Below are 60,948 nucleotides of genomic sequence, written 5' to 3'. Positions count from 1 at the left end.
GTGCCCATACGCGAGCCTCCAAGGTAAGTGCGGAAGCCAAGATTCCCTTAGGGCGGGTACGGTGGTATCCGTAGATCCAACGGCTGCCAGGTACTGCAATGACTCCGAGAACGGAGTCCCAGTCAAATTGGTATCTCTGGCGCTGAAGAGTGGCTTCTTGAAAAGCGTCCATTCCTGCAGGAATAGGGGGGAGACTCAAAACTTGCTGAATGGCCTCTTCTGTGATGGGGACTTGTTTCTGTCGGACATAAACAGACTGCAGGGTCGGTATGTAGAAGTTGGAGTAGAACTCAACTACCCAAGAAAGATTGATCTGCCATGGCTGTTTCCGTAGGAAACCCCATTGTCTTCACTAAATTTGCGGCTCAACAAAAGTGGCAATATTGGACGGGAGGATAAAGAGGTATTCATTGTTATAGTACCTTTCTGCTAGGATAGGGAACATCTGCTCACAGTAGCGATTAGGAAATCGCGCAGAGTCCTTTGCTGGAAAGGCTTTCTCTTTGTCATCAACCTTTATTATCCTCTTAACTCTTTTTGTCGAGGGCTTGACTGCTGTTGAAGAAGGCTCTGCCACTAATGCTCTTTTAGTTCCTCTTCTTGCTGGTGGTTTGGAAGTAGCTTTCTCTTTTCCTTTCTTGGTGGCCATCCTGAAAGAAGGGAAGAGAAAGGGAATTAAATTCAAAGAGATAGAGCAAGGGAGAGGGTATTGTAAGTGATAGTCAATGCACGATAAAGATAAATGGCATTAACACATGCTCCGGATTACATGTGAAAAGCTCATCAATGGAAATATAGCAAGTGCATGTAGGACAAAGGAATGCAAGAGGTTTATTGGCATGCAGGCAAAGGCATGAGTAGCATAGACGAAGCATTACTTTGTAACAAACCATCACGTTTGTATTGACAATTGAATTCAATTAATAAAATAATAAGGGAATGTTGTGAAAAGCAAGCATTGAATAGTATAGTAACATAGAGAAGTGCATAATGCTATATGGGCATTTTCACAAACATATGGCGTGCATGTTAAACAAGATATAAAAAGTATGAAATTGAACATGCAAGCAATCCCTTAAAGATAATAATTGTCAATTGAATTGTAACAAGTCACAAGTATATAATGAGGGATAATTGAACATCCAAGGTTTTAAACAAGAGGATGATGAATCCCTTTATAACGCCTGGGAGAGGTACAGAGGGATGCTAAGGAAATGCCCATCTGAAATATTTTTAGAGTGGGTGCAGTTAAACATCTTCTACTACGGGCTTACAAAAAAAGCTCAGATATCTCTAGATCACTCAGCTGGTGGATCTATACACATGAGAAAGACTATTGAAGAGGCTCAAGAGCTTATCGATACAGTTGCTAGGAATCAGCATCTGTATATAAGAAGTGAGTCCTCCATGAAAGAAGAAGCTAAGGCAGTATCAACTGACTTTAGTCCTCAGGAACAAGTTGCTGAACTCAATCAGCAACTATATTCTATAACAAGGCAGTTAGCAGAATTTAAGGAGATGCTACAAGAAACCAAAAATGCTAACAAGGATATGGAATCATAATTGAATCAGACAAAACAGCAGTTATCAAAATAAATAACAGAAGAGTGCCAAGCAGTTCAATTGAGAAGTGGAAAAACATTGAATACCTCGACTCAAAGCAGCAGAAAGCCAAGAAAAGAACAGCTAACAGAAGACGAGCAACCTGCTACCCAAAATCCCTCTAAGGACAGTAAGAGCCCAGAGAGGAATAACTCTGGCGTTCAAACGCCAGAAAAGGGTGAAAAACTGGCGTTAAATGCCCAGTCCATGTCCAGTTCTGGCGTTCAAACGCCAGAAAGGGGAGGGAATCTGGCGTTAAATGCCCATCCAGCCCCCAAGCCTGGCGTTCAAACGCCAATGAGGGATCAGACACCTGCAAGTACTGATGGTAACCCCTCTAAGAAGGCTTCTCCAACCACCTTTGTAGGGAATAAACCTGCAGCAACTAAGGTTGAAGAGTACAAAGCCAAGATGCCTTATCCTTAGAAACTCTGCCAAGAGGAATAGGATAAACAATTTGCCCATTTTGCAGACTATCTCAGGACTCTTGAAATCAAGATTCCGTTTGCAGAGGCACTTGAGCAAATACCCTCTTATGCTAAGTTCATGAAAGAGATATTAAGTCATAAGAAGGATTGGAGGGAAACTGAAAAAGTCTTCCTCACTGAAGAGTTCAGTGCAGTCATTTTAAAGAGCTTACCAGAAAAGCTTAAGGATCCTGGGAGCTTTATGATACCATGCACATTAGAGGGTACTTGTACCAAGACAGCTCTATGTGATCTTGGGGCAAGTATCAACCTAATCCCTGCATCCACTATCAGAAAGCTTGGCTTGACTGAAGAGGTCAAACCAACCCGGATCTGTCTTCAACTTGCTGATGGCTCTATTAAATACCCATCAGGCATAATTGAGGATATGATTGTCACAGTTGGGCCATTCGCCTTTCCCACTGACTTTGTAGTGCTGGAAATGGAGGAGCACAAGAGTGCAACTCTCATTCTAGGAAGACCTTTCTTAGCAATTGGACGAACCTTCATTGATGTCCAAAAAGGGGAAGTGACCTTGAGAGTCAATGAGGATGAGTTCAAGTTAAATGCTATCAAAGCTATGCAGCATCCAGACACATCAAATGACTGCATGAATATTGATATTATTGACTCCCTGGTAGAGGAGATCAACATGGCTGAGAGTCTCGAATCAGAGCTAGAAGACATCTTTAAAAATGTTCAGCCTGATCTGGAGGAATCAGAGGAAATAAAAGAACTTCTGAAAATTCCTCAGGAAGAGGAGAACCCTCCTAAACCCGAGCTCAAACCACTACCACCATCCCTGAAATATGCATTTCTGGGAGAAGGTGACACTTTCCCGGTGATCATAAGCTCTGCTTTAAATCCACAGGAAGAAAAAGTACTACTTCAAGTGCTAAGGACACACAAGACAGCTCTTAGGTGGTCCATAAGTGATCTTAAGGGCATCAACCCAGCAAGATGCATGCACAAGATCCTATTGGAGGATGATGCTAAGCCAGTGGTTCAACCACAGAGGTGGCTAAATCCAGCCATGAAGGAGGTAGTGCAGAAAGAGGTCACCAAGTTACTAGAGGCTGGGATTATTTATCCTATTTCTGATAGCCCCTGGGTGAGCCCTGTCCAAGTTGTCCCAAAGAAGGGAGGCATGACAGTGGTTCATAATGAAAAAAATGAACTGGTTCCTACAAGAACAGTTACAGGGTGGCGTATGTGTATTGACTACAGAAGGCTCAATACAGCCACCAGGAATGATCACTTTCCTTTACCATTCATAGACCAGATGCTAGAAAGACTAGCAGGTCGTGAATATTACTGATTTTTGGATGGCTATTCAGGTTACAACCAAATTGTAGTAGATCCTCAGGACCAAGAGAAAACAGCATTCACATGTCCTTCTGGAGTATTCACCTACAGAAGGATGCCTTTTGGTCTGTGCAATGCACCTGCAACCTTTCAAAGGTGCATGCTCTCTATCTTCTCTGATATGGTAAAAAAATTTCTGGAAGTCTTCATGGATGACTTCTCAGTATTTGGAGACTCATTCAGCTCCTGCCTTAACCATTTAACACTTGTTCTGAAAAGGTGCCAAAAGACCAACCTAGTTTTAAACTGGGAAAAATGTCACTTTATGGTGAATGAAGGAATTATCCTTGGGCATAAAATTTCAAACAAGGGAATAGAGGTGGATCAAGCTAAAGTAGAGGTGATTGAAAAATTACCACCACCTGTCAATGTTAAGGCAATCAGAAGCTTTCTGGGGCATGCAGGATTCTATAGGAGGTTTATAAAGGATTTTTCAAAAATTACAAAACCTCTGAGCAATCTGCTAGCTGCTAACATGCCATTTATGTTTGACACGGAGTGTCTGCAGGCGTTTGAAACTCTGAAAGCTAAGCTAGTCACAGCACCAGTTATTTCTGCACCAGACTAGACATTACCATTCGAACTAATGTGTGATGCTCGTGACCATGCCATTGGTGCAGTATTGGGACAGAGGCATAACAAGCTTCTGCACGTCATTTACTATGCCAGCCGTGTTTTAAATGACGCACAGAAGAATTACACAACCACGGAAAAGGAGCTGCTTGCAGTGGTTTATGAAATTGACAAGTTTAGATCCTATTTAGTAGGATCAAAAGTGATTGTGTATACTGACCATGCTGCTCTTAAATATCTACTCACAAAGCAGGATTCAAAACCCAGGCTCATAAGATGGGTGTTGCTTCTGTAAGAGTTTGATATAGAAATAAGAGACAGAAAAGGGACAGAGAACCAGGTAGCTGATCACCTGTCCCGGATAGAACCAGTAGCAGGGGCATCCCTCCCTCCTACTGAGATCTCTGAGACCTTTCTGGATGAGCAACTTTTTGCCATTCAGGAAGTACCATGGTTTGCAGACATTGCAAACTATAAGGCTGTGAGATTCATACCCAAAGAGTACAGCAGGCAGCAAATAAAGAAATTAATTTCTGATGTAAAGTACTACTTATGGATGAACCATATCTCTTTAAGAGATGTGTAGACGGAATAATCCGTAGATGTGTGCCCAAGGAAGAGACACAAAAGATCTTATGACATTGCTATGGATCACAATATGGAGGCCATTTCGGAGGTGAGCGAACAGCCACCAAGGTTCTCCAATGTGGCTTCTACTGGCCTACTCTCTATAGAGACTCTCAAAAGTTTGTACGTAACTGTGACAGCTACCAGAGAGATGGTAATCTGCCTTATGGTTACGCCATACCTCAACAAGGGATCTTGGAGATTGAGTTGTTGATGTATGGGGTATTGACTTCATGGGGCCTTTCTCACCATCATAGTCAAATACGTATATTCTGGTGGCAGTAGACTATGTATCTAAATGGGTAGAGGCAATTGCAACACCCACTAATGATACTAAGATAGTGCTGTAGTTCCTCCAGAAACATATCTTCAGCAGGTTTGGTGTCCCTAGAGTACTAATTAGTGATGAGGGCACTCATTTCTGTAATAAACAACTTTACTCAGCTATGGTCCGGTATGGAATTAGCCACAAAGTAGCAACTCCATATCATCCACAGACAAATGGACAGGCTGAAGTCTCTAATAGAGAACTAAAAAGAATCCTGGAACGGACTGTAATTGCCCGTAGAAGGGATTGGGCAAAAAGCTTGGATGATGCTCTGTGGACATACAGAACAGTGTTCAAGACTCCTATAGGAACCTCTCCATACCAGCTTGTGTATGGCAAGGCCTGTCATCTGCCCGTGGAACTGGAGCATAAGGCCTACTGGGCAACCAGGTTCCTAAACCTAGATGCTAAGTTAGCTGGAGAAAAGAGATTACTCCAATTAAATGAGCTAGAGGAATTCAGACTCAATGCTTTCAAAAATGCAAAAATTTACAAGGAGAAAGCAAAAATGTTGCATGATAAGAAACTGTCATCCAGAGTCTTTGAACCAGGACAGAAGGTTCTGCTGTTTAACTCTAGGCTCAGATTATTCCCTGGGAAATTAAAATCTTCGTGGAGGGACCATATGTGATTACAAGTGTGTCACCATATGGATATGTAGAGCTTCAGGATATTGACTCTAATAAAAACTTCATTGTTAATGGACAGAGAGTCAAGCATTATCTTGAAGGCAATGTTGAGCAAGAATGCCCAAAGCTAAGACTGGATTAAAGCTCAGTAAGGTCCAGCTAAAGACAATAAAGAAGCGCTTGCTGGGAGGCAACTGATGAGCGGATAATTTATACGCTTTTTGGTATTGTTTTTAGGTAGTTTTTAGTATGAATTGGTTAGTTTTTACCATGTTTTTATTAGTTTTTAAATTAAAATCACATTTCTGGACTTTACTATGAGTTTGTATGTTTTCTGTGATTTCAGGTATTTTCTGGCTGAAATTGAGGGACCTGAGCAAAAATCTGATTTAGAGGCTGAAAAGGACTACAGATGCTGTTGGATTCTGACCTCCCTGCACTCAAAATAGATTTTCTGGAGCTACAGAAACTCCATTGGCGCACTCTTAATTACGTTGGAAAGTAGACATCCAGGGTTTTTTAGCAATATATAATAGTCCATAATTTTCCCGAGTTTTGATGATGCAAACTGGCGTTCAAACGCCAACTTCTTGCCCTATTCTGAAGTTAAACGCCAGAAACAGGTTACAAACCAGAGTTAAACGCCATAAACAGGCTGCAACCTGGCGTTTAACTCCAAGAGAAGTTTCTACACGTGTAAAGCTCAATGCTCAGCCCAAGCACACACCAAGTGGGCCCCAGAAGTGGATTTCTGCATCATTTACTCATTTCTGTAAACCCTAGTTACTACTTTAGTATGAAAACTACTTTTAGTGATTTATTTCACATCTTTTGATCATTTTTAAGACTATCTTTGGATCATTTTTGATCTTTGGACGTTTAGTCTTTAGACCTTTGACGCTGGACATTCGGCCATGCTTAGTATATTTTCACTTATGTATTTTCAACGGTGGAGTTTCTACACCCCATAGATTAAGGTGTGGAGCTTTGCTATTCTTCATGAATTAATGCAAAGTACTATTGTTTTTCTATTCAATTCAAGCTTATTCTTATTCCAAGATATTCACTCGCACTTCAACCTAATGAATGTGATGATCCGTGACACTCATCATCATTCTCACCTATGAACGCGTGCCTGACAACCACTTCTGTTCTATCTGCAATAGCTTGAGTTTGTATCTCTTAGCCTCCATTCCGAAAGATCAGAGTCTTTGTGGTATAAGCTAGAATCAATTGGCAGCATTCTTGAGATCCGAAAAGTCTAAACCTTGTCTGTGGTATTCCGAGTAGGATCTGGGATGGGATGACTGTGACGAGCTTCAAACTCGTGAGTGTTGGTCGTAGTGACAGACGCAAAAGGATCAATGGATCCTATTCCAACATGAGTGAGAACTGACAGATGATTAACTGTGCGGTGACAGCGCATTTGGACCATTTTCACTGAGAGAACGGACGGTAGCCATTGACAACAGTGATCCCCCAACATACAGCTTTCCATGGAAAGGAGTACGAATGATTGAATGAAGACAGTAAGAAAGCAGAGATTCAGAAGCAACAAGCATCTCCATACGCTTATCTGAAATTCTCACCAATGAATTACATAAGTATTTCTATCTTATTTTATATTTTATTTATATTTTAATTATCAAAACGTCATAACCATTTGAATCTGCCTGACTGAGATTTACAAGATGACCATAGCTTGCTTCAAACCGACAATCTCCGTGGGATTGGCCCTTACTCACATAAGGTTTATTACTTGGACGACCCAGTGCACTTGCTGGTTAGTTGTGCGGAGTTGTGAAAAGGAGTTGAGATTACAATCGTGCGTACCAAGTTTTTGGCGCCGTTGAGATCACAATTTTGTGCACCAAGTTTTTGGTGCCGTTGCCGGGGATTGTTCGAGTTTGGACAACTGACGGTTCAGCTTGTTGCTCAGATTAGGTAATTTTATTTTAATTTTAAGCTTTCTGTTTTGATTCTTTTTATTTTTGAAAAAATCATTCAAAAAAAATAATAATAATAAAATAAATTATTCTATGTCTTCAAAATTTTTAAGAATGAATTCTAGAGTTTCATGAGATATGTTGAATCCTGGCTGGCTGTTAAGCCATGTCTAATCTTTTGGACCGAGGTTTCAACTATCCTTAGAAGAGCTTCTTTGTCTTTCTCAGCAATTTAGCTGTTGTATGTAATGATCTGCTAAAGCTTGGCTGGCCATTGGCCATGTCTAGTATTTTGGACCGAAACTTTGAAAGCTTGGCTGTCTAGTAAGCCATGTCTAATTCCTGGACCGGAGTTTTAGGCTAACATCGCATGATTCCTGGAATTCTCATGAAAAATTTTTTGAATTCCTTATTTTCTCTTTTTCCAATTAATTTTCGAAAAAAATACAAATTTTTTTATAAAATCATAAAAACAAAAAATTTGATGTTTCTTGTTTGAGTCTAGTGTCAATTTTTAAGTTTGGTGTCAATTGCATCTTTTTAATTTTTCTTAAAATTTTCGAAGAACACCTGCATGAAACTGTTCTTCATAATCTTCAAGTTGTTCTTGATGATTCTCCTTATTTGATCTTTGCATTTTCTTGTTTTGTGTCTTTTCTTATTTTTCATATGTATTTTCAATTTGTTAGTGTCTAAAGTTTGAAAATTTCTATGTTTGGTGTCTTGCATGTTTTTCTTTTCTTAAAAAATTTTCAAAAATAAGTTCTTAGTGTTCATCTTGACATTCAAAGTGTTCTTGGTGTTCATCTTGACTTTCAAAGTGTTCTTGCATGCACATGTGTTTTGATCTTGAATTTTCATGTTTTGCATCATTTTTATGTTTTTCTCTCTCCTCATAAAAAAAATCAAAAATAAAAAATATCTTTTCTTTATTTTGCTCATAATTTTCGAAATTTTGGTTTGATTTAGTCAAAAGTTTTAAAAAAATCTAGTTGTTTCTTGTGAGTCAAGTCAAATTTTCAATTTAAAAATCCTATCTTTTCAAAACTTTTTCAAAAATCAAATCTTTTTCATTTTTACTTTATTTTTGAAAACTTAAAAAAAAATTGATTTTCAAAATCTTTTTCTTATTTTTATTTCATATTTTTGAAATTAATGCTAACAATTAATGTGATTGATTCAAAAAATTTTAAGTTTGTTACTTGCCTAGTAAGAAAGGTTCAATCTTTAAATTTTAAAATCATATCTTTTAGTTTCTTGTTAGTCAAGTAATCAACTTTAATTTCAAAATCAAATCTTTTTAATTTCCTTTTCAAATCTTTTTCAAAATAAATTTCAAAATCCATTTCAAAATCTTTTCTAACTTCTTATCTTTTCCAAAATTGATTTTCAAATCTTTTTCAATACTTAACTTTTTGTTTGATTTTAAAAGTTTTCTATTTCAATCATATCTTTTTCAAAACCACCTAACTACTTTTCTCTCTCTAATTTTCGAAAACTCCCCCCCACTTTTTCAAAATTCCTTTTAATTAACTAATTGTTTTAAATTTTAATTTTAATTTAATTTCTCTTTTTAATTTTCGAATTATAACTATTTTTTTTAAATAAAAACAAAAATATTTTCCTTTTATTTTAATTTAAATTCGAATTTAATTTCCCTCTCTCATCTCTCTATTTATTTATTTATCTACTAACACCTCTCCTCTTCTACTCAAAATTCGAACCCCCTCTTCTTCTCTGTGTTCGAATTTTTCTTTTCTCCTTCTTCTATTCTTCTCTTCTTCAAATCACATAAAGGAATCTCTATACTGTGACATAGAGGATTCCTCTTCTTTTCTGTTCTCTTCTTTTTCATATGAGCATGAACAGGGATAAAGACATTCTTATTGAAGCTAATCCTGAACCTGAAAGGACTCTTAAGAGGAAACTAAGAGAAGCTAAAGCACAACCCTCTGGAGAGGACCTGACAGAAATTTTCGAAAAAGAAGGAGACATGGCTAAACCCAATAACAATGGTGGAGATGTAAGGAAGATGCTTGGTGACTTTATTGCACCCTCTTCTAACTTCTATGGAAGAAGCATCTCAATTCCTGCCATTGGAGCAAACAACTTTGAGCTTAAGCCTCAATTAGTTTCTCTAATGTAACATAATTGCAAGTTTTATGGACTTCCATTGGAAGATCCTCATCAGTTCTTAGCTGAATTCTTACAAATCTGTGACACTGTCAAGACCAATGGAGTTGATCCCGAGGTCTACAGGCTTATGCTTTTCCCTTTTGCTGTAAGAGACAGAGCTAGAACATGGTTGGATTCACAACCTAAGGAAAGCCTGAACTCTTGGGAAAAACTGGTCACTGCTTTCCTGGCCAAAATTCTTTCCACCTCAAAAGATGAGAAAGCTTAGAGTGGAAATCTAAACCTTCAGATAGAAGGAAGGTGAGTCCCTCTATGAAGCTTGTGAAAGATATAAGCAATTGATCAAAAGGTGTCCTACTAACATGCTTCCAGAATGGAGCATCATATGTATATTCTATGATGGTCTGTCTGAGTTGTCAAAAATGTCATTGGACAATTCTGCAGGAGGATCTCTTCATCTGAAAACCCCTGCAGAAGCTCAGAAACTCATTGAAATGGTTGCAAATAACCAGTTCATGTACACCTCTGAGAGAAATCCTGTAAATAATGGGACGCCTCAGAAGAAGGGAGTTCTTGAAATTGATACTCTGAATGCCATATTGGCTCAGAACAAAATATTGACTCAGCAAGTCAATATGATTTCTCAGAGTCTGAATGGATTACAAGCTGCATCCAACAGTACTAAAGAAGCATCTTCTGAAGAAGAAGCTTTGATCCTGAGAACCCTGCAATGGCAGAGGTGAATTACATGGAAGAATCCTATGGAAACACCTTTAATCCTTCATGGAGAAATCATCCAAATTTCTCATGGAAGGACCAACAGAAGCCTAATCAAGGCTTCAATAATAATAATGGTGGAAGAAACAGGTTTAGCAACAGCAAGCCTTTTCCATCATCTTCTTAGCAACAGATAGAGAATTCTGAACAGAGCCATTCTGGCTTGGCAACCATAGTCTCTGATCTATCCAAGACCACACTAAGTTTCATGAATGAAACAAGGTCCTCCATTGGAAATTTGGAGGCACAGGTGGGTCAGCTGAGTAAGAAGATTATTGAAACTCCTCCCAGTACTCTCCCAAGCAATACAGAAGAAAATCTCAAGAGAGAGTGCATGGCCATAACAATGACCAACATGGCCAAACCTGGAGAGAGTGAGGAGGACGTGAGTCCCAGTGAGAAAAACCTCATGGGACGTCCTCTGGACAGAAAGGAGTTTCCCTTTTAGGAACCAAAGGAATCTGAGGCTCATACAGAGACCATAGAGATTCCATTGAACCTCCTTCTGCCATTCATGAGCTCTGATGAATATTCTTCCTCTGAAGAGGATGAAGACATCACTGAAGAGCAAGTTGCTAAGTATCTAGGAGCAATCATGAAGCTGAATGCCAAGTTATTTGGTAATGAGACTTGGGAGGATGAACCCCCTTTGTTTACCAATGAACTGAATGCATCAATAAGGCAAACATTACCTCAGAAGAAACCAGATCCCGGAAAATTCTTCATACCTTGTACCATAGGCACCATGACCTTTGAGAAGGCTCTATGTGACCTGGGGTCAGGGATAAACCTCATGCCACTCTCTGTAATGGAGAAATTGGGAATCTTTGAGGTACAAGCTGCAAGAATCTCACTAGAGATGGCAGACAAATCAATGAAACGGGCTTATAGACTAGTAGAAGACTTGCTAGTAAAGGTTGAAGGCCTTTGCATCCCTACTGATTTTATAATCCTAGACACTGGGAAGGATGATGATGAATCCATCATCCTTGGCAGACCCTTCCTAGCCATAGCAAAAGCTGTGATTGATGCTGACAGAGGAGAGTTGGTCCTTCAGTTGAATGAAGACTACCTTGTATTCAAGACTCAAGGTTCTCCTTCTGTAACCATGGAGAGGAAGCATGAAAAGCTTCTCTCAATACAGAGTCAAACAAAACCCCCACATTCAAACTCTAAGTTTGGTGTTGAGAGGCCACAACCCTGCTCTGATTATTTGTGAGGCTCCATGAGAGCTCATTGTCAAGCTATTGACATTAAAGAAGTGCTTATTGGGAGGTAAGCCAATGTTATTTAATTATATCTATTTATTTTCCATTGTTATATTATGTTTTCTTTAGGTTGATGATCATGTGATGTCACAAAAATAACTAAAAAATCAAAAACAGAATGAAAAATAGCATTAAAAATAGCTCACCCTGGAGGAAGAGCTTACTGGCGTTTAAATGCCAGTAAGAAGCATCAGACTGGCTTTAACACCAGAAAGAAGCATCAAGGTGGCGTTAAACGCCAGAAACAAGCAGCAGTCTGGCGTTAAACGCCAGGATTGCACTCTAAGGGCATTTACACGCTTAAATGGAGCAGGGATGCTAAGTCCTTGACCCCTCAGGATCTGTGGACCCCACATGATCCCCACCTACCCCACCTCTCTCTCTTTCTCTCTTTTTCACACTTTTTCATAACACTCTTCCCCAAATACCCTTCACCAATCACCTCCATATCTCTTCCCAAAAACCCCACCTACCTCCAAATTTAAAATCCTTTCCCTCCCAAACCCAACCCTAATACACGAAACCTAACCCTCCCCCCCACCCCTATATAAACCCCTCACCACTCCTTCATTTTCACACATTACAACCACTACTTCTACCCCTTGGCTGAACCACATATCTCCCTCCATCTCCTCCATTTTCTTCTTCTTCTTCTACTACTTTCTTTCTTCTTTTGCTCGAGGACGAGCAAACCTTTTAAGTTTGGTATGGTAAAAGCATTGCTTTTTATTTTTCCATAACCATTAATGGCACCTAAGGCCAGAGAAACCTCAAGAAAGAGGAAAGGGAAGGCAATTTCTTCCACCTTTGAGTCATGGGAGATGGAAAGATTCATCTCAAAGGTCCATTAAGACCACTTCTATGAAGTTGTGGCCAAGAAAAAGGTGATCCCTGAGGTCCCTTTTAAACTCAAAAAGGGCGAATATCCGGAGATCCGATAAGAGATTAGAAGAAGAGGATGGAAAGTTCTCTCCAATCCTATTCAACAAGTCAGAATCTTAATGGTTCAAGAGTTTTATGCAAACTCATGGATCACCAGGAACCATGATCAAAGTATGAACCGAAACCCAAAGAATTGGGTTACAATGGTTCGGAGGAAATACTTACATTTCAGTCCGGAAAATGTAAGGTTGGCGTTCAACTTACCAATGATGCAAGAAAATGCACGCCCCTACACTAGAAGGGTCAACTTTGATCAAAGGTTAGACCAAGTCCTCATGGACATATGTGTAGAAGGAGCTCAATGGAAAATTGACTCAAGAGGCAAGCCGGTTCAATTGAGAAGGCATGACCTTAAGTCCGTGGGTAGGGGATGGTTGGAGTTCATCCAACGCTCAATCATTCCCACTAGCAACTGGTCTGAAGTTACTGTGGATCGGGATATCATGATTGGTGCACGAAATTGTGATCTCAGGCAACGGTGCCAAAAACTCTGTACGCACGTCTTAATAAATCATTTTTCATTCACAACTTCGATACAACTAACCAGCAAGTGCACTGGGTCGTCCAAGTAATAAAACCTTACGTGAGTAAGGGTCGATCCCACGGAGATTGTTGGTATGAAGCAAGCTATGGTCACCTTGTAAATCTCAGTCAGGCGGATATCAAATGGTTATGGAGTTTTTGAATAATTAATAAATAAATAGAAAAGATAGAAATACTTATGTAATTCATTGGTGAGAATTCAGATAAGCGTATAGAGATGCTTTCGTTCCTCTGAATCTCTGCTTTCCTGCTGTCTTCATCCAATCAGTCTTACTCCTTTCTATGGCTGGCTTTATGTAAGGACATCACCATTGTCAATGGCTACTTTTCATCCTCTCTGGAAAATGGTCCGATGCGCTGTCACTGCATGGCTAATCATCTGGAGGCATCACCGTGGTTAATGGCTGCATCCTATCCTCTTGTGAAAATGGTCTAAATGCTCTGTCACAGCACGGCTAATCATCTGAGGTTCTCGATCATACTGGAATAGGATTCACCCTCCTTTTGCGTCTGTCACTACGCCCAGCACTCGCAAGTTTGAAGTTCGTCACAGTCATTCAATCCCGGAATCCTACTTGGAATACCACAGACAAGGATTAGACTTTCCTGATTCTCATGAATGCCGCCATCAATCTAGCTTACACCACGAAGATTCTGATTAAGAGATCCAAGAGATACTCATTCGATCTAGGGTAGAACGGAAGTGGTTGTCAGGAACGCGTTCATAGGGAATGATAATGATTGTCACGTTCATCACATTCATGTTGAAGTGCAAATGAATATCTTAGAAGCGGAATAACTTGAATTGAATAGAAAACCAGTAGTACTTTGCATTAATCTTTGAGGAACAGCAGAGCTCCACACCTTAATCTATGGAGTGCAGAAACTCTACCGTTGAAAAATACATAAGTGATGAAGCTTCAGGCATGGTCGAGAGGCCAGCCTCCAAAACGTGATCACTATGATCCAAAGTTGAACTAAAAATCATAAGATGTCTAATACAATAGTAAAAAGTCCTATTTATACTAAACTAGTTACTAGGGTTTACAGAAATAAGTAATTGATGCATAAATCCACTTCCGGGGCCCACTTGGTGTGTGCCTGGGCTGAGCTTGAAGTTTACACGTGGAGAGGTCATTCTTGGAGTTGAACGCCAGTTTGTAACGTATTTCTGGCGTTCAACTCTGGCTTGTGACGTGTTTCTGGCGTTTAACTCCAGACTACAGCGTAAAACTGGCGTTCAACGCCCATTTGCATCATCTAAACTCGGCCAAAGTATAGACTATTATATATTGATGGAAAGCTCTGGATGTCTACTTTCCAATGCAATTGGAAGCGCGCCATTTTGAGTTTTGTAGCTCCAGAAAATCCACTTTGAGTGCAGGGAGGTCAGAATCCAACAGCATCAGCAGTCCTTCTTCAACCTCTGAATCTGATTTTTTGCTCAAGTCCCTCAATTTCAGCCAGAAAATACCTGAAATCACAGAAAAACACACAAACTCATAGTAAAGTCTAGAAATGTAAATTTAGCATAAAAACTAATAAAAACATCCCTAAAAGTAACTAGATTCTACTAAAAACATACTAAAAATAATGCCAAAAAGCGTATAAATTATCCGCTCATCAATGATCCATAGTATCATGATTGGGGAGGAAGTGGAAGTTCATGAGATTATACCTCAAGAACTCTACAAGGTGGCTGACAAGTCTTCCACTTTGGCAAGGTTAGCCTTTCCTCACCTCATTTGTCACCTCTGCAATTCGACTGGGATTGTCATAGAGGGAGACATCCTCATTGAAGAGGACAATCCCATCACTAAAAAGAGGATGGAGAAAATAAGAGAGCCCACTCATGGACCTCAACAAGAGCATGAGGAAATTCCTCATCATGAAATCCCTGAGATGCCTCAAGGGATGCACTTTCCTCCACAAAACTATTGGGAGCAAATTAACACCTCCCTAGGAGAATTAAGTTCCAACATGGGACAACTAAGGGTGGAGCACCAAGAGCATTCTATCCTCCTCCATGAAATTAGAGAAGATCAAAGAGCTATGAGGGAGGAGCAACAAAGGCAAGGAAGATACATAAAGGAGCTCAAGAGCACCATTGGTTCTTCAAGAGGAAGAAGACACCACCCTCACTAAGGTGGACCCGTTCCTTAATCTCCTTGTCTATTTATTTTTCTCTGTTTTCGTTCTCTATGCTTATTTATGTTTGTGTCTTATTACATGATCACTAGTGTCTATGTCTTAAAGCTATGAATGTCCTATGAATCCATCACCTTTCTTAAATGAAAAATGTTTTTAATTACAAAAGAACAAGAAGTACATGATTTCGAAGTCATCCTTGAGATTAGCTTAATTATTATGATGTGGTGACAATACTTTTTGTTTTCTGAATGAATGCTTGAACAGTGCATATTTTTGAATTTGTTGTTTATGAATGTTAAAATTGTTGTCTCTTGAAAGAATAATGAAAAAGCAGAAATGTTATTGATAATCTAAAAATCATAAAATTGATTCTTGAAGCAAGAAAAAGCAGTGAATAACAAGGCTTGCGAAAAAAATGGTGAAAATAAAAGAAAAAAGAAGAAAAAAAAAGAAAAAGCAAGCAGAAAAAGCAAAGAGCTCTTTCAACCAAAAGGCAAGAGCAAAAAACCAGTAACCCTTCAAACTAAAAGGCAAGGGTAAAAAGGATCTAAGGCTTTGAGCATTAATGGATAGGAGGGCCCAAAGAAATAAAATCCTGGCCTAAGCGGCTGAACCAAGCTGTCTCTAACCATGTGCTTGTGGCGTGAAGGTGTCAAGTGAAAAGCTTGAGACTGAGCGGTTAAAGTCGTGATCCAAAGCAAAAAGAGTGTGCTTAAGAACCCTGGACACCTCTAATTGGGGACTCTAGCAAAGCTGAGTCACAATTTGAAAAGGTTCACCTAGTTATGTGTCTGTGGCATTTATGTATCCGGTGGTAATACTGGAAAACAAAGTGTTTAGGGCCACGACCAAGACTCATAAAGTAGCTATGTTCAAGAATCAACATACTGAACTAGGAGAATCAATAACACTATCCAAATTCTGAGTTCCTATAGATGCCAATCATTCTGAACTTCAAAGGATAAAGTGAGATGCCAAAACTGTTCAGAGGCAAAAAGCTACTAGTCCCGCTCATCTAATTGGAGCTAAGTTTCATTGATATTTTGGAATTTATAGTATATTCTCTTCTTTTTATCCTATTTGATTTTTAGTTGCTTGGGGACAAGCAACAATTTAAGTTTGGTGTTGTGATGAGCAGATAATTTATACGCTTTTTGGCATTGTTTTTAGGTAGTTTTTAGTATGAATTAGTTAGTTTTTACCATGTTTTTATTAGTTTTTAAATAAAAATCACATTTCTGGACTTTACTATGAGTTTGTGTATTTTTCTGTGATTTCAGGTATTTTCTGGCTGAAATTGAGGGACCTGAGCAAAAATCTGACTCAGAGGCTGGAAAGGACTGCAGATGTTGTTGGATTCTGACCTCCCTGCACTCGAAATGGATTTTCTAGAGCTACAGAAACCCAATTGGCGCGATCTCAATTGCGTTGGAAATTAGACATCCAGGGCTTTCCAGAAATATATAATAGTCCATACTTTGCCCGAGTTTTGACGACGCAAACTGGCGTTCAAATGCCAATTTCCTGCCCTATTCTGAAGTTAAACGCCAGAAACAGGTTACAAACCAGAGTTAAACGCCACAAACAGGCTGCAACCTGGCGTTTAACTCCAAGAGAAGTCTCTACACATGTAAAGCTCAATGCTCAGCCCAAGCACACACCAAGTGGGTCCCGGATGTGGATTTCTGCATCATTTACTCATTTCTGTAAACCCTAGTTACTAGTTTAGTATAAAAACTACTTTTAGTGATTTATTTCACATCTTTTGATCATTTTTGAGACTATCTTTGGATCATTTTTTATCTTTGGACGTTTAGTCCTTAGACCTTTGAGGCTGGCCATTCGGCTATGCTTAGCATATTTTCACTTATGTATTTTCAACGGTGGAGTTTCTACACCCTATAGATTAAGGTGTGGAGCTCTGCTGTTCTTCATGAATTAATGCAAAGTACTATTGTTTTTCTATTCAATTCAAGCTTATTCTTATTCCAAGATATTCACTCGCACTTCAACCTGATGAATGTGATGATCCGTGACACTCATCATCATTCTCACCTATGAACGCGTGCCTGACAACCACTTCCGTTCTATCTGCAATAGCTTGAGTGTGTATCTCTTAGCCTCCATTCTGAAAGATCAGAGTCTTTGTGGTATAAGCTAGAATCAATTGGCAGCATTCTTGAGATCTGGAAAGTCTAAACCTTGTTTGTGGTATTCCGAGTAGGATCTAGGCTGGGATGACTGTGACGAGCTTCAAACTCGCGAGTGTTGGGCGTAGTGAAAGACGGAAAAGGATCAATGGATCCTATTCCAACATGAGTGACAACCGACAGATGATTAGCCATGTGGTGACAGCGCAGTTGGACCATTTTCACTGAGAGGACAGACGGTAGCCATTGACAACGGTAATCCCCCAACATACAGCTTGCCATGGAAAGGAGTATGAATGATTGAATGAAGACAGTAGGAAAGCAGAGATTCAGAAGCAACAAGCATCTCCATACGCTTATCTGAAATTCTCACCAATGAATTACATAAGTATTTCTATCTTATTTTATATTTTATTTATATTTTAATTATCAAAACCTCATAACCATTTGAATCTGCCTGACTGAGATTTACAAGATGACTATAGCTTGCTTCAAACTGACAATCTCCGTGGGATCGACCCTTACTCACGTAAGGTTTATTACTTGGACGACCCAGTGCACTTGCTGGTTAGTTGTGCGGAGTTATGGAAAGGAGTTGAGATTACAATCGTGCGTACCAAGTTTTTGGCGCCGTTGAGATCACAATTTCGTGCACCAGCAACCCAGCCATTAGCTAAGTTTATTTGTTATTTAAATAATAATTATATGAGTTTAAAATAAATTTTCTTCAATGTTATTTATCAATTGCAGGAGTTCACAGAGTTACAGAGGAATTCAGAGCATAAAGTAGAGAAAAGGAGCTCACTGGCACAAAAACGCCAGTAAGGGGTATTGTGGGCGTTAAACGCCAGAATGTGCACCATTCTGGGCGTTTAACGTCAGTAAAGATACCTTTCTGGGCGTTAAACGTTAGAATGGGTACCATTCTGGGCGTTTAGAAAAACACCCAGTGATAAAGGCTTTCTGGCGTTTAACGCCAGCCAGGGTGCCTGGCTGGGCGTTAAACGCCCAAAAGAAGCAACAAATGGTTGTTAAACGCCAGAATGAGTGCCATTCTGGGCGTTTAACGCCAGGAATGTGGAGGGGAGGAAGTTTTGTTTCCAACTCAAATTTTTTTTTTTCAAATTTTCATGGTTCCATCCAAAATTTCTTGCAAAAACATGTTACAAATTACCATCTTTCAATTTCAATTTAAAAAAAATAAAACAAATTAAAAATAAATTTTTCTTTAATCCTAAAAATCTTTCTCAAATCTTCTTCAATTTCTTTTCAAATCTTTTTCAAAACTCATCTATCTTTTTAATTTCTTCTCAAATCTTTTCAACGCATCCTATTATCTTTTCAAATTCAGATTTATCTTTTTCAAATCTCTCATATCTTTTCAATTTTAAAATTTCATCTTTTTCATATCATATTTATCTTTTACAAATCATATCTTCTATCATATCTTTTTCAAAATTTTCGAACCCATCCCCTCCCTTATAAATTCACAATCGGCCTCCTCCTCTCCTCCATAACTCGAATTTGACTCTCCTTCTATTCCTCTCCTTTTCATTCTTTTGCTTGAGGACAAGCAAACCTCTAAGTTTGGTATATTTTTCTTGATCACTGAGCTAAGATTCACTAAGATCATGGCTCCTAAGGGAAAACAAACCACTTCAAGAGGCAAGAAAGAGAACACTCTAAAACCACTTTGGAATCAAGAGAGGTTCTTAACCAAAGAATAGGCAGACCATTACCACAAAATAATGGGTCTAAGGTCAGTGATCCCGGAAGTTAAATTCGATTTGAAAGAAGACAAATATCCGAAGATCAAAGAGCAGATTCGAAATAGGGGCTGGGAAGTTCTAGCTAATCCTGAGACAAAGGTGGGTAGAAATGTGGTTCAGGAATTCTACTCAAATCTATGGCAAACAGATAAGCAGAGAATGACTGGAACCGCCTTCTATACCTTTCGAACCATGGTCAGAGGGAAGATTATTTACTTCCACCTGGACAAAATAAGAGAGGTCTTCAAGCTGCCTCAATTACAAGATGATCCAGAATTCTTTAATAGGAGAATGGTGAGATTTGATAAGCGCTTGGACCAAGTTCTAGAGGATATATGCATCCCTAGAACCAAGTGGATAACCAACACAAAAGGTATCCCGAATCAACTCAAGAGAGGAGATCTCAAACCAGTTACTAGGGGCAGGCTGGACTTCATTGGGCGTTCTATATTGCCCCCCAGCAACCGCTCTGAAGTCACTATCAAAAGAGCAGTGATGATCCACTGCATTATGCTGGAAAATGAAGTGGAGATTCATCATCTGATTTCTTGTGAGCTTTACACAATTGCAAACAAGAACTCCACTGACGCCAAATTGGCTTACCCAAGCTTAATCTCTCTACTATGTAAAGATGCTGGGGTAAAGATGGGAGTGGATGAGTATATCTCAGTCGAGCACCCAATCACCAAAAAGTCAATGGAAGGACAACAAGTGCAAGATAACTACATCAAAAGGAGGGCACAGGAGTTCCTCCTAGAAATCCCTCAGATTGACTACTGGACCCGCCTAAAAGCATCTGTTACCAAGCTGAAAGAAGCTATGGATCAACTGAAAGAAGAACAGCAAGTTTAAAATAGCATGCTCTGCAAACTGCTGAAGGAACAAGAGAAGCAAGGGCGTGAGCTGCAGGAGCTGAAGCGCCAGAAGCTGTCTCTTGAAGGGCCAGACACCCCACGGATTGAAGGAGCATCCATCTCCTAAAATAAAGGTTGTTGAGTCCTAATCTTAACTCTGTGATAACTTTTTTTTATTAGAGATCTACCTTAGGAGTCACATGAATAATAGTAATTAATATCTTTATTTTTATTTTTATTTCTTTTTTATCTCCAAGTAAGCTATAATTTATTTTTCTCATCATCATTAAACATGAATAAAATAACAGATTTTTTTTAGAATAAGGAGGTAGTTTTATTTTCGAGTTCTTAATAAGAAAAATTTAAATTATTTATATGTGGTGGCAATACTTTTTGTCTTCTGAATGAATGCTTGAACAGTGCATAATTTTTTATAGTGAAGTTTATGAATGTTAAATTTGTTGGCTCTTGAAAGAATAATGAAAAAGGAGAAATATTGTTGATAATCTGAAAAATCATAAAATTGATTCTTGAAGCAAGAAAAAGCAGTGAATACAAAGCTTGCGAAAAAAAAATTTTGCGAAAAATAAAAGAAAAAGAAAGAAAAAGAAAAAGCAAGCAGAAAAAGTCAATAGCTCTTTAAACCAAAAGGCAAGGGTAAATCCAAGGCTTTGAGCATTAATGGATAGGAGGGCCTAAAGGAATAAAATCTTGGCCTAAGCAGCTAAACCAAGCTGTCCCTAACCATGTGCTTATGGCGCGAAGGTGTCAAGTGAAAAACTTGAGACTGAGCAGTTAAAGTCATGGTCCAAAAGCAAAAAGAGTGTGCTTAAGAACTCTGGACACATCTAACTGGGGACTTTAGCAAAGCTAAGTCACAATCTGAAAAGGTTCACCCAGTTATGTGTCTGTGGCATTTATGTATCCGGTGGTAATACTGGAAAACAAAGTGCTTAGGGCCACGGCCAAGACTCATAAAGTAGCTGTGTTCAAGAATCAACATACTAAGCTAGGAGAATCAATAACACTATCTGAATTCTGAGTTCCTATAGATGCCAATCATTATGAACTTCAAAGGATAAATTGAAGTGCCAAAACTGTTCAGAAGCAAAAAGCTACTAGTTCCACTCATCTAATGAGAATTTGAGCTTCATATAAAACTCTGAGATGTTATTGCCTTTTGATTTTCTTTCTATCCTGTTTTATTTATCTAGTTGCTTGAGGACAAGCAACAGTTTAAGTTTGGTGTTGTGATGAGCAGATAATTTATACGCTTTTTGGCATTGTTTTTAGGTAGTTTTTAGTATGATTTAGTTAGTTTTTACTATGTTTTTATTAGTTTTCAAGCAAAATTCACATTTCTGGACTTTACTATGAGTTTGTGTGTTTTTATGTGTTTTCAGGTACTTTCTGGCTAAAATTGAGGGACCTGAGCAAAAATCTGATTCAGAGGCTGAAAAAGGACTGCAGATGCTGTTGGATTCTGACCTCCCTGCACTCAAAATAAATTTTCTGGAGCTACAAAAGCCCAACTGGTGCGCTCTGAATTGCGTTGGAAAGTATACATCCTGGGTTTTCCAGCAATATATAATAGTCCATACTTTGCCCGAGTTGAGATCACGCAAATTGGCGTTTAACGCCAAGTCTCCACCCTATTCTGGCGTTAAACGCCAGAACTGGCATAAAAATTGGAGTTAAACGCCAGAAAAAGGCAGCAACCTGGTGTTTAACTCCAAGAAAAGTCTCTACACATAGAAGCTTCAATGCTCAGCCCAAGCACACACCAAGTGGGCCCCGGAAGTAGATTTCTGCACTATCTATCTTAGTTTACTCATTTTCTGTAAACGTAGGTCACTAGTTCAATATAAAAACTACTTTTAGAGATTTATTTTGTACCTTTTGACATTTTTACACTTCATATTGTATTTCTGACGGCATGAGTCTCTAAACCCCATGGTTGGGGGTAAGGAGCTCTGCTATGTTTCAATGAATTAATGCAATTACTACTGTTTTCCATTCAATCACGCTTGATTCTATTCTAAGATATTCATTCGTACTTCAATCTGGAGAAGATGATGATCTGTGACACTCATCATTATTCTCAAATCTATGAACGCGTGTCTGACAACCACTCCCGTTCTATTTGAGCTCAACGTAGTCATTGGGCGACAGCTTGAATGCGTATCTCTTGGGTTTCTGATCTACGGACCAAGTCCGGAGGTTAGAACCTTCGTGGTATAGGCTAGAATCAATTGACAGCATTCCTGGGATCCGAAAAGTCTAAACCTTATCTGTGGTATTCTGAGTAGGATCTGGAAGGGGATGATTGTGATGAGCTTCAAACCTGCGAATGTTGGGCGCAGTGACAGTGTGCAAAAGGACAAGGGTCCTATTCCGACGCTAGTAGAAATCGACAGATGATTAGCCGTGCGGTGACAGCGCACCTGGTATTTTTCATCCGAGAGGATCATACAGCCTGCCATGGAAAGAGCTGTGCGTGTTTGGAGAAGAAGACAGTAGGAAAGCAGAGATTCAGATGACAGAGCATCTCCGAAACCTCAACCTGCTTCTCGTTATTGAATTACAAGTACCATTTAATTTATGTTATTTATTCTTCATAAATATAACTATTTTTATTACTAATTTCCTAACTAAGAGTTACGAAATAACCATAGCTTGCTTCAAGCTAACAATCTCTATGGGATCGACCCTTACTCACGTAAGGTATTACTTGGACGACCCAGTGCACTTGCTGGTTAGTTGTGCAGAGTTGTGAAAAGTGTGATTCACAATTTCGTGCCCCAGAGATCTAGGAGAATTTGAGGAGTGAAAGTGCATCAAATACGAAGGAGGAATTTGGAGTGATATATTAAGCTCTGTGGGACTGATGGAAATAAGAGTTTTTTCAGACCTAGTAAACAAGAGCAGGGTCACAGAAGAATGTTTAAAGAAGGCTGTTGTGGTAGGGGGTGAAAGTCGGGAGTTCTGCCAAAGGGACCACAACCAGAATTTCACACCAAGGGGTCAAGAGTTCAAGAGGAGTGGCAGTTGCCAGGGGAGTGATAAAGGGAAGCAAGTGATGCCTTACCTAGAGGATGTGAGGTGCCAAAGGTGCAGAAGTTTTCATCCAAATAGGCCGTGCCGAAAGGGTTTAGGTTTGTGTTATAGGTGCGAGGCGCCAGGTCATATCTCCAGAGATTGCTCCCGCAGAAAGGCTCAGGACGTTAATTAATCAAGACCACAAGGTGGAGGTAATCCTGAAAAATGTTAATGAAATTCTAATTGCATAATATGATATTGGAAATGCCGCATTTAGGCGTAGTGTATAAAGAAGGTGAGGATTAGAGCTGAAAGTGTTCAAACTTATTTGTAACTTGACGAGGCATATACCAACTTTTCAACATATAGAAATTTGACTCGTGGTTCCTTTTTACTTGTCGCTGATTGGGTTGGATTGGTTATCAACGTGTCATGCGCTGCTGGATTACTTGGAATATATACAATTTGATTTATGTCCAAAGGGGGTCTGAAAGAGATGATGGTCACGAGGGGTAATGTTTGAATTCTGTGACGGTGAGCTATAATGGGGAGAGAGTAACTGTGCGATAGGCTTAGTATCCATGGACCTTCAAAATTCGATCAATTCTTTTTCCCTCATAATTCACTTGAGGTGTTGTCTTGGATTCTTTCTTTACAAAAGTTTTAATCGTCTCCCCAATTCTACTTCTTACTCGCATGTACCCATGCATGAACCTTGTACTTTCCGAGATGAGCCTAATTTTTGTTTCGATACAACCAAGCGATTCTTGAATCTTTGAAAACCTGTAGTCAAATTGCTTTTCTTCGTGAATTTGTGTTTCTTCAAAATTGACGGAGACTTATTTCATTCAATATGCCTTGCTTCTTTCTATCAGAGTGTTTGATTTTGCTTTCTTCCTTGAGATACATCTTAATTCTTTTCCTGTTTATTCCGTAAAATTTTCTAACACTTTATTTAGTCAGAACACAAGACATCCTTCTGATTTCTTGCAAACACTATTTAGGTTGTTCGTTCATCCTTTGAGCTTAGAATCTTTTCAGGAATTAACTCAAGCTTGAGTTTATGTCGTGCACAATTCTTAGATATAACCCTCAGGGAGTTAGTTCTCTAGAACACGATTGGTGGACGCAGAAGGTGAAGTTTGTGCATGTGCAGGATCATGAGGAGTTGTGAAGTTTAATTTTTGCAGATTGAACTGTAAGGATGCACCGTTTGTATGGATGCCTAAATGCAAATGAAGCTTTTGAACCTTGAGAGAAAGGAATTAACTACAACACTAGTACTCGCGATTACCTGAACCTAATGAACCGTTTAAGGCTTACTGTGATACATTATCAAAGGGCTTAGGAGGCATGCTAATGCAATGTTATGATCTATTGGTGGACTCCCTGAGCAGGAAGTCTCTGAGTATTATTTGGAGGACAATTAAAGAGAATGAATAGTTAAGTAAGTTCAAAATATTAGGTTGAAGGATGAAAAAGTGGATGGAGGTGTCAGACTGGATCAACTGCAAATGTTAAACAATTGTGAGGCTGGAATTCGGAGACTACAGTAAGAGGATATGGAGCTACCAAGAATATCAAAGCTTATTGGGCAAGGGAATCAAGAAGAAATCAATGGAAAATAGGAATGGATTTAAATGTATAAAAAAAAGACTTAGTATGCCGAATGTCGAAAGTAGACACGTAAACTTTTGTCCAAAGCACACATGACAGAACCTTTGATTCACCTTAAAGTTACTAAGATGTATCACGAAAGATGAAGTAGCGGTACATATAACTCAACATTTGATAGGTTATAGGAAAGACTATTCCTTGGAAGCTCAAGCGTCCTAGGTCCCAAATCGAGGTGGTTTACCGCTCACCAGTTTTCAAGAGGACATTGTTCGGGTTAGCTATCGGACATGTCGGGTTGACTTTATAACCAACAGATAAGACTCATCAGCCATAGAGCAGGCATACATCATATGCATATGTGTGACTTGTTTGATTATGCATTAGTTGGGCTTGCTTATGTGATTATTATGCTTACCTGCTATATTGCTACCTGATGTATCTATATCCTATTTGTGTTTGCTTTGTCTGTATTGATTGTCTGTGCACCGGAGTTTTGGAGGATTAAAGGAAGGCAAGAAGTTGAGGGAATAAGTAGAATTGAGTTAGACTTAGGAACCTTAGACAGCTCACCTTGTATTGTGGTTTTAAACTTTAACTCTAAGCTCTATATCTAAGGGGTCGGAGTTCTAGGATCTTCTCTGGATTTTTCGGGACCTTATATATTATGTTTATGGGCACAATTACCATGTTGAGAATTTCTGGTTCTCATTCTATATTTATGTTGTTGTTTTCAGATGCAGGTCGAGATGTGCCTCGATGAGTATCTAGAGGTTTCTTTATGCATGTTCGGATATATACTTATGCTTATATATGTATTTATACTCCGGCCAGCCTTAGCTTTGCAAGTTGTGTCTGGAGCTTGATATTTTGTATTTTTATACTCGACTCTTTGTATATACTCATGTCTTACCCTTATCTTTTCTCTGATTTTACGTTTCGAGTGTAATATGCTTTTCTTTTCATGGTTTTTTTGCTTAAACATTTATTCAAGGCTCCTAGTTACAAATTTTTTCAACTATATCTACGTATATATTTTATTTTTAGAGGTCGTAATATGTCACTTTTGTTTTACTACTTAAGCGTAAAGCTCTGTGTGGTAGGGTGTTACAAATAGTAACAATAAAAGAACAATGATAAAGGGAAAACACCCGAAGAAAAAAAAGTATGTGATTTACCTGCATATTGTGTAGGAGATTTTTGTTCGGTTTTAATCCAAGTTGGTTGAATTTTAATTGACAAAAATTACTTAAATGTACAACAAAACTGTTTTATTGAAATGCTTTTGCAATATGCAATTAGCAAGGTATACATATATATCTATAATTTAATTTAAAGGGAAACAAATAATGAACGAATTGCATATTCAAATTGATTTCGTTGATGAAAAAATTGAAATTATGCAAGAGTCTCTTTTTGGTTTGTATGAATTATTTTGTATGTACTTTTGTTTTTTTATTTTTAATGTCTTTATGTTAAAATGCATTTTTTTAAAGTCAACACAGATTAAACTCTAGATCTTTAGGTCATAAAAGCTTTAATACTATGTCATTCTTCCAGAAGTTTAAGTTGATAAGAGAAAACACATGAATTATTATATTTCTAACACTTCTGGATTTATGTGAATTTTTGCATAGACTTTTGTTTTCTCTTTCTCCTTATCTGATACTAAAATTCTTTCTTTTGAGATCAATAAGGATCGAATTCTAAAATTTTATGTCATAAAAATTCTGATATCGTGTCATAAAACTATTTTTTTTAAAAAAAATTTAAACTCATGAAAAGAAATACACAAATAATTATATATCTAACTCTCCAAACAATTAATATGATCAATAAGTTAACATTAGCGGCACATCTAGAAGGGCGTAAGGTGGCCATAATCCTCCTTTTTTTGAAACATTTATTATTATATGTAATATACTGATATGTATCGCCAATATTTTATTTTATTTGGAGATATGCACTTGCAGGGACGGATGTATTCATTGGGATGTGGGGGCAACTGCCCCCAGTAAAATTCCAAAAATGACTTAGTAGTTCTTAGTAAAATGTCTTAATTGCTCCCAATATATAATTAATTTTGACCCAGGGCCCAGACCCTACCCCAAACTAAATCCCTAACCCTTCTTTTTCCCCAATCTTCTTCATCTGCTCCAACCCTCCCTCCAGGCTCCAGCCTTCGCAGTCTGCACTAAGAGGCTAAGAGCCATTAGTCCATTACTGGCTTGCTGTTGGCGCTGTTGCTGTGTCGCGTGCCACCACTCCGTGTTTCAGAAAGTGTCACGGTTCTCTCCTCGCTGACGTCTCCGCCCTCCTGTCTCCAGAGTCCAGAGTCACTGCTGCCGTGCCGCGTCTTCGCATCCCCTTCTGGCTTCTGCCTTGTGCCTCATTCTTTTTCTTCTTCTTCTTCTTCTTCGAATACTGCAAATCTGCGTTCCTCTTCTCTCTTCGGTTTTCACTCTTCAGAATTCAGCAGAGAACGCCTACCTTTCATCTTCGTCCTGCTACCGCTGAACGCCACACGCCCGCACCGCTACTGCCTATTGGGTTCTGCATTTTTGCTTCCTAGTTCCTAGAGTTCAGCTGTTCAGATTCAATCTTGAATTATTTTATTTCTTGGTACATTCATGAATCATGATTCAGCGATCTACAATTCTATTTATTCACTTATTTGCTAATTGGATTAATTTGTTTGATAATTGATTTAGTTAGTTTGTTAATTGTGAATTTGTGATTGAATTTGTTCTGATGTAATTGCAACTTTGCAAGTTTAGTTTGATTAATTTGTTTGTTAATTCACTTATTCACTTCTTGGATTAATTTGTTTGTTAATTTGTGAATTGTGATTGGATTTTATTTACTTACACTGTACTCCTTTTTTTCTTCTTCGATATATAAAGATTGCGTCTTTCCTACTTGCTTAAGATGGGAAAAAATGGAGATTAATATCTGATATGTAAAGACTCATTATATGGTATTATACTATTGTTTATATGAGCTTTGAAATAAGTTTATATGGTATTGTTTAAATTTCATTACAGGGCCTTTGAAATAAGTTTATATGCTCAATTTTTGTTTCTGGAATCTGGACTACTATTTTACTAATGTTGAAGAATGACTCAATGAGTAATATTACCTCATTGACTTATAGGCTTATATTACCTCAATAAGTAATAAATAAGTTTATATGCTCAATTTATAGGCTTATAGCAATTCTGTCTCATCATCAGGTGTGCATCAGCACTGCAAGAGCTTAGAATGGATTGGGATATTAGTTGTTGTTGTTTTGTTGAAAATTTATTTAAATGACATATGTATATCAATTTTGTATTTATAATTTTTAATTTGTGTAGAATTGTGAACTTTTTTATTAATTTGAATTGCTTTTTTGCATAGCTTGTTTGAATCCAAGACACTCATTTTTGCATTTGATACGAAAAATTTGATCCAGTTAGTTCAATTTTATCCATTAGAATTTTCTTCCACTCAACTTTTGGCACTTGACAGTCAACTTGAGAACTTCGTACTAGATGTGCATTCTGACGATCAATTCTCGGACTTAAATGAAATTGGTGCTCTTTCTCAGAAGTTGGTTGAGACTCGAAAGAATATTGTTTATCCATTAGTGTTTCTTCTTTTAAAGTTAGCTTTAGTTTTGCCTGTAGTAACTGTATCAGTTGAAAGAACTTTTTCTGCTACAACATCATAAAGAGTCGACTTCGTAACCGTATGGGAGATGAATTTTTAAATGATTGTTTAGTGACATACATAGAAAGAGAGATATTTGATTGTATTGACAATGAAAAAATTATTTAATCTTTTCAAAATATGAAACCTAGAAGAATGGAATTTTAAATTATTTGTTATTATTTTGAATTATTATTTTATTATTTTGCCCCCGCTGAAAAAATTTTCTAGATCCGTCACTGTGCACTTGTTACGTTTTGCCCTACATTTATACCATATGAAACAATGAACAAGGACTCAACTTCGTGGTAAACACTAAACACCAATGCAAATATAAATCTGCTAGCAGAAAGATACATCATACATGAATAGTATCTAATCGGTAACCAATTTAATCAACTCTACATCTTATTCAATTTAGTGAAGCCCTTTGCTAATTAAGTAATCACCATGCACTCCAACTAAAATTCTAAGTTAGTACTAGATCTATATAGAAAATACACAAATAAAACAAATCATATATATAAAACAAGATTTTCATAAAAAAGAACAACATTACCTGATATAAACCCTTCAAACAGGCATAACACAAAACAGGGCTAGAACAGCAGTACCACAGCTCCGACCACACTATTACACTGGTGTGTGTAATAAGGGGATAGATCAGTAGCATTTGTTTTGATGGCTCGTGATGAGGTGGAATTTACCTACGGCCAGGACGTCGGTAGTAAGAGAAGACGTTAAATTTTTTTCAGGAATTACATTTACCGACAGTCATTCGTCGGTAACTTTTCGCGCCACCTTGATGTTATTTGGCGCAAGCCTATATTATCGACGTTTACTGTTACAACAACCTAGTTGTTTATAATTTCTTAAATTAATTCATGGATCATTGATGGTTTGTTCGCGAAAAATTACATGTAGCATTATCAATTAAACAATAATTTTAATAATGATTACTAATAGTCTGGACATCAATAATTTTGATTGAAAAAAATTATTTTTTAAATAATAATATGGTTATTAATTATCGACAACTAGATCGTCAGTAAGTTAATCTAAATTTATTTCGCCAACATTTCAAATTTCGTACGTGATTCATTATTATCGACAGCCTGAGTCTATTAAAACGCCTCGTTTTACAACATGTATTCATTATTACCAACAATCGAATTTAATACGGTGGGGCCTCCCTCTCCCTCTCATTTCACAACTCTCTCTATAAACACTCTCCTTCGCCAGAACTACTCTCTAACATTTCTCCGTCGTCGGAGCTCAAGATTACGATATCGCCATTGTATTCTTGGTGAGTTTCTCTTCAATTTAATAAGTTTAGTTTTTTCGATTTGTTGTTTTTCTAATTGTTTTGCGTGCCATTAGTTTTTAACTCTATGTTTGGACCCAATTGAATTGTGATTTGTTGCAAGTTTTAAGTGACATTTGAAGGGCGAGCTTGTTATTGGAGTGGGGATTGTTCTTTTTTTTTGACGGCCTCAGTGGATTAATTTGCCCAATTAGGTTGATCTTCATCGCAATTTATTATGTTTAAATTGTGATTAAATCTTATCTACTTAATATACTAAAACTTGGTTTTCTCCCGGCTAATGGAAGTGAGGTGTCGATTCCTCATGAATCCATTTTTCCTCCAAAATGAATGCATTTTAATGAATAATGCATAATTATACTAATTTAGAAAAATATCTTTCTTATAACTATATAAAATCAATATTTAATACATTATTAAACTACTTATTAATTATCAATCGAAAATATTTTTAATCATTTTAATAATAATAATAATAATAATAATAATAATAATAATAATAATAATCTACTTCTACTTAATCTATCTACTTAATATACTAAAATTGGGTTTTTTCGAAACTAATGAAAGTAAGGTGTCGATTCCTCATTAATCAATTTTTTCGCCAAAATGAATGCACTATTTTCTTTTCTAAGTTTATTTTATAAAAATATCTCTATTATAATTATACTATAATTAGAATTTAAGTAATAATGTATAATTATACTAATTTATAAAAATATCTTTATTATAGTTATATAAAATCAATATTTAAGGCATTATTAAACTACTTATCAATTATCAATCGAAAATATTTTTAATCATTTTAATAATAATAATAATAATAATAATAATAATAATAATAATAATAATAATAATAATAATAATAATAATAATAATAATAATAATAATAATAATAATAATATGATAATTATATGATAATGGCACCGGTTATTAATAACCAATTTATATTTCTCTAAATAAATTTATTTTAAAAAATATCTTTATTATAATTATATTACAATATTATAATTAATATTTAATAAATAATGCATAATTATACTAATTTAAAAAAATATCTTTATTCTCTATCTATTCTATTTATTCTATTATATAAAAATAAGTTTTTTGCACCTAATAATGGAACTGATGTGGCATGCTCTTAAGGTGTTTCTTGATTTATTTCATTTAATTCGTTAAAGTAAATCAATTATAATTAATTATATCAATTAATTAATTTGATTAGACATTAAAATCTCACCATTTATTATAATTTATATGAATTGATTAATTATAATTAATTATATCAATTAATTAATTTGGTTAATTATATTAATTATTTGATTTGATTGGAGTAAATATCAAATTATTTAATAGAATAATTAATTTAATTAGTTTATTTTTTTCAATAAAATCTATTTATACAAGATCAAATATTTTTTACTCATTCACTCTCTTAGTCTCTTTTCTCTCTCTCTCTCTCTCCCCCTCCCTCCCTCCCTCCCTCTTTCTCTCTCTGTCTCTCACGTTTAAGGTACAATTTTTATAACTTATTTAATTTTTGTTTCTTTTATCTTTATTTATACATTTTATTTTTTTATTTTTTGAAAATTTTTGTTTATTTTAATTGCTTATTATTAGGGACATATTTTTTTTCTTTTATCTTCTGATTAACAAAAAAGATGTGTCATCTTTACATTGTTTTTAAATAATTTTACTATAATTTTATTTTGTAATATTCTATTTTGTCATGTGTGCTTCAATTCATATACATACATACATATATATATATATATATATTTTGTCTTTTTTTTTGTGATTCACAATTAATATATACATTGTTCGTGTATGTAGTTTATATGTTAATAATACTTTTATTGATTCTCTTTATTATTATGTTTTTTGTGTCTCTTTGTTACTCTTTATTTTAGTTATATTCATTGATTTTTTTGTATTGATACACTTTTTATTTAAAATATCGTGACAATTTAGAGTGTATGTTATGACCCATGTGATATTTGTTAATTTGGTGTATCTTTTTAGATGGTTTATGTTATAATGTGTTTAAGGAATTGACTTAAAAAATTATAATATGATATATAAATTTATAATATGATTTATAGTATGCTAAAATATTAGGACATTATAATATAGATAATTTTTTATTTGTCCATTAGATTCAACTATATAGAATCTTGAAAATTATGCAATTACGTAATTAGTTATTTTTTTCATATAATTATTATATTGATCATTTACATTAGTGAGACTATTTTTATTATTAATATTTATAAATATGCTATTATTTGTATAATTGATTGAATCCTCTTATTCATTTAAATTTAATTCTATTAAATTAATTATTCAAGATGCCATCGCTATTTCTATTTTTAAAAATTTTTCTAATATTATTTAACAATTATAATAACATAATAACAATTAGAAAAGATAGAACAAACAATTTTTAAACGTAAAAATAGGGTAAAAAGAATAAATTTATTTAATAATTTTTTCAGGATATATATGTTTTTTTATAGATAATTATTGTAAGGCATGAAAAATTATTAAATTCTAACAATAATTATTAAGGATAAATGATTATTATAATTAAAAATAATGTCAATTTAAATGATATACAAATAAATCATGCCAATCATAACAACTTAAAATGGTTACTTTTAAAAGAATATAGTTTATGATATTTAATTTTTTACTATTTATTAAAAAAAAGCATAATTACTTAACGATATTTATTTTTTAAATCCACGATGTATGCAATTTTACTCTTTTTTTTAACAAAATTTTACTCATAATGGTAATTCTTCTAATGGTGTAAATGCGGATAATTATATTTTTATTAATTTTTGATATAATCGATATATTATTAATAATGAATAGTAATTAACCCCTCATATTTTTAATCAAAGTATTTTGCCGATAGTTTCTATTTATAGATATTAATGGATGGTTGTTTCTTTAAAAATAAAATGTATTATAATTTTAGGTTATTTTATAATTAACAATAATACTTGATTATTTCTTTAAAAATAAATTGCATTATGATTTTAGGTTATTTCACAATACTAATTAATGTTCATAATATTGAATTACTCTAAATTTTTTTTATTTTCTATCGTTAGTAGTTAATCCCAAATTAAAAAGATTAAGTGAATTCACTACAAGAAAAAGCGTGTTTTTCGATGCCAAAAACCGACGGCTATTTCTGCCGTCGATAATTTTCAACGGCCTGCTATCGATATTACTAAAAAAATAATTAAAAATAAAAATATTAAAATCGACAGCCTAGTCGTCGGTATTTTTATAATGCATTAATTTGTTTCCCTATTATCGTTATATTATAGGCGAACCAGAAGTCGAAAATAAAATCGACGAATATGGCGTCTATTTTATTATTTTAAATATCGGCAATTTTGCCGTCGATAAATTTGAACGGTCTAGATTACTTTCTAAAATGGAATGAACGGTCTAAATTTAATCTATATAATAGACGCTATATGTGTTGTTTTTTTATATTAAAATCGATGAATATGGCGTCTATTTTATTATTTAAAATATCGACACCTTTGCCGTCGATAAATTTGAACGGTCTTGATTGCCTTCTAAAATGGAATGAACGATATAAATTTAATCTATAAAATAGACACTATATGTGTTGTTTTTTTTTAATTAAAATCGACAAATATGCCGTCGATTTTTATCACTAAAAACACATGTTCTCGCGTCAACTCCCGCTTCCAAAGTTCAGAAATGCAAACTTCCCCAAATTCAAGCTAGGTATTCTTTGGTTGACTTCGCTAGGTATTCTTCAAGCTAGGTATCCTTTGGTTGACTTCGCTTTCTCTTCACCACCGCCTCCGTCCGACACCACCACCGGCGACCACCATCGCCTACCCTCTCTCTCTTCCTTCTTCTCTTTCTTCCCCATTTCTCCATTTCTTCGTTCTTGCGTGCGACACCCCTGTTCGTGGAGTCACCCTCTGTCCGCGTCTTCAAGCACCGACAAGCAACCACCAGCGACGACGACCTTCTGTGCCACTGCAACATCACCACCACCCCACCGCCTCTCCGTTCTTCTTCCTCCTTTCATCAATGCAGGTTCCCTTCCCCTGTTCCCTGTCTTTTTTTTCTTTATTTTCACTACTTTTTAATTCTATTTTTAGAAAATTTGGTTAGGCTTAAGTTTGTTAAAACTTGTGTTTCTGGAATGAAATTGTTGTTGGCTGTATCTTTCTGAAATTACTGGGTTGAATGCTGCTTAGATTGAACTGAAATTTACTGTTTTGAACTCTGCACACCACATGTTCAGAGAAATGCCTGAATGGAATTTTTTATTTAATTTCTATGTCTGATCAGCATAGGCTTTACATTATGGAACACTTAGCTTAATTAAAGTGTCAAGATAATTATTATTTTGACATTAACTAATATGCTACACAATCTCTTACGAAAGCTTATTTTGCCACACAGCACACTACACTACAACTACTACTTTCCGCAGAATAGAAAAGTACATAATGTAAAAGCCTCTTGCTAACTACTACTTTCAGGTTGATTTCTCTCCCTTTAAGTCTTCAAGTTTAATTAGCTGATGGTGTCTTGCTTGAGTTGTAAGAATTAAAGTTTAATTTGCCAAAGTTTCTTTGATATGCACGTTAGCAATATTTTAATGACTTAAAGGGAATGGAAACCGACAAACAGTGCTACTGCTGCTTTGCAAAAACAAAAAGTGATACTGCTAATGCTAACTTCACAACTTCCTCGTGACTGGATCAGCATTACTCAACGTCACAGCATTACTATTTATTTGTTAAGTAGTAGTGAGTGTGGTAGCTAATAGGATAACTAGCAATAATGAAGTAAAGACAAAAAGAGGTTTCACTACTTATATTCACTACTAATAGGATAGCTAATAGGATATCTAGCAATATACTTATGTGATTTCTGATTCTCTCTTTTCTTTTTTTCTAAATAAAAATAGTATTCATATTGTTATAATAATAAAAATGAATATTTCAGTGCATGCCCATTGCTATTGCTATTGCCATTGCCATATTTTAAAAAAAAGTAGTTCTTAGTCTCAGGCCTTCCTTTTTGGTTTTGCTTCTATTCTTTGAACTTCATTTGCTTTACCCTTCCTTTCTTTTCCAATTGTTTCTCCTTTATTTTATTTCTGACATGCTTTCTATTGTGTGCCCATATAGGTCAACACCATGCATTCACAAGGTAAGAGAGATTATTTGACAGGGGACCTTGACATAATTTCATTTATATTACCTCTTCCCACATTAGATTCACCCTATCCACCTTTTCATATCCATCTCTAGATTTAATTTTATTTGAATCAAGATAACATACTTTTAAGACACATTAAAATGGCAATACCTTATATATTTTTCATGGTATTATTGAAACTAACTATGCCTAGTTTCAAATGGCAATACCTTATAGTTTATATAGTATTTAAGACACATTAAAATTAAAATGAGCTATTGTACCTTATCAAATTTTGGAATTAGTTTCCTTAGACTTGTAAGCTGTGCATTGATCTGGTCACTGCGCCGCTTCTCGGCCTGGCTGTGGCTCTTGGAAGCACTAGCAGCTCTGTCTCCGGCCACCATTTCGACCGGTGCCGGCCATGAATGAAAACTATTATTCTTATCATTATGATCATGACATTGTGGTTAGAATTGTGAAACCATTTTGCAGCTTCAAGTTCATGCCATCTTTTTATTTTGTTGTTGACTCTTCCTTTATTTGTTTGGATTAACTTCCCCAACACCGTTTATGGTTATCAAAACAACTTTTAATTTTCTCATAAATTATTGTTATTTTCTTTTAAATGAATACTTTATAATTATAAAATTTATTTTAACGTGACTTCCATTTTTTCTCAAACATGACATTAGAAAGTATTAATATGGATAACTATTTCAGAAAAATCAGATAATAATGAGGTAGCTAATTATATGATGTATAATTTTTATATTTTTGGATTTGAGAGTTTTGTTCGGCTGACTAAGTTTCATTGTCCGTCCAAATTAATCTTTGGCCAGTTTATTCCAATGGAAATACTAGTGTTCGGCTGACTAATTTTTTAGAAGACTATTAAGTATTGTTTTTAGTGTTGATGTGCCTATATATATTTTTTGGCAGGGTTGACATAGTCACAAGTATTATCAAAGTTCTAGTGGCATCCATTTACACTATCACAAGTATTGGTAGAGTTTAAGACTCCCGAAAAAGCTATTCAAGGTTTAACCTTCTACTTTTTTGTTTATTTATTATCTCTGTTAAACTATTGAGCTTTATTTTATCTTTATCTTTATTATCTCTGTTAAATTATTATGCATGCTTATCTATACTTACTTATGTATGCTTGTTTGTGTAAACCATTCATGGTGAAAGTATAAATTATATTGATGATAAGATTTTTATTTGTTGTGGTTTCTCGTTGAATAAAAAAATTAAAAAGTGAATATTATCCCTTTGATATGTAGGAAATTAAATTCATTAATAATGGAAAACTAGAACCGAAGTTGGATGTATGATAGAACGTATGATCAGAGGCGGGTCTTAAACCCAGTTTTATTAAAGGGGTAAATGAATTTGTGGATGTGTGTACTAGAACTCATGAATTTCTCAGAGGAGGTTTAGTTAGGTGTCCTTGTGCCAGATGTCAATGTGGGACGTTTAAACAGCTGATTGACATTAAGATTGATCTATATACTCATGGGTTTAAACCTAATTATTGGGTTTGGACAGAACATGGAGAAGAGATACCCACAGAGAATCAGATTAGGATAGAAGAAGATATTGAAAGTAGCTCTGAATTAGGTGGTGTTACATGGAAAGAAAATTTTGATCGTTATCATTAGATGGTTGTTGATGCTTTGCAACATGAGTTTCACATGTACATGCAACCAACAGTGGAGGAACCAAATCGAGATGCTAAGAGATTTTATGACCTCTTAGATTTAGTTAGTAAACCCTTGTGGAAAAATTGTATCCATTCACGATTGTCACTTGCTAGTAGGATGTTGAGTATAAAATCAGAGGGAAACCAATCCCAGGGATCTTTTGACCAGTGGGCAACTTTGTTTAGAGAAATGCAAACAACTCCAAATGAAATTCCTGCTAATTACTATGAAGCTAAGAAAATTGTTTCCCAACTTGGGTTTAAGGAGGTTAAGATAGATTGTTGTGTCAATGGTTGTATGATATATTACAAAGAGGACAAAGATCTTAGACAATGTAAATTTTGTGGGGAGCAGAGATTTAAGCCTAGGAAGGGAAAAAATAAAGAGGTGCCATATAAAAGAATGCATTATTTGCCATTGATTCCAAGGCTACAAAGGTTGTATGAATCAATGAGTACTGCCCCTCATATGTTGTGGCATCACCAAAATCACAGAAATGATGACGTGATGACACATCCTTCCCATGGTGAAGCATGGAAACATTTTGATACCAAGAATCCTCATTTTGCAAGAGAACCGCGTAATGTTAGACTTGGACTTTGTTCTGATGGATTTTCTCCTAATGTTCATTTTAGCACACCGTACTCTTATTGGCCTGTTATAGTTACCCCTTATAACCTTCCACCTCATATGTGTATGAAAGACCCTTTTTTGTTCCTAATGTGCATCATACCCGGAAAAGAAAATCCCAAAGCAAAAATTGATTTTTATCTTCAACCATTGATAGATGAACTTAAAGAGTTATGGGATGAAGGCGTCCTAACATATGACATTCATAGCAAGAGAAATTTTTAGTTAAAGGCTGCATTAATATGGACAATTAATGATTTTCCTGCTTATGGAATGTTGTCTGGTTGGAGTACGGGGCGAAGATTAGCGTGTCCAGTATGCATGGAGGATACCAAGGCCTTTTGGTTAGATTATGGCGGAAAGAATTCGTGGTTTGACTGTCACAGGAGATATTTACCTGAAGGTCATCCTTATAGGCGTAATAAAGTTGGTTTTAGGAAGAATGTTGAGGAGGATGAAGAACTTCCTATTAGGCTTAGTGGCGAACAGGTCTGGGAAAAAGTTAGACACAATCCTAAAATAGTTGACACATGAGGACAAGTGAGATTGAGCGGATATGGGGTGGAACACAATTGGAACAAAAGGAGTACATTTTGAGATCTCCCATATTGGAAAGATCATTTGGTTCGTCATTGTTTGGATATAATGCATATTGAGAAGAATGTTTTTAGTAATATAATGAATACCGTTATGGATACTGAAAGAACAAAAGACAATGAAAAGGCAAGGTTAGACATGGCTGTGCTTTGTAAGCGACCAGATTTGAATTTGGTGCAGGTACGCGAAGGTCATTGGGCAAAGCCTAAGGGCAACTATGTCTTGACACTCCAACAACAAAAAAATGTTTGTAAATGGGTACAAGAGTTGAAAATGCCAGATGGATATGTTTCAAATTTACAAAGGTGTGTCGATGTCAAAGGAGGAAAATTGTTTGGGATGAAAACTCATGATTGTCATGTATTTATGGAGTGTTTGCTTCCGTTAGCCTTCAAAGAGTTGCCAGACCACGTGTGGAAACCGTTAACCGAAATAAGTCAATATTTTAGGGACCTTTGTTCATCTACTCTTTGGGTTAGCGATCTTGTACAAATGGAAGCTAATATTCCTGTTATTTTGTGCAAGTTAGAAAGAATTTTTCCACCTGCCTTTTTTGACGTAATGGAGCATCTACCAGTTCACTTGGCATATGAGGCACGTGTTTGTGGACCAGCTCAGTATAGGTGGATGTATTCATTTGAGCGTGAAATAGGCACGTATAAGAGATCAGTGAAGAATCGGGCTAGAGTAGAGGGTTCAATTTGTCAAGCATACCTAGCTAGAGAGACATCAAGTTATTGTTCTTATTACTTTGAGCCACATGTCATGTATAAGAGAACAAGGCCGAATTGGAATGATGATGGTGGTGTAAGTTCATTTGAGCCTACCCTTTCTATTTTTGATCAACTGGGTATTGCTGGGGGAGCCAATAAAGACAGATGGTAAACTAGTATGGAAATGAAAGCCGCTCACTTACATATCTTGTTGAATTGTCCTGAATGTCGATACATTTAGAAGTCAATACGAGCAGATCCATGGGAGCAATAATTCTTTATCCAACTTTCCATCATGGTTCCATGAGCATGTAAGTTTTTACATTTTGTTGACTGTATCAAAATATGTCAAAGTAAATCTTGTTTTTTTAAATACTATATTTTGTTTGACAAAATCAGGTAAAAAATCCCAGTAATGGCATAACTTGTCCTCATTTATTGAGTTTAGCATTCGGGCCAAAAACTAGGGCCATGAGTGTTGGTATGTTCAAGGTTAACGGGTATAGATTTCATACTCCTGAGCATGCATCTGGAAAGAAGACAGATAATACAAGCATATATGTTAAAGGTGATGGAGGGAATGATGCATCTGATTGGTACGGCACTCTTAAAGAGATTTTGATTGTTGAATATCCAAGTCTTGTTAGTTTAAGAGTCACCTTGTTTTACTGTGAGTGGTATGACCCTACCAGGCCTCAGGGAACACGTAGACACAAAGACTACAAAATAATTAAAGTATTACCCACTAGGAGATACGTGAGTTACGATCCATTCATCCTTGCGCAAAAATCTAGACAAGTGTATTACATGCCATATCCACAAGGCTATAAGTCTAATTGGAAGGTTGTGATTACATGTAAATCACAAAAAATAATGGAGGAGGCACAAAATGAATATGCAACCGAGGTGTATCAGAATGATGAGCCTCTACATGCTAGGATCATTTCAGAAATCGAGTTTCCACCATCATTAGCATCTACGTCAGGAGATGTTGATATGATACAAATTCAAGTAGCTGACCTCCAGGTTCCTAATGTAAATAATGAGGAGGACGATGACATTGAGAACTATGATGACGATGATGCTTACATTGATGATGATGGAAGTTCAGAATTCTCGGATTGAGGTTTTAGTTGTAAATTCTTAGTTTGCAAATTTCTTAATTTACTTTTAAATAAATTATATTTTGTATATGTGTTGCTGCTTCATAGAAGATTAGAATCAAGTAGGAGTTGGTAAATTCTTCTCTTTATGTTATTTTTCTGTAACTTGATTTCATACTACTTTCCTATTGCCATTTACACTTTGATTTTGGTCCAAAGGGATGAGTGTTTATGTATAGGAGGAACAAATTTCTCTTTGCTATTGCCTTGTATTTATTTTCACTTATGTATGAAAAATAGCCTTAATTAAAACTCAAAAAAGGATTTAAATGGAAAATTTCAATAGCTAATACTCCTCTTGCTGCTGCTGCTTCAGTTATTTTATTTCTTTCAATAGCTAATACTCCTCTTGCTACTACTGCTTCAATGAACTGGCAGTGCAGGGTTAGTATATGCTGTAAAAAATCCTACAGCCATTGATTCCTTTAAACTTTGAAGCATGCATTTTCCTCTCATCTTCCTACTCTTCCTTCTCATGCATTTTCCTTCCTACTCTTCCTACTCTTTACTGAATTAAAATATGCACAAGCATTTTACTACTAGCTGATGACACTACTAGCTGATTTTACTTTAATTGCATATTTCTAATAAATTTTTTAATTTGTTAATTCATATATCTTGTATCGGTTATGTTATGGATAATAACTTGCTTATTTTAATGTGTACATGATATGGTTGGTAGAGACAGAGATCGCGGTCGTGGTCGTTGCCGTGGCCGAGGCCGAAAGGGGAGGCCTAGGCTTTCTACTGGTCAACCCCTTGACTTGCATGCGGATCCATACTCTCTCGTTGGGTCATCATCCGACATGACTGCTCCGACCAATGGGAGACCGCCACCTATTGCTACTACTACCCCCTCCCGTCAGGAGCCTCAGATACACATTATGCCTACTCCGGGTGTGCCAAGATCATGCACTCAACAAGCCAATGAACCTTCCAACATTGCCTCACATGGTGTGAAGAGTGATCCAGCTGTTGTAGTTCCCAGTCGAGCAGGATCTTGTGGGGAAAGACAAACCACATCTAATAGTACTCAAGATGCTCAGGGTCAAGGAACATCCACTGCCACTGGTCACTCCAGCATAAGTGCTCCGAAGCTCAGATATGATCGTGCCAAATGGTTTGTTATTTGCTTTAAATTTTATGAACTAAGCGTGCACTTTAAATGGTGTGCTTTTATTTGTTTAGTTGGATATTTGTTAATGAAAATATTTGCTTAACTATTTGCTTTGATTCGATATGCCTATCTTCTTAGTTCCTTTAGTTGTTATCAAAGCTAGCTTAACTATTTGCTTCCTGTGTCCAAGATCCATATATTTAAATGGTGTGATTTTATTTGTTTCTTGGAATCGTCGTTCCTGCACATTCACCTTTTCTGTTTGCTTCTCTATTTATACTGTTTGAGGCAACTGGTAGCAGTGCGTGCAGTATTATTTTGACTTGTTAGTATCTGATGCAGTTTTGCCATGCATGATTAGGCTGATGTTATTTTGTTTTTTCGTGGTTTGTAATAAAAATCTCATGCTTTAGTTCTTTGAGATTTTAGTTACACTTTAGCTTTTGGTAGTTTGGACATAGATTTCATATATTAAGATATTTTGAGCCCACAAAATAGAGCATGTTTGCTTCTTTCATGTCGGTTTTAAATTTTATAAATAGTGTCATTTGATTTTTGATGTAGTTGGCACCCACCTAAGCCTAGATTGAAGCATATTTCTCAGGTTTTTAGGAAAAACTACAACAAGCATTGGCTGAGTTTTGATGAGGCAGATTATGATACTCGAAAAATATGGTGGACTGAGTGGAGGGTAAATTCTATCTCCTTATGCTCCTTATGAATAGCATTCATTGCTCATTGTGTTCTATATATTCTGCCTTCTTGTTATTCTCTTTTTCTTTTTTAATCAAATAAAGTGTTGTTATTCCCAATGAAAAACTGTTATGAGCTTGGCTCTACAGGTTTTGGCAAATATTTTAGTAGATTTTGGTGATTTAAAAAACTGTTTAATTATACTGCTTATTCTGCACCCCTTGGCAGTGTTTTTGTCTCAACAATTTTAACATTTATTTTAAGTGATATTGTAAAATGTGATTTTTTTTTAAAATAGAAATGCTTTGACATTATTGATACGGAGGAGGATGATATCTATCAAGCTTGGAGGTTTAGGGATGCCAAGCGCTTGTGAGGTATGCTCCATGCCATTCGCAAAAAAGGTGCCCGTCCATATTGGATCCCACCAGAAGTTCTTGGTGAATTGATGAGACGTTGGTACACTGATGCCTATAGACAATTACAGGCGAGAAATACAACTGCTAGGAAATCGACTCGAGGTACTTCCCTTCACACTGCAGGAGGCACCACCTTTCCAGAAGCGAGATTACGCTTGGTAAGTTGCTTATAGAACCCTCTTTTTTACTTAAAGATAATCTTTACTATGATATTTGCTGTTCTGAAAATTTCTTAAGGCCAAAAAAGTAAGAAAAAACTCACAAGCAATTCTAATACGTTTGTTTACCTTATTTATTTCATTTATAATTTTTCTTATTGTAATATCTGAGTTTTGAAGGTTATGGTTCATCAATTATAATCCCTTGTCCATACCCTGCATGCTGTTATTTGTGCTTGTGTTATGATTTATTGAAACAAAATGAGCTTGATGGATTATTAAGTTGCAACTAAATGTGAGTTTTGACCACTGATTGTGACCTTGAAGTCCATTAAACCGTGTCTAGCTTCTTATTGTCACGTCTCCCATTGAGGTTCTAAATAAAATGAGCTTGTTCTATTCTGCTTTTGCTTTTATTCTACTTTTTAATTATTTTTAATGATTTTTTTAATTACTAAAATCTTATTACTAAAATATAGACACAACATAACTAATCATATCTCAACAGTACTATATGCAATTTTTTTCCTCAATCAGTGACAGTGTGTCATATTGTTTCTCTCATTATGTAGAATCATTCGCTTGGAAGACCATCACGTATGGATGAGTTTTTTGAGCACACTCATACTCGCAAAGAGGATAGGACTCAATGGGTTGATGAACACTCCCAAAAGACAAAGGTAACTTACCTTTATTAATTGTAACTATTTTGTTATCTAATTGTTATGCCTTATTAATACTTATAGTAGTTTATCAATCATTTCTCCTCATTGTAGGATATATTTCAAGAGCGTATGTTTCAGGCTGAGCAAGAGCGGCAGGCTGCTATAGAGGCTGGTGTAACTAATCCACCGGCTGTCTCTGAGTAAAGCATATGGATTGAGATAGTGGGTGGAAAACGAAGAGGTAGGGTATATGGTATGGGTGAGGTAAGGGACTCTTCCATGGTGTGGCCTCGAGTTGATGGGCCAACCACGACCACCAGCGCTGATGTTTTGGATCTTAGAGAACGAATCATAATACTCAATAGGGAAGTTGAAAAACATGCCGCTAAATATAGAGAGCTTGAAAATCGCTACCAAAGGGAGAAAAGAGAGTGGCAACAAACAGTTGAATCCTTGCGTGAGGATCTCAACACCAGTAACTCACAGATGGATCAGTTTAGTCATCAATTGAGCAGCTTGACTGAGTATGTGAGGGCCACGGGTCCTAGTAGTTCTGGATCACGTATTCCCCCACCTCCTCCTTTTATTTTTTCAAGCTCTTAGAAAAGCACAGCTCTAGCCGCAGTCCCAACCCCAGCCTCAGGTAGAAAACTCCCACCTATTCTGCAGCGACCAGGACAACCACAGAGTTCTCAAAGGGAGGATGATTCTGACGATTTTGATGACTCGGATGATTATTTAGACGAGTATGAGTAGGTTATTTAATTACTTTACTTGGAATATTTTGTATTATTAGTAGATTGCAATTTAAACGAATATAAGTCTAAGTTTAGTTATTTATCTTATCTTGAGTCTTTATGTTAGAGGATTATTTATTATTTTGATAAGTTTGTAAACTAATTGTTTAATATTTAGTATAAATTTTATTTTTATATTTAAAAGTTTATTTGTCTTGTTATCTATATTCTGTATAAATTTTATTTTTATATTTATTTGCATTAATTGTTTATTATTTTTCAAATAAAAAAAATAATTAAAATATATTTATTAAAATCGACGGAATAGTTGTTGCTTTTTAATTTTAAAATAGACAAGCAAACCCAAATACAGACATAGAATTTGTCGGTATATGAATAATAAAATTGATGGCAACTGCGTCGATTTTATTGGATCCAATATCGACAGCAAAGTTGTCGATTTTAGTAAACATATTATAGACAAAGGTACCGTCGATTTTATTTGTATCAAATATCGACAGTAGAGGCGTCGATTTTATATAATAATATCGACGCCCTTGTTGTCGACTTTAGTAAGAATATAAAATTATCAAACTCATAATATCGACGGGCTTGCTGTCGATTTTTTTAAATTATTATCGATGGCCAGGCAAGCCGTCGATTTTATTAGTATTTTGAAAAATCGACAGGCTTTATAGAGACAACCTCCGCCGTCTATTTTAATGTCAAATTTCAATATTATCGACGGCTTAGCCGTCGATTTTAACGATGTTTCTTGTAGTGATTGTTGAATAGTCAAAGTATAATCAGAGTTAATTTAGTTTATTTATTTATTAATATAATTTATTGAAAGCATAAATGATAAATAAGACAAGCAAATAATTATAAAAATAGAATGTTAGTAATTACTTAAAATAGATAACAAAATAAGTTATAGGGTATTACTTTATTTAAATTATTAATAATTAAAAGAATAAAAGGTCAGTAATTATTTTTAAAATAGACATTAAATTTAGTTTTATGGTACTAATTTATTTGAGTTGTTAATAAAATTTTATAATTTTCAGATTTATATCTACTCAATTTAATTTATGTATTTTCAGATTTTATTCTACTAATTTTAGTTTTATGGTACTAATTTATTCTACTTTAGTTTTATGTATATTTACTTTATTTTTAATTATTTATTTTACTTTTACTTCTCATATATAGATTTATTATAATTCATCATAGGTTCTTTTTGAATTTAAGTGATTTTTTGGGTTATATTTTACCATTGATACTTTTATTTTGTTTAGTGTGTTTTTTTTAATCTGTATTTAATATAATAATCTGTAAATATCTATTCTATTATATAAAAATTAAATTTTTGTACTTAATGATAAAACTGTTATGGCATGTTTCTGATAGTGTTTTTCGATTTATTTCTTTTAACTCATTAAATTCAATTTATTATAATAAATTAATTATATCAACTAATTTATTTGGTTAATTATTTAAATATCATATAATTTATTATAATTTCTATCAATCAATTAATTGTAATTCAAATTGAATGATTATTTTGTTACAAAATTATTATTTCCTAATCTATTTATGGGTAATACATATCTTAATTATAATTGCAAATTAAGCTATTTTAAATTAAATAACTTATATAATGGTCATCTCATTTATTATCATAAATGCTGAATTAAATAAGTCAGTATTACTTTTGATTTAGAATCAAATGAAAATAAAACCAGAGATACTATTTTATTTGGCCTTTAGGGTTTAATGGGTGTCACACTCAAATATAAATAGTAACTTCAGAATTTTGGTCTCCAACACATCAAAGTCACCTCCGTAACTCTTTTTCCGTAAAAGGAATTGTAATTCAACATTATCAGATCAGGGATACATAAGGTTTTCAAATAACAAGGGAATGGTCTGAATTTGCACGAATTCTAAATGTTCGAACTTACGATGTTGTTTCAGTTGGTTGTCGTTATGAGAATGACTCTAATCTATATGTCTCTAAGGACTAGAATTGATTAAATATTATTTAAGTAATTTATTTCTAATATTGATATTTGATTAAATTAATTTTAGAGAAATTTAAATTGTTCACTCAATTTATATATTATGACTATTCTTTTTGAATATATTATTTTTACATTTTTTAAATAAAATTTCTTTTTTTTTTCTGATTTTGACGTTTATTTTCTTTTTTAGATATATGTATCACCTTTTTTTTCTCATTTTATATTTCAGATTAGTAATGAAATTATTAAAAAAATATATATTTAAAAAAGAAAAAAATATTAAAATATCACTAATTAAAAAAAGAAAGATACGTGAAAAAAACAAAAATTTAAAACATCACTATAAAAAAAAATTGTTAATATGCGTATTAATAAGGTCGGAATTCAGGAATATATATGGATATAAAAAATAAAAAAATTATTGTACGATTGTAGAATAAAAAACAATCATATATATAAAATAAAATAATTAAAAAAAAATAATTAATATATGTGATTTAACTGTGTTTAATATATAATCGGTAACATAGAGTTTAATAAAATATAATTCATATTTTTTTTATTTATGTATATGTATAGAATTATTTATATATATGTATATATATTAAAAAAAACTACCGTAATATATATATATATATATATATATATATATATATATATTTAACAAACTTAATATATAAGGTCATGGAAAGTCCCATCCAAATTTGACAAGAACAAGACGACTTACATAGAAATAGTTCTCATGGATAATAAGGTAAGTTGATTATTTTTCATGATTTTTTCAAGTGATGCTAGGTCCATTTTATAAATATATTTTGTTCATATTTTAAGTTTATTTGATAAGTAAACCCTTGCACGAATCAAAGATAGTGCGATTTTATAGATTTATAAGTGCTAATAGCCTTTATATTTAATTTGTTTTATGGTGTGATAATAGCCAATATATTTGTTGGTGAATTTAACTATTACTATATTATTTATGATCACATTCAGTAGATATGTCTGATTTATTGAAAAATGTAGATTATTAAAACCGATTAATAACTATTTTAGAGTTAATCCAATTAACACTAGATTAAAAAAAATAATGTATAAGATGTTACTTTTTTATTAATCAAATTATTATAATTCAAATTAATTTTAAAAAATAATTTAAAATTATAATTTTAATCTTATCACGTGCATGGCACGGGTAATTACACTTGTTAATATTAAAATTGAAAATTGTATATAATTTAATACAAGTGGAAATAAATTGTAACTTGAAAATTTTTTTTACCAATTATGCCTATTTAGGATAGAAACTTAAATACTAGAATAGATTTGTAATGTTAAAGAGGCAAAATAATTCTATGCCCATGTGCCAAGTGTGAATTCACAAAATTTAAGACTATTAATGATGTTAGGTGTGATTTAATGATGAAGGGTTTCTGCCAAATTATTGAATTTGGGTACATTACAAAGTAGAGAGTCCATCATGATGATGTATCGGGTGTCATTTCCTAAGAGGATAATTGTAAAAACCGGCTTAACCGTTTTAATAAAGCAATAATTTAATTGTCCGAAATAGGTTCAAAAATATAGAAATAAAATTTTGAAAATAAAAAGGTGAAATTTGATTTCAATGAATTTTTCTGAGTTGGAAAATGTATCTTTTACAAAAGATTTTTGTAAAAATGTGTACCGGTGCTTAAGCCGGCAGTACCGGATCTAGTCTATCCGGTACCGTGTTTTGAAAAAAATAAAATTTTGAAAATTTAATTTATTGTTTTGAAAAGACAAAAATAATTTATAATCGAAAATCGGGTACTAATCTTAAAGGTTTTAACCCAAAGTGGGCCAAATAGACCAAAAACACTAACGGATTGGGCCGGGCTCAAGCCCAACATATATATTCATATTTAAGTGGCCAACCTAACCACTTTCAACCAAGGTTCTGAAAATCGGACCGGACCAGCTGGTTCAACCGGGTTAACCAAAAACCGGTCATCTAGTTGGTCCGGTTCACCTGCAAGATCGCTCAGCAAAAAATCGGTGAAAAACCGGCCGAACCGGTGGTTAACCGCCAAATGGGCCGAGCCGGCCGGGTTTTAGCAAGTGCCGGTTATCCCACCCAACCACCAAACGGCGTCGTTTTGACGCCTTAAAAAAAAGAAAAAGGGGCTGAAATGCTGAATGAAATTGAACGCTGCTGAGTGAGCCACCTTTTCCTCTTCGAAGAGTCCTAAGTCCCAACCCTAATTTCCTCTTCGAAGACAGTCACATCCAAGGCTCCAACAAACGCCATCGTCACCTCCAACAAACGCCAGATGGAAGCGTCACCGTCGTGGATGAGGCAACTGTCACCGGCGTCGTTGTCTTGATCTCTGAACTCCAAAGCGTCTGGAGTTGGCGTCGTCTGGTCATCGGCTTGCCATCCTGGTCATCGGTGTTGTCGGGCCTCCGGTCGTCGTCGTCTGACCTTATGTGCTCTTCCGTGGTGAGTACTCTAACATAACATCTTTATTTTTCAATGAATTTTGTTTATTTGGTTTGGACGTTTGGTGACAAAATGGTATGAACTGGGTTGCTGACTTGCTGATGTTATTGAGTTCGCGGGTTTTTGGTTTTTGTTTTCAGTTGATTTTTTATTTAGTGAGGAATTTAGGGCAAATTTTAGTTTAGAGCTTCATATACAGAGTTTTTCAGTTTTTCTTCTGAGTTCTTGTTCTGCTTTTCAGTTTTTTTTATTTTGTTAATTATATGGATTAAAGGTTCTGTAATTTTGAATAAATTTAATGTAAATTCAATGTTAGAATTCTAAATTTTGAATTTTGGTATATTGAATTTTGCTATATGTTCAATAATAATAATAATAATAATAATAATAATTTAGGGCAGATTTGAGTTCTGAACCTGAATTTAGTTTGGATGCTGAGTTTGGATTTTTCTGTTTTGAGTTGGGTTGTTGCTTATATGATTCTGAATCTTGCTTATATGCTTAGTTTTTCTGTTTTTGGATTTCCTGACTTTTGATGCTGAGTTTTCTATTTTTGGATTTTGGGTTTGTGTTGTTGAATATTTGATTGAAAGGCTTTTGTTGAATACTTGATTGGAAGTATGGTATTGCTTTTGTTCTTTTCTATTACATGAATGCTTGTGTTAGGTTCATCAAGTATGCTATTGCTTTCCCTGTTTTGTTCCAAGCTGAAGCCATGAAAGCTATGCTGAAGAAGAATAAAAAGACTAAAGAAATGAGCCATTGCAAGGAGTTCAAGTTGCATTCCTTCAATCACGAGAGATAATTGATCTCACTCTTGCGTTAATTGTATGAATTCTGAGTTAATTGTATGGACATTGGATTCTAAATTAATTTTATGGATATTGGAATTTTAGATTCTCTTCTTAGGTTTTTGTTGTTTCAAGTTGGTTAATTGGATTTCTTAGCCTGTTTTGAGTTTTGAATCTTTTGATTGGTTTTTGTTTATTTAATCTTTTTCAGTGATTTCTTAAAATTGTAAGATTGATTTTTTTCTAAGTTGTTGATTCTGGGTTATTGATTTTTCTGATTTTAAGTTGATGGTGTTATCGTGCAGTATTTCAATGCATTGTTTATGCTGTTGTTATATTTATATTATTATTTTTATGAAATCGGAATAACTGTTAGTGGTATTATATGCATTTTGATTTTTGTTAGTTATAAATGTTAATTTTTAAAATTGTTTCTAAATTTTTAATGGATAATTTATTATATAAAATTATAAAATTTTAAATTTTATCAATTTAAAAATATTGAATTTAAATATTTAAAAGTATATATTAAATTTTTAATACTTTTATTTCATATTTAATTAAACTGGTTGAACCCCGGTTGAACCTCTAAACCAATTACTCCACCGGTTTATTGACTGGTCCGATTCTCACAACCTTGCTTTCAACACAAACAAGAGAGGGGAAGGCGCTGACTTGAGAGAGAAGAGAGGTGAGGGTTTGGTCACTATTCACCACCAACTTCCGGTGGCCATAACTTGAGTTACAAAACTTCGATTGACGAGTTGTTTGCAGCCACGCGAAGCTCTTGCCAAGCTCTTCAATTCTATCTAAATAAAATAATAAGCAAATTGAATCCCAAGCTCCAGTTTTCTATTCTTTGACAAATTCGAGTTGTGGCTTTTTTAGATTGAGATTTTCATGGTTTTCTTTGTTTAGAGGTGATCTAGCATTGGTATATTATTGGGTTTTGCCCCTAGTGCCATTGGGTAAGGTAAGGTTTCACTAAACCCTTGTGTTTAATTGTTTTTGTAAACCCTAGGTTTGATGTGATATGTGGTATGATGTTAGATTGAGTTTTGGAGTTTGTTGGAGTGATGCTTGGTGGTTTTGAGCTTGGTCACTTTGCTTGGTGTTTTAAGCTGCGTGGGAATTGGCCAAGGTATGGTTTCGGTTTCTTTTATGTAATATGTAATATTTTTGGACACTTAGGCTAGTTGACCTTAAGATAGGTTTGAATGATGTGATTGTATGATTAATTGTATATAAATTTTATGCTTGATGATGGTTTGGATGGAAGTTGAATGAGTTTGAATGTGATCACATATATGTTGGTAGATGATGATTATTGATGAGTTATGTTGGTGGGGGTTGAGGTTTGAAGATGGATGTTGATGATGATTTTGATTGTTGGTTATTGTGGTTCATGTTGAAAATAAATGAGTGGGGAGGTTTGATGAATTTAATGGATTGATTGATGATAATAGGACTAATTAGATGAAAGATTTGATATATGTAGCATTAATGATTGTTGGGAATTTGAATGGTGGTATTAAAGAAATTGGATGTGATATTAGGTTGAATTTAGAGTTGGAGGAGGTGAGTATTAAATGGTTTAGATGATTGAATGATTGATATGGTTAAGGAGTGTTTAGTATGGATTCTTGAGTGATTTTGGTATTCTTGGGTTGTGAATAGTTTGGTTTTGAATTAAGAGTTTTGGTGAAATTGAGTTTCTAAGGTTTTTGGTGAAAATGGGTTTTAGGCCAACTTTGACGGATCATATCTTGAGCTATAGTTTTTGAAATTGATTAAATTTTGTATCAAATTAAAGATAATTTAAAGAGCTTTAAAACGGTATAGATTTTGTAGAAATCAAAATTTAGTAGAAAAAGATATGATCGTTGGAAGTTGGTGTCAAAAATCTGATTTCTGTGATGTTGCAGAAATTATGAGTTCTGGTATGTGTGTGCACGCACACTGCTGTGTGCGTGCTCTAAACAGTGGCTATGTTTTGACTTGTGCGTACTCAGTACTCACATCCTTGTGCGCACGCACACCCTGTGAATTTTTGAAAGCGTGTGTACGCACCCTCTGGTGCACACGCACACACAGGGAGATGCCTATTGTTGTGGGTGTTCGCACACTCTGGTGCGCACACACACCCTGCGAATGTTGCAAGTTGGGCATATGCACAACATCGTGCGCACGCACACGCTGAGAAGTGCATCCTGTTGAGGGCATTCGCACGTATCTATGCGTGCATTTAAAATGAAAACTTTTATCTTCTGTGCGTACGCACACTTTATGAAAATTCTTCTGGGAGTGCGTACGTACAACCCTATGCATACGTACACTGCCCTGTTTTTCAATGAAAACCTTGTTTTTAACTATTTTACCTTCCCAACAAGCTTGCAAACTTCTGTAACACTTATTTAAAACCTTTTTACCAGTTTTAGGGTCTTGAATCAAGGGAGAAAATAATAAGTGTATAAAAAGGGGTATTTTAGTTATGATTTTAGAAGACGATGATTTAGGTTTGGGAAGTTCTGCGGATGGAATAACTGGAGTGTTTGGGCAGAGTGTTAAGGTGATCATGACTTGAGAAACATGAATGATTTGTTAATGGAATGAGTATGAACGGAAGTGTGCTATGAGCAGTGGCCTCTGAGATGGATTATGTGATTGTGATCTGCATTGTTCTCCATCATAGGGGCTGTTGCAGTCCTTCACCTACGTTTGGATGTGAGGGCTGTGGCAGTCTCCCGCTTAATAAACCCCATTTTTTTAGGGTTTATATTGTGCTTAATTTAGGGAATTTTATCACCTTTTCCCACATTTATCCAAGGAAATAGCATGGTTTCATGATTGTCTCCTAATTTGTGCTTAAGTGTGAAAACATGCTTTTTGGGCCTTTTATGTGTTAATTTTGATTCACCTTTGATTCCACTAGATGCCTTGATACATTTGTTAGTAAATTCAGGATGGAAAGGCTAGGAATGGATCAAAGGGATTAAGAGGAAAAGCATGCAAGTGGAGAACTCATGAAGAAACAAGGATTTGGAATTCTAAGATCGACGCCCATGCGTAGCATACGCGCACTCGTGGAATGTGAGGTCGTATGGCGACGCGTACGCGTGGATAGCAAATTTTCAAGCGACATGTACGTGTGACCCGCGCGTACGCGTCAGTGCTCGCACGTGACTCACTTAAAGGCAATCCGTTGGGGCGATTTCTGGGCTTCCCAGGCCTAAATCCAACTCACCTCGGATGCTATTTAACCCAAGGATTGAAGGGAGATCAACCATCTAGTTACCAATTAGCTTTAGTTTTAGTTTAGTTTTGGAGGGAAAGTTTAGATTTAGTTTCTAGAGAGAGAAGCTCTCTCTTCTCTCTAGAATTAGGTTAGAGGTAGATTAGGATTTCTTAGATCTAGGTTAATTTCATGCTTTGATTTACTTTTCCTTTATCAATTCTTGTTCCTCTACCTCTCCTCTCTCTAGTTTGTATTTCAATTCTTGTAGTTTTTTACTTTTGTATTGATGCACTCTTGTTCTTCTATTTTCCTTTTAATCCAATTCATGTTTTGATTTTCTTAATTGTTGATTTGAATTGTTGTTGTTAATTCCTTGCAATTAGTAGTTGTGGATTTATATTTCTTGCAATTTGATTATATTTTCCTTTTATGCCTTCTAAGTATTTGATTAAATGCTTGGAAGGATGTTAGAGTAGAATTTTGTGTTCTTGGCTTGGGAAGGTAACTTAGGAATTCTTGAGTCACTAATGTCCAAGTGATTGATAATTGGTAGCCATTGACGCTAGCTTTCATTAATTCAATTAGTGAGTGGCTATGACTTATGGACTTGGATTGATATAGCTCATTTGATTTTCCTTTACTTGTTAGAGGATGATTTAATGGGATTGATCCTTGCAATTATCATGTTGTGGTTAGTGATAAGGATAGAGATCCTTGACCACCAAACCTTGCCAAGACCTTTTTGTCATTTGATTTCATTGCAATTTACTTCTCTTGTTTCTTATCCAAAACCCCAAAATATACCTCATAGCCAATAACAAGAAAACTTTATTGCAATTCCTATGGAGAACGACCCGAGATTTGAATACTTCGGTTATTATTTCTAGGGGTTTGTTACTTGTGACAACCAAATTTTTGCATGAAAGGATTATATGTTGGTTTAGAAACTATACTTGCAACGAGAATTCGTTAGTGAAATTCTATACCATCAATTTTCCATTCATCAAAATGGCACCGTTTTCGGAGAATTACAAATGTGCGCTTGTTATTGGTTATTGTACATATGGGAATATTGTGAATAGTTTGCTTGTTTGATTTAGTAACTAGATTTTATCTCCTTGTTTTTGTGCTTTTTTATTTTTGTCTTTTGCTATTATGAATTCTCACTTTGGCTATGAGTTTGGTTCTAATTATGTTGTAGAAAATGGAAACTTCAATGACAACATGCATCAAGGATGGAACAATCAAAGGTGGGAGGAGCCACAAGCTTATGGACAATCTTCATGGCAACAACCTCCTCCGGTCTCTTATAGGTATAATTCCACTCCTAATGCATATCAATCTAATAGCTATGATGGATCTCTTTGTAGTTACCAGCAAGCCCCACCATATGCTTATGAGCCATATCCTCAACATAACTCTCAACCATACTCACAAGCCTCTTTTTACCAAACACCCTCATATGACCCCAATCCTTCCCCACCATACTAACAACCATATGAGCCATATGAACCATATATGGAACCACCACCATTCCAACCTCAACAATTCCAAGAACCACCGCCTCCATACTATTACCAAGATGAACCACCAATATATGCAAAATTTCAACCACAAAATGAATTCTACTTTCCATCACAACCTTCCATGGAAGAATATTTATGTCTATCGATCCAAGAGCCATATGATCCTAATCATGTTATCCAAGCAGAACAAGAGTCAAGGGATCATCTCAAGGAAGCATTGGATCAACTTCAAGCAACCATGGAACGTGTTGTGCAACAAGCAGAAAAAGTAGAGAGTGTTGAACCTCCACACCCTTACCAAGAAGAACCATCTTCCTATCATGAACCCTTTCTCCAAAATGATGAACCCTCCTATCCACCCCAAGCCCCAATAGATGATTCTCTCACTTTGCTACTTCACGGACAAAGAGAAATGCAAAAAGAGGTACTAGAATCCATTGCCGCCATGGATGAGATGGTAAACCGATCAGCCTCCCAATGCTTGAGCATTCAAGGAACTCCTATGGTTACATATGGAGAATCAAGTGAAGAGCATAGCATGAAGGAGAGATTGAAAACTCCGGTGGAAAATGAGAAATGTTGCTTTGTGTTGGAACAATTGGAGGAAGCTATGATTGCTAGAGAAGAGAGAGAAGTGGTTAAAGACATGGGTGAAGTAGAACAAGAGGTGGATTTCAAGCTTGAGCAAGAGGTGAAAGTAGTCAAAGAAGAGCACAAGGGAGTGGCAATTGCAAGATCATTGGGACCACCCCTTCCTAAGTCACCATCCTACACAACATTCAAGTGGGTAAAATTCCTATCTCTAAGCTTTACTTTCTCACTTGAATATGGTTTGATTGAAAATGATGGTCAACTTAGAGCTCTTTGTGGAGTTAAAAGTAAGAGAGGGCTGTGTAGCAGTTGGAAACATCACCGCTCACGTGATACGAATTGTATTGGTAAGTAGCTATGAGCCTCAGGCAAGGGCTGTGCCAGTCTCCCACTCGTCGAGGTAGCGGTGCCGGTGTAGGGGCCGAGGCATTCTCCCGCCTACATTGAGATGTGAGGGCTGAGGTTGTATCCTGCTCGCATAACCTTTCCTGTTGTATGAGTTTGCGAAGCCTATATCTCCGGCATAGCAGACTCCCTGCTGCATGAGTGTGCGAGGCCTATATCCCCGGCGCGACAGATTTCTCTGCTGCATGAGTGTGCAGGTCCTATATCTCTAGCATGGCGAGAAGGCTACATTTGGAAGGATGTGTCGGGTTGGCAATTATAGACCGACAAGTGATATCACGAGCCAATAGGACAGGCATTCATCATATGCATCTTCTATATACTTGTTTGCTTTGCTTAACTTCAATTATGCCTAAATGAATCACATGTCTACTTGCTATTTGTTTACTTGCTGTATATGTATATTACTTGTGCTTTACTTGTCTGTATTACCTGTGTTTTCTGCTGTCGTTGAGGAGGATCAGGAGGCGGTGGCGATGGGATCACACGGAGGTTTGGTTGGTGAAGGCTGTGGAATACAGCGGTGTGATTAGTATTAGTTAGAAATCTCCCTAAGTTTAGATAACCCTGTTTATGGTTTATGTTTCAGTTGTTTATTTTTGTTAAGCTTGAATATCTGTATCGGTGTGAAGTTCTAGGATTGTCTTTGGCATCCTGGAACCTTACATCTTATATATTGGGCACTGTTACCATACTGAGAACCTTCGGTTCTCATACTATATGTTGTTGTTATTTTTCAAATGCAGGTCGTAACCCACCTCATTGAGTTGCGAGATGGTGACATAGCGGAGTATGGTTTCATCTTTGTTTTATTCTGCTTTATTTTGATATAGTCACTCTCTCATCCTTTTTATTTATGTAACTTTCTTACCTTAGAGGCTTTATTTCTAAAAGCTTTGAGAGATAGGATGTTGCTATTTTAAACTTCAGAACTCTGTTGTATTTAGTTTGACTAGCTGGCTTAAACTCCGCAGGCTATGACTAGTCCTCTTTTTGTATATCATACTTACATATATATCTTGTTTATTTTAACTATTACCTTGTGTATCCTGGTGCTATCTACAAGGTTCTACATATATTATGTCTTGTTCTGTTTGTACTTATACGTTTAGTTATCCTTCGCTTTACGGTGCGAGGTAACGCTTAGGGCAACGGGGTTTTACAATAATATTGTTAGGTATGACTTAATAGTGGTAGATTTCTTTCAACAACCTAATGTAGTGGTAAAAGAGGGGAAAAAACCTAACCTAGGGTGCATAGATTTTATTGAATGCTAGAATTAATCTGTAGTCCTCTATGGGAAGGATTTGTTCTGACGTGGAAAAATTGTCGATAAAGAATTTCTCAAAAAATTCTCATTGCAAGTATAGTTCTAAACCGATAAGCAATCCTCGGTCAACGTTTAAACTGTTTGTCACAAGTACAAACCCCAATAAAATAAACCGAAGTATTCAAACCTCGGGTCGTCTCTCAAGGAATCGCAGGAAAGTATATTTATTACTGGTTATGATGTACTTCTTTTTGGGGTTTTGAAATAAGGAACAAGAAAATATAGATTGCGAGAAAAATAAACTAACAACTAAGAAAGGTCCTAGCAAGGATTGAGAATTGGAATTTCTATCCTCATTATCATCATCAATTGTGATGGTAAGTGCAAATCACTTTCACTTAGTTATCCTCTAACAAATGAAGAAAAGTCAAGCGAGCAAAATCGATTTAAGTTCACAAGTCCTAATCAAATACTAGATTTAGTGAGGCTCAAGCCAAATAGCAACTTTCAATTGCCAAACAACAAAAGAATTTTGATAACTCAAGGGTCTCTAATTAATCAATCCAAGTCAAGAACATAAAAATCTATTTTAAAGTCCAACCAAGCATTTTATCAAACACTTGGAAGGCACAAAATAAAAGCATAGAAAATTAATAAGAGATAATAAAATCTAAGACTAACCAATGCAAGGAATCAATAACCAACAATTAAAAAAAGAAGCCATAAACATGTATCACTCAAATTGCATTAGAAGGAAATTGAATCTAACAAGAAGAATTCATAAATTAAATTAAAATAAGACTGAAACCTAAACCTAAGGAGAAATTGAAAGAAGAAACCCTAAACCTAGAGAGAGGAGAGAGTCTCTTTCTCTATAATTCTATATCTAAAACCTAAGGTGTGAATGAATGAATAAAAGTGAATGATTAGCTCCATTCTCCAGCCTCTTGTCTTCAATTTCGGGCCTGAAACTGGGTGAAAAGCAGCCAAGAAATCATCCCTAGCATTTTCTCGTAACTGAGGCACGTGACGCTTGTCACGCGTACGCGTCATTTGTCTGCTGCACCGGTCACGCGTACGCGTTATCCATGCGTGCGCGTCGAGGCCAGCTTCACAAATCTCCAAATTCTTGTGTTCCTTCCACTTTTGCATGCTTCTTTTCCATCCTCTAAGCCATTCCTGCCCTATAGAACCTGAAAACACTTAACACACATATCATGGCATCGAACGGTAATAAGAGAAGATTACAAATTAGCAATTTTAAGGCCAAAGAAGCATGTTTTCAATTATAGCACAAAATTAGGAAGGAAACTTAAAAGCATGAAATTTATATGGATAGGTGTGAGAATAATTGACAAAATCCACTGAATTCAATCCAAAATATACAATAAAATAGTAGTTTATGAATCTCCCCACACTTAAAGATTAGCATGTCCTCATGCTAAACTCAAGGGAACCAAAAGAGTGAAGGGAAATGGTGAGACTTATGCAATCTAACCTATCTATATGAATGCAACTACATGCTAAAATGCTTCTACCTACTTGGTTAAAAGTAGATAAATCTTTCAAGAACAAATATAGACTGGATTCCACTAAGTCAAATCATAAAATGAAGTACAAATAGACTTGCAGAAGAAAGCTCGTGAAAGCCGGGAACAAAGGATCGAGCATCGAACCCTCACCGGAAGTGTATACACTCTAATCATTCTAGTGTTTGAGGGTCGATTCTCTCAGTTCTCTACTAATCCTGCTTTCTAAGGATTGCTCTTCTTCTACCAATCAACAAAAAATTTAATGCACAAATACACATATCAAGAGGTCTTTTAAGGGTTACAATGTAGTTAGGGTCAAGGTGGGATTGTATTTGGTCAAGTGGACTAAAATCTGAATCCTTGATTTACTTAAACATCCCGCCTAACCTAAGATACTCTATGAATCAAAATGCAAAATCTAACTACCCATTAACTATGTTTTCTACATATTCATGCATCCCAAATTTGAGTACAATACATATCCATTGCTACCACCATTTATTTTGGGCATTTTGTCCCCTTTTATTATTTTCTCTTTTTTTTCTTTGTATTTTTCTTTTATTTTTTGGTTTTTCATTTTTTTTGTTTTTCTCAATGCATATGATTAAGGTATTGAATGCATGAACATGTGCTGAACTATCTTTTTCACATTTTTACAAAAGAGTATAACATACCCAATTCCCAAACCAAGTATTCCCAATTCCAACTTCTCCACACTTAATTCATGAACACTCTCACTAGTCTAAGCTAACCGAGGATTCAAATTAGGGACATTTATTATTTTCCGCTTAGAGTTAGTGATGTGCTAAAATAAAGAACAAAAGGGGTAAAATAGGCTCAACATTGGTTTGCAAAGGATAATGAAGGGTAAGGCCATATGGGTATGTGAGCTTAGTGAAACAAGGGCCTCAATCACATAAATGCATTCATTCATCAAACAATGGAAATATAAAATCAAGCAAGACAAAGATCATAATCTTAGAGAGAACAACACACACCGAAACAAAATATTGGTTGATAAGATGTAACCAATCAAATAGGCTCAAAAAGCTTACTAGGCTTGTGTGTTCGAGCTCTAAAACCATGTTCCAAAATAAATTTCTTCAAGCAAGTTCATAAATTTTAATTCAAATTAGTGAAATGCCCTAAAATAGTTTTCTTGGAAAAGAAATTATCACTTCAATCAAGTAGTGGTAAAATATGCACAAACTCTAACTATAATGCAATCTATAATGCAATGCAATAATTAGCCAACAAAGAAAATTAAGAATTGGTGTTGGAAAAGGAAGTAGTTACCCACGGAAGTTGGTCTCGACCTCTCCACACTTAAAGATTGCACCGGCCTCGGTGCATGCAAAGATGAGCAGAGTGGACTAGGGTGGCTACAACTGATGAGCTTCCTTCAGAGGATTGTGCGGAAGGACTTGTTGTTCGCCTATTTAGAAGCCGTTCCTTTCCCTTCTTGGTGGCCGGCCTGAAAGGGGAGGAAAGACAGAAGATTAAGCCCAAAAATAAAGATATCATAGCAAATGAAATATAGGTGGGGCTAATGCTAAATAAGAGTGAGTTTTTCAACTACATGGTAGCTACAACACGTAAATGAGAAAGCAATATAAGCGAATGGCATATCAACAAACACTTGATGCAAGAGTAAAGTTTAAGCAAAAGTAAATAGCATGAAGAGAACACTCGGAAGCATCAAGTTCAAAGAGGAAAGAGTGGGTCATGAAAGACAATATGAGTTCATATCAATGCACAAATAATGTAAGTGTTACAAAAGATAAGCATTGACATATAAATATCATCACCCCACAATACAAAACAAGTGACGAAGCACAAAAACAATGCAGGAAATAGCCAACAATTGAGTAAGAAAATTCAACATCAATGAAAAAATAGCAAACTTAGAAAAGAAAATAAGAAGAAACACAAAGTTAAAATGCAATGAATGAAAGTATGTAAATGAAATAAGTAAAAGAGAATGAAAGAGAATATGGATGAGAATTTAAAGGAATGAAGAAGAAGAAAGGTTGAAAGAAAGAAGAAGGAGAGAAGAAAGAAGAAAGAAATGGGAGAAGATAAGCGACGCGTAAGCATTGTCCACGCGTACGCGTGGATAGCAGAAGGAGGAGGCGACGCATGAGCGTCAGTCATGCGTACGCATGAAAAGCCGAAAAGAGAAGGTGACGCGTACGCGTGGATGTGAATTGTGCTCCTCGCACAACACTCGCACAGTGCCAGCGCAAGTCTCTGGTTTTTCTACCAGGTATGGCAGCAGTAAGATACGATACGTGCGCGTCGGCCACGCCCACGCGTGGGTCGCCAGAAAATAAGGTGACGCGTACGTGTCAGCGAGGTGTACGCGTGGGTTGGGTTGTGCACCCATCACCCCACCCACATAGTTCCAGCGCAACTCTCTGGTTTTTGTACCAGGGATTGCAGCAATATCATATGACGTGTGCGCATCGGCCATGCGCACGCGTGAGACGAACTTTTTTTTTATAATAAACTAACAAGCTATCAAAGTCATGCCAAATGTTAATAAACAAGAGAAATCACAACGTAAACTAAATAAACTTAACTAAAAATGAAAATTCAACTTATTACCAATATAAATAAAAGAGAAAATAGGAAGAATTTACCATGGTGGGGTGTCTCCTGCCTAGCACTTTTAGTTAAAGTCCTTAAGTTTGACATTTGGTGAGCTCCTTGTCATGGTGGCTTGTGCTTGAACTCATCTTGAAACTTCCACCATACTTGGACTTCCAATAAGCTCCAACATTTCCAAATAAATTCACCAAGTCTTGATGAAGTTCTTCACAAGTTTGAGCTCCCAAAGTTGATCCTCATATATTCCCGGATCCCAAATCTTGTTTCTACACTCGTCTTCAAGTTGATCATCATTGTTCCAACCGGTTGACAAGCAATCCGAATTCTCACTGAGGCATCCAAACAAGTTCCTGGACCCAAGAAATCTAGCTCTACACCAACCTTTGTAATTAGACTTTGAGCTTTCAACCACAATGAACCTTGCATGACAACTCCAACCACTAACCATCTCACTTTTGCGCTTAAAGCCACAAAGAACTCTAAGTTAACCATCCATCTCAAGAAAACCATATTCAAGTGGGAAAGTAAAGTTTAAAGATAAGAATTTTACCCACTTGAATGTTGTGTTGGATGGTAATGGCTTGGGGAGAGGTGTTTTTAATGATCTTGCAAGCTCCACTCCCTTGTGCTCTCCCTTGACTACTTCCACCTCTTGGCAAGCTTCTTCAACTTTAACCTCTTTCTCTTGGTAGCTTTCTTCCATTTTAAGTCCTTGATCACCAACTTCTCCTATACATTCCTCATTGTTCAAGTCATGTGTTGGAGGTTGTGCTCTAGCCTCCTCAACATCAATTTCACAACACAATGAGGGAGGTTCAACAATCTCAAATAGCACATTAGTTGGTGTGGAATCATCTTCAATAATAGGATTTATCGCTTGCT

At 35.6% G+C, this 60,948-nt stretch overlaps 2 protein-coding genes, 1 non-coding gene and 1 pseudogene across 3 annotated transcripts; 3 read left to right on the top strand and 1 right to left on the bottom strand.

The window, feature by feature from the left end:
- Positions 1 to 2,013: 2,013 nt before the first annotated feature.
- Positions 2,014 to 28,492, top strand: LOC148555362 (uncharacterized). The gene is given in 3 exon segments (XM_088490637.1): positions 2,014 to 2,766; positions 27,986 to 28,071; positions 28,180 to 28,492. Coding segments are annotated over 3 exon segments (1,152 nt in total).
- LOC148555363 (small nucleolar RNA R71) lies at positions 9,934 to 10,041 on the bottom strand. Its single transcript, XR_015887804.1, has one exon. It is a non-coding gene; the product is annotated as a small nucleolar RNA R71 (small nucleolar RNA).
- Positions 28,493 to 36,310: 7,818 nt separating the features above from the next.
- Positions 36,311 to 38,823, top strand: LOC148555361 (uncharacterized; annotated as a pseudogene).
- A 1,662-nt stretch (positions 38,824 to 40,485) lies between these two features.
- Positions 40,486 to 43,070, top strand: LOC107648600 (uncharacterized). Its single transcript, XM_088490636.1, has 4 exons — positions 40,486 to 40,934; positions 41,496 to 41,622; positions 42,774 to 42,881; positions 42,978 to 43,070. The coding sequence occupies exons 1-4, from the start codon at positions 40,486 to 40,488 to the stop codon at positions 43,068 to 43,070; spliced, it is 777 nt and encodes a 258-aa protein (XP_088346762.1).
- Positions 43,071 to 60,948: the final 17,878 nt, after the last annotated feature.

The sequence above is a fragment of the Arachis ipaensis genome, chromosome B6, assembly GCF_059453495.1.
Source record: "Arachis ipaensis isolate K30076 ecotype BB chromosome B6, ASM5945349v1, whole genome shotgun sequence".
Taxonomy (NCBI): domain Eukaryota; kingdom Viridiplantae; phylum Streptophyta; class Magnoliopsida; order Fabales; family Fabaceae; genus Arachis; species Arachis ipaensis.
This window is presented reverse-complemented; position numbering and strand designations above follow the sequence as displayed.

Coding starts and splice junctions, on each gene's coding strand:
- LOC107648600 (XM_088490636.1), top strand. CDS start 40,486: ATGGTTGGTAGAGACAGAGATCGCGGTCGTGGTCGTTGCCGTGGCCGA. Junction 40,935..41,495: donor AGATATGATCGTGCCAAATG/GTTTGTTATTTG, acceptor TTTTTGATGTAG/TTGGCACCCACCTAAGCCTA. Junction 41,623..42,773: donor TATGGTGGACTGAGTGGAGG/GTAAATTCTATC, acceptor CTCATTATGTAG/AATCATTCGCTTGGAAGACC.